We start from the raw sequence: 72,089 nt of genomic DNA on the forward strand, positions 1-72,089 counted from the left end.
GGATGGGCATGTGTTTTTGGGTGGCAAGGGAATTTTTAGGTATTATTGTATGTATGGGTTTTTGAGTGGTAAGGTATTTTGTAGGTCGAATTGGCACTTCAAAGTTGTTCGCAGGCTACAATGGCAAGCCTGGCACATGTTTTAAGGGGCTACCTAAGCGGGTGGCACGACAAATGCTGCAGGCCCATTAGTAGCATTTAATTTACAGGCCCTGGGTACATATAGTACTACTTTACTAGGGACTGACAAGTAAAATAAATGTGCCGTTTGGGTGTAAGCCAATTTTACCATGTTTAAGGGAATGAGCGCAAGCATTTTAGCACTGGTTAGGGAAACACGGGGAGAATCTCAGCCAGCTGGAACATTCCACACCTGTAAAATTTTATACAAACTTGCATCAGCATGTTTGTCTCCAAAGGAGGGAATTTTCTCTGTGAATAAACCATTATGACTGCATCATCATTAAATATAGGAATGTTTCCTCCAAATCTCCATTCAGGATATACATTTGCTCTTGCCTTTAGCAAATTAAAATATGTTAAACTTGGAACAAAATAAATACAAGTGGTAGGTGAATAACCACACATGTAGTGATCACCCACATTGTCATAGTGCCTCGTCAGAAACAAACAGTCCACAATTTCAACCCAAACTATGAACTTCGAAATGCACCAAATCCACCATACAGATAAGGTCTCCAGAATTATAGTGGGTCCAGCTGCGATGCTGCTCATTCTAAGAATCCAACCTGGAGTTGAGCTCTGGTCAGACTCCCTTTCTCAACAGATTCCCTACTTCTCTCCTTGGCAGTACATATTTACAACCCAGTCAGTGCAGCATCTGTTTGCAGTGTCCTTATATATCTACAAGCAATACATTTCTTCACTACTCAACATTTTAGATCATCTTGTTCTTCACAGGACATGCACCTCCATAACCATATTATATCCTGACAGCCAGTACTCACTTTCAGAAGCTTCAGTTTACAGCCTGACAAACCTCGCTACAGCTCTAGGTTGTTGTCGCTACCTTCTTAACCATATCTCCTTAACCGTCCACAGCTCTCTCATAATCCTCACAGATTTACAGCCCTACCATCATTCCATAGCTCTTTTATGCTGTAAAACGTTCACAGTTTTCCACAGGTATAGCATCTCTTGACAGACACCATCACACAACTAAAGTATTACTTGAGAACACACTCTAACATCAATAGAGTGGCCAGCGCCTGACCACAACAAGCATTGACAAAGCCAATATATCTCGCATTTTGGGCCTACTGGCTTTGCCAATTGCCTTTAGTAGTGCTGTACACCATTGAGATGCTGTGCACCATCATCAAAATTAAAAAAAAAGAAAGACACACTAGTGGTGGCATATTTTCTCTGATGTATACATGCATTAGAAAACATGTGCTCACCGGTGAAAGGACACAGCAGCCATTTTTTTTAAATGTACTGATCCAAGATGAAAGATGTCATTTGGATCAGTAAATACAAAAAAATAATGATTTTTTAGTACAAAAGTGGCAATTAAAAAAGGACTGCCGCTTTTGGTGGTGGAGGTGCCTGTTAATGGAGGAGCAGGGAAAGGGAAAAAGCAGTGCGTGATAACAGGGGGAAGCACAAGAGGCAGAGAACATCACAGATGTACACAGGTGATAGAGAACATCTTAGTGTGTGCACAGTGAAAGGATTGAAGCATGCGGACGAGAGAAGGCAGCAGGGGGAGAGAAGCACACGGAGAAGAGAAAGCAACACTGTGGGTGGAGAGAAGCACTCAAGGGAGACAGCTAGAAAACACATGCACTCATTGAGTGCTTAAACAAAAGAAAAGATAGCAGTGAGGAGGGAGAACAGCAGACAGGTGAGAAGGAGCAACTAGAAAAGTGAGGAGGCGAGACGCACACAAACAAGACAGCTGGAAAACACATATACTCTTGTGGACTGCTAAAGGAAAACACGAAAAAGAGTTCCCTTAAAGTGAGGATTGGAAAGACACAAGTAAAGAGGTTATGCTCAACGGGAGGAACAAACATAATATAAGACAACCCATCTAAACAGAAGTAGGCAAATGAAAACGAAAATAAAGCCAATCAATGACAACCAATGGGTGGGTTTTTATCTCACTGTAAGAACATGTTACGCTGACAAAGTTTTGGCACAGGGCAGCACCGTAAGGCTTCTTGCTGCATTGCCCTGCATCAAAAGGAAAGGGCAGAAATGCACTGTATATTTGAGATATGGTGAATTCCTGTCCTCTTTCACAGCGCTGGCACACAAATGACTGCCATGGGCCAACGCAGGCACCCTTACACCATGGTGCAAGGTTGTCTGTGTTGAAATTAGGTTGTTTTTGTGGAGGAAGGGGCAACTTTTGTCTCAAAAACAACCCTTATGCCACCGCTGGGGAGGCGCAGGGTTTTGATGCATTCACAGATTTATGCTTTGTTATAAATCTTTGAATGTGTCAAAAACCAGGGGCTTTGAGTGGGAAAACCTACAGCAACACCCATGGCACGCCTCCCCGGGGCAGTGTGAGGCAACGCCATATCTAAGAGGCCATGAAAAGCTATGCAGAGTAGCTTTCCTTGGCCTTGTTGATGTGATTCAGAGGCCTGCGCCACTGAAGCATCATTAAAAGTGACTTTGGGGCAGTGCAGGCCTCTTGTAAATGAGAGCCTTGGTCTTATGCAACCAGGCAGCTTGCTCTGTCTGGTAGCTTCCATCTAAAATTGCTTGCTCACAACAAGAAAAACTGAAGTATACACCAAAGTGAAGGATGGAAAGCTCTAATTAATCTCAGCAGCTGGTAAATACTCAACGTCCCATCCCGGTCCATTTTTATTTTGTAGACCATCCCACCTACGTTTGGACCCAGCTATTGCAAATCAGTCTGTACCCTGTTCCAATGGGAACAGTCTAGCATGAATGGCCAGAACATGTCCTCTTTGAAATCCAACACAAGTAACCCAGGATGGGTTTTGCACTATTAGGACTCCTCAGCTGGGTATAACTTGGCTCCAGCTGCTTAGTGGGCACAGGACCCATGTCTGTGCATATCCATTTCATTTACATCACACTGAGGAATGCAAAATGATGGATGGAAAGCTTGAACTAATCCCAACCACTGGAAATTATTCTGGCCACATCCTTGCCCATTATTTTGCACACCATGCTACCTCAATTTGGACCTAGCCATTTGCAAATTAGCCATGACTCTGCTCCAATGGGAACAATCGAGCCTGAACTGCCAGACCGGGTCCTCCCTGACTGGAATACAAGGCACCCAAGACTGGTGTTGATGGTTTCAAAGCTCTTCAGCGTAGCATAGCTTGGTTCCAGTGGAACTAGGGAGGACCAGCCTTCGCAGTTCAAGCTGGACATATCACATTGGAGCTGGGTCAAGTTTTCACTCAAGGTAATCCTTCCTCACCTTTGTGCTATTGCATGAAGTTTAGCCTTTGTCTAAAATCATTTTGTAGCACAAATGTGTGTAAGGACGTCAGCATCCGACTCCTTCTACATATTGTACTGCATAATTTTTGGGAATTCATTCAATGCAATACTGCTGATTATTACATAGTTTTGGCTCTGCATCGACTTTAGTGAATCTGATCCATACTTCGCTTATTAAGAAATAATGAAGTGCCCTGTCTTATTTTGTTTAAATGTTACAGGAAAAAGAGAAAAAATTGACCTGAACTGAAAATGTAAAAACTGTACCTTCAAACTAGTAATTCAGCCCATGCCTTACATTTTCATTAGAAGGGCAGCTCTTCATATATCACAAAGAGGCTGTGCTCATCATGGTTGTTTCCCTTACGAGGACAAGTATGAGGGTTCCAGGCGAATTCTGAAGCACTTTTTATATGTTTGGTACCATTTCCAACATTGTGCAAAACATTTTAAAATATCATATTCTGCTGTTTTAGTTGTAGATAAAAAAAATTTTGATTTTAGCATAAGATCACGCTGAGTTGGTGGCTGTGATCACACAAAGTCATCCTCGGTGCCCTAACTTCACTCTGGCTGCTGAGAACGTCTTAAGCCAGTCAGACATATTGTTTTTCCTCTCTGTAGGGGGGTCACTTGAATTATGTAATGTTGCAGCCATGGCATTTTCAGTATAGTTATGCATTTGCCACACAATCCATCATGTTCTGCATAACCTGCACATTTTAACAGAAAAATATGTTTCTACCACAAATGGACAAAACCGACCAAATCCGAAGTGACACACTTTCCCCAGCAGTGGAATGCACTTTGCAAATGTTCTCTAGTCTCCTTTCTGTTGCATATGCTGCATTTGGGGTTTACACTGGTACTAATGAGCTGAAACATTTGCTTAAACAGTGTTAACCTGTTTGAAAAGCATGACAAAATAGGGAAGTATACTATCACAAATGTGCTGCATTATGCCGCTTAATTTGCCTTTTCTCGTCATTATATGATACACTATGATATGAATGATTTTGAAATGTCCAAATAAAAGTAAAATGGAGATGCCCAAAATGTAAAATTAAGTTTTTATTTTATTTATTAAACATAGGAAATGTTGCTTCTAAATTTTCAACATTTGTGCAGGTGAACATGGCTTTCTGTTAGAAAAGATAAGTGTGATTAGCGTGCGGCGCACCCATTAAACTATGCGGATGCCCTTGCTTTTCTCTTTTTTTTCTTTACAATATTTATCAGTAATAGATAGGAATAAATGTCCCATTGCTTGGACTTCTCTTAAAAAACTGCACTTCATTACGTTTTTTTTTTCCATTATCGGAAGTGCAAAAGAAGGTTAACAGTCTCAGAAGTTAAATCTCATTCTGAGTAATGCTGAAGTTTCAGGCCAAGCACAACTAGTGCTGTTTGCTGATGTTAGTCTGCTCGCCTAACAAGGTGTTTGTAATCCATTGCAGCTGTGCCCATCCCCCAGTCTGCAACAGTGGAGGTGTTCTCAGCCCCGCTAGTTAACTGGCCCTTTGTTATGCATGAAAGTGAATTTGCACATCTTTGGCTGACCTTGGCAACGCCCTGGCTACCTTTACTTCTCTGCATGAAAACACTGCGGAAAACACGGGTATTCTTTTAACAAGAAGCTAAAGAAACAGTTAATTTTAGATCAAACCGTGTGCACATCTAAGAAATGAAATAATAAATGTGTTAGAAAAAGTCCGATAAGCACTAAGCAATAAGCAGACTGCAATGTTCACATTATACTCAAATGCCACTCAAATATACACGTTGGCATTAGATGCTGAAAGATAAAATAAAGCTAGCTCTGGCGTTAGATATTTGTAGCATTTGTTTTTTAAATATAAAATGGAATATTCTGCTTAAGATTTAGCTTTTCTGAGTGAGGTGCAAACTAGACTGGGCTCAGTAAATATTTTTTCGAATTGAAAAAAAAGGATCCATTCACAATATGGTCTAATATTTGCTATTTCTATGCTTTGCAGTTAAAGTAATTATCTGGTGGTACAGGTTTAAGAGATTTACTTTTTATTTCAATACGAAAGGAAGTAATCATGAATTTTTGTATAATGCAAAATTTCCAGAACTGTATGAATTCGTAAGTGTAATTTAAATTTAACCCAGATCTACCCGAACGTTTGCAGAATGAAGCCATATGCAATTTGCTTTAGGAAAGAAATAGTCCACATAATTCACCTACCAGCTACAGTGTTTCCTGATGTTATTTCTTGATGAAGGCCTTTTGTACGAAGGGGGTGTAAGAAACACTATAGGCATCTATAATGTGCAGTAAACGGCCTCCTAACAGGTTAAGGAAAGCAAGAAAATAACCCCAATAGTTTCAGTTAGGAAGGCCTCGATTAGTATCATTGAGCTCTAACTCCCATAATCTGCAGACTGCATCGAAAGAGTACACTGCATAATTATAAAGTGACTTTTCAAGGATGGTGCTAGATCATCTTGAACTCGAAAATTATGCATTTTGCATTTTCATAGCATGGGTGAAATCGGCTGCAGATTTTGTTTGTGCACCTGACTCCCTTCTTGGCTGCTGTCAGTCCCATGCTGAACTTCCTCTCTGTTGAAAGGTGTGTTGGCTGCAGCATCCATCCCCACTCGGAGAGACTAATCGACTCCAAGGGCTTTCAGCACCCTGATCTGCAATCCCGTGTTCTTTGGCATGCACAAGTGTGCATTTACTTGTCTGCAGCTGCCCATTCTAAAGTTCTGTCTAAAGTTTTCTCTCAAGGCAAATTCCGACATCTCCAACTGATGCACTGCGACAAGGGATTTTATTTCCTTGCAGCAAAACACATCGCAGCAAATTCAAAGTTGACTTCATATTTTGGTGCAAAATTGCTTTATCTTTCTGCACTTTCATGTTTATGTCACATGCACGACCTGCAAAGCAGGGGCTGTTTAAAATACACTGTTGTAAACGCAATCATTATTTCAATAGGGTGCTCATAATTAGATGAATCCTAACGTCTCACATATACTTTTAAGAAATGATGAGTTCAAGGCCAAAATATATATTAAAGGGGAATACTGGTTAAGGATTAAAGAGAATGACCATAATATACCACTTTCTTGGACATAGGTATGCCTATTCCAAAATATTTGCATTGTTGCCAGATCCATGAGTACTGATAAGACGATGGGGTGCGTCATTTCTTAAATAGGGATTCGGTCATGTGTTGGAAATGTAAAACAATAGCATTCAAATAAATGTGCATTTCTTAGCTTTTCAAAGAAAATAGCTACACAATTCAAAAGTGCAGAGTCAGTAACCTCATTTGATTAATGTTTTTCTTCTTAAAAAAAGGTTACATAAAGTTAAAAAGGACATTGCATTCAGGTATTGTCAGTCAGTCAGTCAAACAAAACTTTATTTGATTTGTTAAAACCTTAAAAGTACATTCCACATTCCGTGATAAGAGAAAGGACAACAGCAAACATGGTAATATTCAACAAGAAAAAGAGCAGCAGCATAACAAGATAATATTAAAACCACAATTACACCTCAAGATACTTAAAATTAACTTCTCTTGTTCCTTTTAAAACGGAGTATTATAACATTATTTGTTAAAATCGCTAAAATTTCCTATATATACCTTCTTCAGAATGCAGTTTTTACTACTATTGTCCCTTAGTATCTCTACCTTTATTCAGGGATAAGGGCTACACTATACATGTTCTTCTGCGCCTTTGAGGAACCACCTAACTTTATTCATATATTTCCCCAACGCGCAGGCTATATCTAAAGTCTCCATTTCCACCAAAAGAGTGGCGGCTTGCATTCTGTGCGTAATCTTATATTTTTTAAAAATCGGACATAAAAACTCCTTTCGAAAGTCTAAAAATCTCGTACAATCTAATAAAATATGTGACATATCACAAGTGGTTCCTAAAGTGCAAGTGCATTTCCCATTACTTCCTATCATTAAATTTCGAACCCCGTTATTTGCATAGCATGGGTTTATGCCAATTCGCATTTTCAGGACTTCTCGCCTCAGACTATGGCTGGGTAACCGGTCCACGTAAGGGAAGTGTTGACTGCTCTCCCAAGCCACTTTCATGTGTGCTACCGAGGTCTTTTGAGCAAGGTATTCCCGGTCATAACTTCGGGACATATTGACCCCCTGAGTCTTTAATTCTTTTTTCCTAAATATTATGGGGTCTTGTGGCAAACATACCCTCAAATCTAGCACCCCATAAGCCTTGCTTATTGAGGCTCTTACCTCTTTTGCCCAGGGGAGCTCACTATTGATAATTTCCTCCTTTGCCCATTGGGAGATTTTAGCAATTTCCATTTTGCATTCAGGTATTATGTTTTCTGATGGGTTTGCTCCTTCAAAATCTCTATCCTCTGTTGCTAGTTGGGATTCAAGTGTGTTTAATATGTTAAGTGTGTTTAAGGCTGCAGTACCACCGCCTGTCTACAGGGGCAGAGCATGCAAAAAAATAAACACACATGGTGAAACACAGGTCCCCACAAGGCAATTTTTTAAAAAGTTGGCACATATGTTTCTGAAGTCATTTCTAACCATTTAGAAGACATTACCTTGTGGGGACTTGGGTTCAGGTCCCCACAGTGCAATCAAGTCCCCACAGCGTGAGTGTGTTATCACACCCAAGTCCCCACAAGGATAGTAACACAAACCCACACTAACACACCGTCACTCACCCTCACACAACCCTCTCACCCTCACTCACCCCTCACACCCCCACATACCCTCACACTCACATCCCCTCACCCTCAACCTCACACCCACTCACGCTCACCCCCTCACCCTCATACACCTCCTCACCCTCACCCCCTCACACACCCACACCTTCACACACCCTCACACCCTCTCACCCTCACACACCCTCACACACCATCACTCACCCTCACCCACCCTCACACACCCTCACTGACCCTCACTCACCCTCACACCCTCACACCCTCACCCTCACAACCCTCTCACCCTCACCCCCTCACACCCCAACACACCCTCACCCTCACACCCCCTCACCCTCACCCTCACACCCCCTCACCCTCACACCCCCTCACCCTCACCCCCTCACCCTCACACACCTCCTCAGCCTCACACCCCTGCACTCTCACACCCCCTCATCCTCACCCTCACAAACCCTCACCCTCACACACCCTCACCCTCACAAACCCTCTCATGCCCACATACCCTCTCACCCTCAAACCCCCTCACCTGCACACCCCCTCACATCCCCTCACATCTCCTCACCTTCCCTCACCCTCACACCCCCTCACCCTAACACAACTTCACACTCCCTGATGCACCCACAACCTCACACACCCTCACCTTCACTCACCCTCTCACCCTCATGCACCCTCTTACCCTCACACACCCTCTCACTCTCACACACCCTCTCACCCTCACATCCCCTCACCCTCACACCCCCTTACCCTCACCCTCACACCCGACACCCTCACTCACCCTCACACACCCTCTCACCCTCACACCCCCACACCCTCACACACCCTCACACCCTCTCACCCTCAAAAACACTCACACACTGTCACACCCTCACCCATCCTCACACACCCTCACTCACCCTCACTCACCCTCACACCCTCACCTCCCTCACCCTCACAACCCTCTCACCCTCACTCACCCTCACCCACTCACACCCCCAACACACCCTCACCCTCACACCCCCTCACTCTCACCCCCCCACACCCCGCATCCTCACCCTCACACACCCTCACCCTCACATACCCTCACCCTCACACACGCTCCCCCTCACACACCCTCATCCTCACTCGCCCTCTCACCCTCACATGCCCTCTCACCCTCACACACCATTTCACCATCACACACCCTCTCACCCTCACACCCCCTCACCCTCCCTCACAACCTCACCCTAACACACCCTCACACCCTCACCCTCACTCAACCTTTCACCCTCACATACCCTCTCACCCTCACACACCCTCTCTCCCTCACACACCCTCTCACCATCACACTCCCACACCCTCACCCTCACTCACCATCTCACCCTCACACACCCTCTCACCCTCACGCACCCTCTCACCCTCACACACCCTCACCCTCACCCCCTCACCCTCACACCCTCACACACCCTCACACCCTCTCACACCCTCACCCTCACACACCCCGTCACAAACCCACACCCCCTCACACCCCCTCACCTACTCACCCTCAAACACCCTCACCCCGTCACCCTCACCCTCCCTCACCCTCATACACCCTCACACCCACTCACCCTCACACCCTCCCCCTCAGACCCCCTCACCCTCACATCCCACAACCTCCCCCTCACAACTCCACCCCCTCCCCCTCATACCCCCTCATCCTCACTCCCCCTCACCCCCCCACACCCCCACACCCTCGCACCCTCACACCCTCACACCCCTCACCCTCACACACACCCTCACCCTCACACACCCTCACCCTCACTCTCACACCCCCTCAACCTCACACACCCTCATCCTCACCCTCTCACACCCTCACCCTCACACACCCTCACCCTCACACACTCTCTCACCCCCACACACCCTCTCACCCTCCCACACCCTCTCACCCTCACAGACCCTCTCACCCTTACACCCCCTCACCCTCACATCCCCTCACCCTAACATACCTTCACCCTCACATCCCCTCACCCTCTCTCACCCCCTCAACCTCAAACCCCCTCAACTTCACCCTCACACCCCCTCCCCCTCACACACCCTGACCCTCACTCACTCTCTCACCCTCACACAACCTCTCACCCTCACACAGCCTCACTCACCCTCTCACCCTCACACACCCTCTCACCCTCACACACCCTCTCAACCTCACACCCCTCAGCCTCACACCCCCTCACCCTCACACCCCTTCACCCTCACACCCTCACACCCCCTCACCCTCACAACCCTCTCATCCTCACTCACCCTCACCCCCTCACCCCCTCACCCCCTCACCCTCACTCAACCTCTCACCCTCACACACCCTCTCACCCTCACACACCCTCTCACCCCCTCACCATCACACCCCCTCACCTCCACCCTCACCCCCACACCCTCACCCTCACACCGCCTCACTCACCCTCTCACCCTCACACACCCGCTCACCCTCACACCCCCTTTCACCCTCACAACCCCTCACCCTCACACCCCCTCACCCTCACACCTTTACCCTCACACTCCCTCACCCTCAATCATGCTCACTGACCATCATACCCTCACCCCAACACTCACACACTGTCACACCCTCACCCATCCTCACACACCATCACTCACCCTCACTCACCCTCACACCCTCACCTCCCTCACCCTCACAACCCTCTCACCCTCACTCACCCTCACCCACTAACACCCCCAACACACCCTCACCCTCACACCCCCTCACATCCCCTCACCCTCACCCCCTCACCCTCACATACCTCCTCACCCTCACACCCCCTCACTCTCACACCCCCTCACCCCCACCCTCACACACCCTCACCCTCACATACCCTCACCCTCACACACGCTCCCCCTCACACACCCTCATCCTCACTCACCCTCTCACCCTCACACGCCCTCTCACCCTCACACACCATTTCACCATCACACACCCTCTCACCCTCACACCCCCTCACCCTCAGATCCCCTCACCCTCACATCCCCTCACCCTCCCTCACAACCTCACCCTCACACACCCTCACACCCTCACCCTCACCCTCACTCAACCTTTCACCCTCACATACCCTCTCACCCTCACACACCCTCTCACCCTCACACACCCTCTCACCATCACACCCCCACACCCTCACCCTCACTCACCATCTCACCCTCACACACCCTCTCACCCTCACGCACCCTCTCACCCTCACACACCCTCACCCTCACCCCCTCACACCCTCACACACCCTCACACCCTCTCACACCCTCACCCTCACACACCCCGTCACAAACCCGCACACCCTCACACCCCCTCACCCTCACACCTACTCACCCTCAAACACCCTCACCCCATCACCCTCACCCTCCCTCACCCTCAAACACCCTCACCCTGTCACCCTCACCCTCCCTCACCCTCATACACCCTCACACCCTCACCCTCACACCCACTCACCCTCACACCCTCCCCCTCAGACCCCCTCACCCTCACATCCCACACCCTCCCCCTCACAACTCCACACCCTCCCCCTCATACCCCCTCACCCTCACTCCCCCTCACACCCCCACACCCTCGCACCCTCACACCCCTCACCCTCACACACACCCTCACCCTCACACAACCTCACCCTCACTCCCACACCCCCTCAACCTCACACACCCTCATCCTCACCCTCACACACCCTCACCCTCACACACCCTCACCCTCACACACTCTCTCACCCCCACACACCCTCTCACCCTCCCACACCCTCTCACCCTCACACACCCTCTCACCCTTACACCCCCTCACATCCCCTCACCCTAACATACCTTCACCCTCACATCCCTCACCCTCTCTCACCCCCTCACCCTCAAACCCCCTCAACTTCACCCTCACACCCCCTCACCCTCACACACCCTCACCCTCACTCACTCTCTCACCCTCACACAACCTCTCACCCTCACACACCCTCACCCTCACACCCCCACACCCTCACCCTCACACAGCCTCACTCGACCTCCCACCCTCACACACCCCCTCACCCTCACACACCCTCTCAACCTCACACCCCTCAGCCTCACACCCCTCACCCTCACACCCCTTCACCCTCACACCCTCACACCCCCTCACCCTCACAACCCTCTCATCCTCACTCACCCTCACCCCCTCACCCCCTCACCCTCACTCAACCTCTCACCCTCACACACCCTCTCACCCTCACACACCCTCACACCCTCACCCTCACCCTCACTCAACCTTTCACCCTCACATACCCTCTCACCCTCACACACCCTCTCACCCTCACACACCCTCTCACCATCTCACCCCCACACCCTCACCCTCACTCACCATCTCACCCTCACACACCCTCTCACCCTCACGCACCCTCTCACCCTCACACACCCTCACCCTCACCCCCTCACCCTCACACCCTCACACACCCTCACACCCTCTCACACCCTCACCCTCACACACCCCGTCACAAACCCGCACACCCTCACACCCCCTCACCCTCACACCTACTCACCCTCAAACACCCTCACCCCATCACCCTCACCCTCCCTCACCCTCATACACCCTCACACCCTCACCCTCACCCTCACACCCACTCACCCTCACACCCTCCCCCTCAGACCCCCTCCCCCTCACAACTCCACACCCTCGCCCTCATACCCCCTCACCCTCACTCCCCCTCACACCCCCACACCCCCACACCCTCACACCCTCACACCCCTCACCCTCACACACACCCTCACCCTCACACACCCTCACCCTCACTCCCACACACCCTCAACCTCACACACCCTCATCCTCACCCTCACACACCCTCACCCTCACACACCCTCACCCTCACACACTCTCTCACCCCCACACACCCTCTCACCCTCCCACACCCTCTCACCCTCACACACCCTCTCACCCTTACACCCCCTCACCCTCACATCCCCTCACCCTAACATACCTTCACCCTCACATCCCTCACCCTCTCTCACCCCCTCACCCTCAAACCCCCTCAACTTCACCCTCACACCCCCTCACCCTCACACACCCTCACCCTCACTCACTCTCTCACCCTCACACAACCTCTCACCCTCACACACCCTCACACCCCCACACCCTCACCCTCACACAGCCTCACTCGACCTCCCACCCTCACACACCCTCTCACCCTCACACACCCTCTCAACCTCACACCCCTCAGCCTCACACCCCCTCACCCTCACACCCCTTCACCCTCACACCCTCACACCCCCTCACCCTCACAACCCTCTCATCCTCACTCACCCTCACCCACTCACCCCCTCACCCTCACTCAACCTCTCACCCTCACTCAACCTCTCACCCTCACACACCCTCTCACCCTCACACACCCTCTCACCCCCTCACCATCACACACCCTCACCTCCACCCTCACCCCCACACCCTCACCCCCACACCCTCACCCTCACACCGCCTCACTCACCCTCTCACCCTCACACACTCGCTCACCCTCACACCCCCTTTCACCCTCACAACCCCTCACCCTCACACCCTCACCCTCATACACCTCTTCACGCCCTCTCACCCTCACACACCCTCACACATCATCACTCACCCTCACCCACCCTCACACACCCTTACTCACCCTGACTCACCCTCACACTCTCACACCCTCACTCCCTCACCCTAACCCTCTCACCCTCACTCCCTCACACCCCACACCCCCCCACCTTCACACCTCCTCACCCTCACCCCCTCACCCTCACACACCTCCTCACCTTCATACCCCCTCAATCTCACACCCCCTCACCCTCACACCCCCACATCCTCACCATCACACCCGCTCACCCTCACACACCCCCTCACCCTCACACACCCTCACACTGCCTCACCCTCACACACCCTCACCCTCACATACCCACACCCTCACCTTCAAACACCCTCACTCACCCTCGCACCCTCCCTCACCCTCTCACCCTCACACACCCTCTCACCCTCACACCCCTCACCCTAATACCCCCTCACCCCACACCCTCACACACCCTCACACCCCTTCTCACCCTCACAACCCCTCACCCTCATACACCCTCACCCTCACACACCCTCACACCCCTTCACCCTCACACACCCTCACCCCTGTCACCCTCTCCCTCCCTCACCCTCACACCCCTCACCCTCACACACCCTCACACCCCCTCACCCTCACCATCACACACACTCACCTTCACTCACCCTCACACACCCTCTCACCCTCACACACCCTCTCACCCTCACACACCCTCACACCCCAGACCCTCACCCTCAAACACCCTCACTCACCCTCACACTCCCTCTCACCCCCTCACCCTCACAGCTCCTATCCCTGACACCCTCACACACCCTCACACCCCTCACACCCTCACACTCACACACCCTCTCACCCTTACACACCCACACCCTCACACATCCTTAACCTCACACCCCCTCACACACCCTCACCCCTGTCACCCTCACCCTCCCTCACCCTCACACCTCCTCACCCTCACACCCCCTCACCCCCTCACCCTCACACCCCCTCACCCTCACACCCTCACCCTCACACCCTCACACCCCCTCACCCTCAGAACCCCACACCCTCACACTCACAACCCCACCCCCTCACCCCCTCACCCTCACCCTCACCTCCCTAACCCTCACATCCCCTCACCCTCACTCCCCCTCACCCTCACCCTCACACTCACACCTCACACCCCCTCACCTTCCCTCCCCCACACTCCCTCACCCTCACACCCCCTCACCATCACACACTCTCACCCTCACACACCCTCACCCTCACACACCAGCACACACTCTCACACACCCTCACTCACCCTCACTCACCCTCACACCCCTCACCCTCTGACCCTCACATCCCCTCACATACCCTCACACCCCCTCACCCTCACCCCCTCACCCCCTCACCCTCACATACCCTCACACCACCTCACCCCCTCTCAGCCGCACACACCCTCACTCACTCTCACACCCTCACCCTCACACAACCTCACCCCCTCACCCTTACACCCCTCACCCTCACACCCCATCACCCTCACACACCGTCACTCACACACCCTGACCCTCACACACCCTCACCCTCACACCCTCTCACCCTCACTCACCTTCAGACACACTCACACACCCTCACCAGCACAGCATAACAAAACATAGCATAGCATAACAAAGCAAAACATAGCATAGCATAACAAAACATAGCAGAACAAAACATAGCATAACAAAAAAACATAGCAAAACACAACAAAACATAAAATAGCATAACAAAACACCACAAAACATAGCATACATAACAAAACATAGCATTGCAAAGCATAGCAAAACATAGCATAGCATAACAAACCGCAACAAAACATAGCATAGCATAACAAAACACAACATAGCATAGCATAACAAAACAAAGCTTAGCATAGTATAACAAAACATAGCATAACAAAGCATAGCAGAGCATAACAAAACAGCATAACAGAACATAGCATAGAAAAAAAAGCATAGTATAATAAAACACAACAAAACATAGCACAGCATAACAAAACATAGCATAACAAAACATAACAAAACACAATAAAACATAGCATAGTATAACAAAAGAAAGCAGAGGATAGCAAAACTAAACATAGCAGAGCATAACAGAACAAAGCATAGGATAGCAAAACTAAACATAGCATAGCATAACAAAACAAAGAATAGGATAGCAAAACAAAACATAGCATAGCATAACAAAGCATAGTATAACAAAACACAACAACACATAGCATAACAAAACATAGCAAAACACAACAAAACATAGCATAGCTTAACAAAACACAACAAAACATAGCATAGCAAAACAAAACAGATAATAGAATAGCAAAACATAGCTTACCAAACACAAAAAACACTGCATAGCATAGTATAACGAAACATAGCATAGCAAAACAAAGCATAGCGTAATAAAACACAACAAAACATAGCATAGCATAACAAAACATAGCATAGCATAACAAAGCATTGCATAGCAAAACATAGCATAGCATAACAAATTATAGCATAGCATAAAAAAACACAGCATAGCATAGCATAACAAATCAAAGCATAGGATAGCAAAACATAGCATAGCATAACAAAACATAGCATAGCATAAAAAACACAGCCTAGCATAGCATAACAAATCAAAGCATAGGATAGCAAAACATAGCATAGCATGACGAAACAAAACATTGGATAGCAAAACAAAACATAGCATAGCATACAGCATCACTCCACATCACCACCGCATCACTCAGGGGCACCACAACATCACTAAGCGCTACCACAGCATCACTTAACGCCACAGCATCACTCGTTCGCCATCACAACATCACTCAGCGCCACCACAGCATGAATCTGTGCAACCATTCAACAACACTTGGTTCAAATATGTTCGCTCAATGTTTCAAGCTTTATTACAATTGTAACAAAAAGATGTTAATATTTCACTTCTGATCTTGGATTTTTGTCACAATAAAATGCACTGGACATAATCTTCACAAAAGTTATTTACAAAACTTTAAGCTATTGCCATTATAAGTTACAATAACTTTCATTTAAGTATTAATTATTGAAAAAAATTCAAAGCCATTGTTATTTGTAATATCAATACATGTAAGTCACGTAAATACAACACATATTGCATTACAAATGCAATAGGTGTCACATTTGCAAAAGTTATAACTATTGGCATTGTAAATGACAAAGCTATTAATTTCGCTATTTTCAAAAACAAAACATAAATAAAAAAATTGTCATTTACAATACCAATAGCTCAAACCTTCCTAATGCGAGACCTATTGCATTGCAAATGCTTGTTCTAATTGATAGGTCGACAAGCCCAGCCTTCATGTCAACACATATGAGATATCTCTAGATGGTAAATAGTGTTTGAACAGAACACAAATAATCCTTCTTCTTTCCCCACGGCCTGTACGTTTTTCTCCTATACCTTACCAATACCCAAGTGCATAACACAGGTGTACAGCCTGACAGCCCTCAAACACAAGACTCACATGAACAGACAGAAGGAAGAGCAGAGTTTAATAACAACAATACCAGCCCAACAGTGCAGCAGCAAACACAACTTACCAGAAAACAAAATAGCTAAGCAAAAACTAGAGATGCCTGTAAAATTTTGAGGACAATAAATCAACAAAAGTAGTTTTCACTTCAGAACATCAACTCTGAACCACTAAGGAAATGTTTGACAATGAAAGAATTCCATAAATTAGGTATGTCGTAATATGGACAGACTTCAGCCCCTAACAATTAAAACACTTCAAGCTCAATTACCACCTTTATAGATGTTTTGAAAATACACAAGCAAACACAACCAATCACAAAAAAATTAAACATGCAAACATAAATAATATACTTTTTTTGAAATGAGAAATCATCTAAACTTGTGCTTAGTGAACAAAATTCTATGGGTACTTAGTTTAAAGCTAAAAAAGAAGAGGATCGGAGAGACATCTATGATTGTCATAGGAATTATTATAGATAACAATCAAACTACATACTCAAGAGGTGCGTGTTTGAGTGTATGTGTTTGTGTACCTAGATAATTCATATTGTTTACTGATAAATAGAGGCCTGGAAAGTCATGTGTGTTCCATTGAAATAAATTGAGTGCAACGTTACTATGAAAAGTAAACCTGCATATCTTTCATACAGATTAATATAATTTCTAGAAATACTCATTAGCATACCTCATATGTAAAACATGTTCCCCTATATCATTAAAGAAATGTAACAGCAGGGTTTCTTTAACCCCATGGATGCTCAGCATATTCCCCTCCTGTGCTGAGATTTGTTGATTCCCATGTTTCATGACGAGCTGGGCTCGTCATGAGCGTGCGAGGAGGCTACTTCATGACGAGCCCAGCTCGTCATGAGCGTGGAAGGGGTTAATACTAAATCCACAATTTTAACCCTTTTCACCATAACCTTAAAAAGATTCCTGAAATACTTAACTCATACCCTTAAGCCCTATACCTTATACTCCATGTGTTAATCTCTATTTCCCTAATCCATTAACCCTACACCCAAAAGTGTCAATCCTAATACCGTATGTCTCACAATGTTAAACCCCAGCACCTATAACCGTCATAACCCTAACTCCTAACCTTTTCACTCCTTAACATTATACCCAAAACCCTTAACACTTAAATCTGTACCTCAAAATCTTAACTATTATCCCCTAAACCTCTAACTTAAAACCACATTACCTCACATCTATTCCCCTAATGCATAAAGACTAGTCCCTGAACTTTAACGTAAAGTTTCATCATTTGTCCCCAGTATGTGTGTGTGTTTATGTAAGTGCGCATGGATTCTGAAAATACACAGGCCTTTGGAGGTAGTACAATGTCTATATTCTATTTAAGTTTAATATTAACATAATGTTTTAGATTCAAAACATCACAAATATCCCATCCATCAAATTCCAAGTGTATTATAATCTAAAGCACTTGTAACATAGGGGAAGAAGTATCTGTCACATTTTGACTGAGTATCCCATCCACAAACCTCTAAATAAGACCCTCAGTCAAGCATTCTAACATATAAATGACCTTACCAGTTGTAGCAGTATTCAAGCTCAATAATAAATGTCAGTGTTTAAAGAAATTGCAGCTCTCACAAGCTAACACAGCTCCAACTGCCTCCTTCCAAGTCTCCAAGGAAAGTGACCACTGTGCCAGAGATCTAGAACTCTCAGCCTCAGTTTCCTAGGCAGCACTAATGGAGCCCTTATGACACTATCAGCAACCATATGTTTGTTATGTTTCTATTTCTGCTCCTTGGCAATGTCTGATGATGTCACACACACAGAATCTGGAGAGGTTGGAAGATGATTTGAGAATCCTGGTGTGTGGGAAATTCCAACAAACAAAAGAAGCAGGATTATCCTTAAGTAAAATGCAGAAAAGGTCATCGTTCCTCAATATGGGAATGCCCACAAGCTTTCGAATTCAAGTAAAGCTTTGTTCCAGTGGCACAGTGTCACTGAAACCACGTCTGGACATACACTGTGTTACAGGAACAAAGCTATACCTATTTTATGAGCTCTAACCAGGGCAAAACCAGTCCTGGGTTGCTTTGTTCCGATAAGGGAGAACTTAGCCTTTTCTCATTGGAGCAGAGTCAAGAGTGATTTGCGTATGGTTGGATCCAAACTGAAGTGGCATGGTATGGAAAATAATTATGAATTGGGATGCGGCCCGAGTAATTACCAATGAATGAGATTAATTCAAACATTCCATGCATCACTTTTCTGTACACTTTAATGAAAAAGCAGACATTGTTTATTTACCATGTACATCATGGGAAGAGTTTCCTAATTTCCAGTTATATTTGTTGTCAATTCTTGTGGAGTATTGCTACTTTTTTTAACATATTTTAAACCATTTGGAAACCAGTGGCTATCAATTTGCACACTTTTTGCATGTTGTAATAATTTTTGGCCTCTATTTTCTGGTGCTTACAGGGAATGCTGCTTTTATTATGAAGTATTTTTGATACCAACATTGTTTGATATATATTTGCTTTATTTCCTGGATAATGCCTCTGCACTAACCCTGTGCGGAGTTTGCGGAGTTGCACTACACGGCACTATGCGAACTGCAAACAAATCTCAGCCGCATTACGCAGAGCAACGCGAGAGGGGGAGTATGATAGAAAAATGCAGTTTGCAGTGATTGCACAGTGCTGGATGCTTGTCCGCACTGTGCAATCATTGCAAATGGCATCATACACAGTGCAAGCGGTCCCTGCATTCCTTTTGTGCCGCTCAAGTAGATTTTGACTCGAGCACCAGCTTTCTCAACGTGAACGGATAGTTTCTCAACGCGAGCTGTCATGAGTATTTGCGACCACTTGCAAGAGAAACCTGATGCCCCCTGCATTGAGAAATCTCGCCAGGATGTTGATTTTCCAAGCTCGCGCTCGCCAACTTGATGTTGAAGATTACGAACTAGGTAAAAAACTCCGCTTTCGGAACGCGAAGTGGAGTTTTTCGGAACTCAGTGATCTCCGCTTAACGCAGATGCAGGAAACTCCGCAAACTCCGTGAGCGGAGCGAAGTTCACTACCCAGGGTTACTCTGCACTCACTAGCGGGTACACCGTCGTGTGTGGGCAGGCTAGCATATATCTCAAGGCTCAAATTTCAAACAGACCAGTACTAATGGGAGTGTTTAATCCTCTTACGTATTTATCTGCACTTTACACAACAAACGCTTTTTGGCAGTCCGTCTTCATCAATGATGAAGGCATACCTCCAAAATACTTTTGTTGCATAAAGTGCCAATAAATCTGAAAGGGGGGCGTGGCTTGAGGTGTCAAGATGGCGGTCGCACTCTAAGAGTGCTCCAGACCCCCTCCGTCATCTGCCTCATCTTAGCCCACTGCTGGCGACCATTGGTGCCCCAAAGTCCTGGGAACGATTCCCGCACCCGACCTGCAGCGCTCTGACCCCTCGCAGGGCTGATCTGATGCCTGTGATCTCCTGCGGGCTCTCAGCTCCTAACGGCCTCTTCTACCCTAAGATGGCGGCCCTGTAGCTCCCGCCCTTGTGGCCTGGGCCCCCGCCTGGCCGCCCCTTCCTGCCCGGCTTACCTGCACTCCGCCGCGGGCACCGACCTATCCTTGTGGTGTGCGGCCAAGCAGCGGCTGGAGACTGAGGGATGCCCTCCCACCCTTGAGCCTGTGGAGTTGCTGGATCATCTCCGGAGCGAGTGGCAGGATTCGTCAACGGAGCGCGCCTGGAACCCGGGCGGCGGAGGAGTGGTGTCGCCTCTGTGCTCGCCGGCGGCTGAGGAGTAGACCCGGTATCCTGCTGCGGGATCAGATTGTGTCCTGTCCCTCGGCGTGGATCCAGCGAGGAGGCGGTGGAGGTGCTGGCAGCTGGCGCTCTGGAGGAGGTGAGGAGGCGGGGGGAACGCCCTGTGGGCCTCCTCTCCCCCCACGCCGTTCGGCGGCTGTGTCGAGCCGCGCTGCTTCAAGCTCCGGTGCATGAGGCTGTGGTGGACGAGGTGTGGTGGTGCTGGTGGGCCGAACGGGCTGCCACTGACGCCCAAAGTTGCTGTACTGCTGGTGTGGCCCCCATTGCGCCCTTGGGGCGGTCCCCTGTCGGGGCGCCTCTCCATCCACCATCGGCCTGCCTGTGGTGATGTTGAAGGGCCGGTTGGGCTGCTTCTCGAGTTGCCTTGCAGCTGGTGTGGGCCCACTGCGCCCTTGTGGTAGTCCCCGACTGGAGCGCCCTCCCCCCATCAACCTGCCTTGGATCCGCGGCCATTGCCGTCCTGCGAGGGGAAGGGGGTGGAGGAGCCGGGCGACGGAGGGGCTGTCAGCAGAGTCTGTGGACGTTCTTCCCCTGCGATGGAGCTGGGGAGCGGCGGATGACGAGACCTGCATTGAAGGTGGCTGCCTGTGTACAGCGAGGTCCTGGGGTGGGGGAGTGCCCGACTCTGAGGGCCCGCTGGGTCTCCTGGCCGACCTCGGCCTACGGGCTGATGGGTCCCCCCCTGCCTTCTTGCTGCCTGTGTGTTGAGAGGAGCGCCCTGGCTTGGTGGGAGGCAGATCGGCCACTGAGTCGGGTGGCTCGTGTGGGTGCCTGAACCCCTTTCGCCTGGAGACTCGGGCTCTTTGAGCCGGTGGGGGGCCCCTGAGGCCCTGAGCCTGCTGGAGTCACTTGGGGAGCCGACGACACCTGGCACGGTATATTATCCTTGTGACGCCCTCCTTCCATTATCCGTGGAGTGGGAGGGAGATCGACCGCCACACCTGGCAGTGGGACCACAGCTGGAGCGCCCACACTTGAACCTACGGGAGAATGGGCAAAAACCGCACCTCTCAGGTCCCTGGGCCCTCCACTCAAACTACAATGGACCAGTTCACCAAGTCTGATCGAGACCCGGCGGTTAGGTCGGCGAAGGCCCCTGAAGCAGCCGAGGGAGACCTTTCCGCTATCCTACAGGTGATCAGTGCATCACAGGCGTCGGTGGAGGCCAAGATCGGGGAAGTGCGGGTGGACGTGGCGTTGATCCGGCAGGACCTCCGTAATGCCATGGGCCGGATTACTGAAGCAGAGTCCCACATTTCCACGGTGGAGGACGACGTGGGTGCTCTTAAATCCCAGGTGACGCGTCTACAGGTACAGACTGCAGAGTTACACCGTAGGGCAGAGGACGTGGAAAATAGAGCCCGGAGAAACAACCTACACCTCCTGGGTTTTCCGGAGGGAGTGGAACAAGGATGCACTGATACCTTCATCGAGGCGTGGGTCAAGTCCGTACAGACTGCAGAGTTACACCGTAGGGCAGAGGATGTGGAAAATAGAGCCCGGACAAACAACCTACGCCTCCTGGGTTTTCCGGAGGGAGTGGAACAAGGATGCACTGATACCTTCATTGAGGCGTGGGTCAAGTCCTGGATCCCCAAGGAGAAATTCTCCCCATGGTTCGCGATAGAGCGAGCCCACCATTCCCTTGCTCCTAAACCCCCTCTCGGAGCCCCCGCTCGTCCCATCATCCTGAGGGTCCTTAACTTCCGGGACAGGGACGCGATCCTAGAGGCCGCCAGGATGCAGGGTCCAGTGCACTTCCAAAATTCCAGGATCCTGATTTTTCCGGACTACTCTGAGGAGGTTCAGTCACAGCGCCGGTCCTATGACGAGGTCAAGCAGAAACTCCGAGCCTTGGGTCTTCGTTACGGACTCCTCTTCCCGGCCCGCTATTAAGGTGATTTTTCAGGACAAAACCTTTTTCTTTGACACCCCACAGGCAGCATGGACCTGGCTTACAGAGGAAAGGCCCCTCCTTCCGGGGGCAATCCCGGTGCCTGTCCTGAAACCGGTGGGCCGATCCGGCCGGGAGGCGCCCAAGGTGCAACGATGCCGAACTGGATCCAGACGTTGGGGACCCGTCGGGGGCGGAGCTCTCGGTCGCCGGGGACGCAATCTCGGCGCTCCCCGAGTCAGGCCCTGAGCCAGAGGGCTTCCTCCCCTGCTGTGGTGTCCTCCCTTATCAACATGGGCAGTGCCCCTGGGCCGGCGGCTACCCGGCGACGGGCCATGTCGGACTCGGATCTATCTGAAAGCCCTGTAATTCGTGGCTCTGGTGGGGAGGAGGGGGTGTGATCAGGATTCCTGGTGGTATGCCTTTGCCCAACCGCTCTGGACCTGAAGGGGAGAACTTACTCCTGACCCCGTGACCGGGGTTTTCCCTTGGCTCTGATAGCCGAATTAGCCAAGGACTACATTTGCACTGTTATCCTAGACTTGATCCATCTTATGTTTCTTGCTGTCCAACCATACTTCCTACTGTGGGCATGTATCCATACATATGGAGGGGGGTCCGACTCAGCCATGTTCCTGCTTGACTGTAGCTAACCGTTTTAGAGTAGCATATCACCTTTTGCGGTGTAGTTAATAGTTGGGTTTTTGGGTGACAGATGCTTCCGCTTCAGAAGTGTAGGGTGGGGGAGTTGTGGGGGTTGGGTGGGAGGGGGGACCGTTGTCCCTTGACAGTTTGTTTTGTTTAGCCGCCTACGGGCCGCTGGTTGCAGTTCATCTTGCCATTTCCGATCCTCTGATTACTTCCCAATGGGCATGCAGATCACGTCCTTCCTGTTTTTTTTATTTTTGGCCGCCTACGGGCCGCCACTGGGGTTCCTACTGGCAGTTACCTACCTCCTTTCCCCGATTCCCAAGATGGATGGGCTGACCATCAAATACTGCGACTCCGATACTGGGGCCGGGGGTAGGGAGGTGTTCCCCCCTGGATGGGTAGGGATCCATGTTCTTATCCGGCCCTCCACAGTTTCTTTCCTTAGATGACCTCTATCCTTACTAGACCTCTCCACATCCTTTCTTGGAACGTCAATGGCCTCCTGGATCGAATTAAGCGTACATCGGTCCTCCCCGCTGCTCATCGCCTTGGGCAGACATTCTAATCCTCAAAGAGACCCACCTCTTTGGTACACAATGCAACTTCCTAGCTTGATATGGCTTTGATAGGGTCTGGCACTCTGGGTTTGCACGGGGCTCCCGAGGGGTGGTCATCTTGCTGAGGAAAGGGCTTTCTTTTACCCTTGTTAACGTCGAGTCGGATACACAGGCTCGATATGTGGTGGTTTTGGGAACCATTGAAGGGTGCCCCCTGAGCCTTCTCTGCCTCTACATTCCCCCCGCTCCTACCCCCTACACTCCGGGGTCTTACTCAAGTGATCTCCTCCCTCCCACAGGGCCTTATGGTAGTAGGGGGGGACTTCAACGCCGTTCTGCAGCTCCTGCAGGATACGACCGGGCCGCCATCTGGAGCCCGTGTCTCCTCTGCGAAGATTCTCTCACGCTGGCCCTCGACCTTGGGTCTGTGTGATGTCTGGAGAATATGAAACCCGCGTACAGAACAATACACCCACACATCAGCCACCCACCATACTCACTCCCGAATCGATCTTATCCTGATGCCGGCCACGGACTGCCAGCTAGTGTCTGCGGCCGTGATACTGGTCCACGCGAAGCGGTCGGAGCGGATGGCCCAGCTTGCTCACCTAGAATTCAAGGCCGAGCGGCTCGAGATGGCTTTGCTCAGGGGCGGCAAGGGGGATTCCTCCCAACAGCTGACCGTGGTGCGTTAGGAGATCTGTCGGGTGTCATTGGAATCTGCCAAGATGCTTTGGCGTTCATCGGTAGCCCGTATTTACGGGTGGGGGACAAGAATGGCAAGCTCCTCCACAATCTAGTGTCTTATTCCAAAGTCCACCGTATTATCCCTGAAATCCGTTCCCATACTGGGGCTCTCAGGGTGACGTCTTCAACCATTGATCAAACCTTACCGGATTACTATGAGACCCTTTACACCGTCTGTCCCCCAGGTGCTTCCCTAGATGACTTGTTGGACGAGACAGATACCCGACTCCCGGGTCTCTTTCCCGAGGCGGCGGAGGCTCTGGACTGTCCTTTCACCCTGGAGGAAGTCCAGGATGCTATCTCACTCTTGCATCCCTGGAAGACGCCTGGTCACTATGGGTTTCCTCAAGAGTACTACGCGACCTTTCAGGATGTCCCGGCCCCCCATTTGGCGGATCTTTTCCGCCATGTGGCGGAGGTAGGGGCATTCCCTCCTGAGTCGGATGTTGCTACGATAGTGGTCATTCCAAAGACACAACCTGAGCTGTGCGGACTACCGTCCGATTTCGCTGATTAATACAGAGATTAAGATTTTTGCCACTGTATTGGCTCAAAGGCTACGGCCCCTTCTGCAAGATCTTGTCCACCCCGACCAATGTGGGTTTATGCCTGCCAGAGGCACTCGCCATTGCATTCGCCGGCTCCATTTGGCTCTGGCTCACCGTGGCCGCCTCACCCCATACTTGGCACTACTCTTCTTAGACTCCGAGAAGGCCTTTGATACGGTGAACTGGGAATATCTGCAAGATGTGCTGGACAGGATGGGTTTTGGTCCCTCGTTCCGCCATCTGATCAGTGTTCTCTACGCTAGCCCCAGAGCCCGAGTACTCATCAATGGAGAGCTGTCCGGGGCCTTCCCGATCCGAAGGGGTACACGCCAGGGGTGTCCGCTTTCTCCACTCTTATTCGCGCTGGCGATGGAGCCCCTGGCGGCTCTCATCGGGCAGGACCCACTTAACCGGGGATGGGCCTGGGACTCGAGTCAAGTAGACCAGATAGCCCTATACGCGGATGACGTTTTGCTATATTTGGCTGACCCTGATAGTTCTGGCCCCAGGTGCCTGGCGACCATTGCTGCATTTGAACGGGTCTCGGGACTCCGCCTCAACCCGGCGAAGTCAACCCTAGTGCCCCAACACCGGGACTGGCACCGGGAAACCCATTGAGGGTAGCTGTGCGCAATACAAGTTTAGATAAATAAATAAATAAACACCCCTCCCGGGACTGTTTTGACTGGCAGTCGGACATCCCCCTTAGAAGGCACTCGGTCAAGAACCTCGGCGTTTGGATAGCTCTTCTGCCAGAACTTGAGTGGGCTTTAAACATCACGCCTTTGGTTGCCCGGATGAAGGCGGATCTCAAGAGGTGGCAGACTCTCCCCCTCAACCCTTATGGAAGGAGTGCGTTGTTCAATATGATGGTCCTCCCCCATTTTATTTACATAATGCTAAACATTACTGTCCACCTGTCGAGTAGCTGGTTCCACGAACTGGACAGTGTCCTCACCCGGTTTCTCTGGGGAGGGGGTAGGCCATGCCTATCTCTGGCACACTGTCGTATCCCCCCCTTTGATGGAGGCATGGGAGTAACCAACCTTCACCTCTACTACCTAGCCACGAAGCTCATTGTCATCCACGATTGGTATGCGGGCGGCTCGTCCGACCCTGCATATCGGGTGGAACTCGGTGCGTCGAACTTTACACAGATCCAGGGTTTTTTGTACAGCAGCCCAGTCCAGCGGGCCTTGCCCCTGGTCACCTGGATGGTGTTTCTGGCCTGGCGCATGGCCCTCCACCATGTGCGGTGGGATCAGAAACTAACTCAGCAGACGCCATTATGGCATGGGTCCTGGATGCAAGAGGTCTCGTCCTTGCAGAGGTTCCGACGGTGGGACCTTGTCGGAATCTCAGTACTCGGTGATGTTTGGGTGGGGGATCACATCCGCTCCTTTGCGGATCTGCAGCACCGCCACGCCCGTGCACACTCCCAGCACTATAAATACCTGCAGCTCAGACAGGCCCTCCATACCCATGTCTCACCCTCTGTCTCTCTTCCAGAGTTCAGCTCATTAGAAGTCCAAGTGATGATGGGAAATCTGGGGAGGGGAGGAGTGTCCCGTATCTACCGATCCTTAGTGAATAATGGCCCGCTTCTCTAGACCGGCTCCGGGGTCGATGGGAGAGTTGGGTGGGCCCCCTAGAGGAGGAGGACTGGAGGGATGCCCTTATGGCACCTAAAACCCTGACCACATCCTCCAAGCTTCATCTGGTCCAGCTCTATTATTTACACTTGGCGTATCTCACCCCAACACGGCTAATCCAGGCCCGGCTGAAGCCCTACGATGTACATCTGCCCCAGCTGACTTCTATCACATGGTATGGTGTAGTCCGGCCTTGGCGCCATTCTGGGAGCGGGTGGAAAGAGAGCTCACGACCGCATTGGGCTGGGAGGTTTCTCACGACCCCATATGTTTGTTGCTTGGGGTGTTTGATGGCCTGGATGGTTCAGGGGCGGATAAGTGCCTACTGGGGACAGCTGTGGCAGTGGCCAAGAGAGAAGGGAGAAAAAGCTTGAAATATTGGATATCAGTGTGCTCTAATTGGATTATAATTGAATACATGGATATAATTTGAACAGATGGCTTATTGCCTGCATAAGGCTATTTCAGTTGTGCATTTGGCGGGGGCAGCAATACGCCCCCACCTTCTGAAACATATGTACCCAGGAATGTTGTGGGCATGGTGCCTTTCCAAATGGCATGCTTCATACAGACACATTTGCATAAGGAAAAAAATATAATGAATAAACAGGTGTGCATCCCTATCCCAGTGAATTCTAGTGGCCAAGAGAGATATTGGGGCACACTGGTCCCAAACCAAGGCGCCCACGCTAAAGGGGTGGAGGAGGGGAGTGGACTGGTGCGGGATCCAGGAGGAAGCCATGTTCGAAGCTCGGGGGTGCCGGATTTTTTTTAATTAAGTATGGGGTAAATGGTTTAATATTCTTCCCCATTGAGGATCTGCCTATTTACCTGTTCATCGTATCTTTATTTCACCCTCCATTAGTGCAATTTTCCCTCGTCTATGCTCTGCCATGCTCACCCTGAAGGACAGTTTTGCTTCGTGTCAACTGTGTGTACTGTTATTTTCTTTCCTGACCTCAATTGAACTGCAACCAATGAATGTGTCTTGTTGTAATAAACTTAATAAAATTGATTATCAAAAAGAAATCTGAAAGAGGATTAAACTCTCCAGCGAGTGATGGTCCATTTAAAATTGGAACTTTGATATTATATATATATATACATACATATACATACATATATATATATATATATATATATATATATATATATATATATATATATATATATATATATATATATATATATATATATATATATTCTTTACCCAATTTCTTCTTCGCACTGTAGAAAACCGCACACCAAGGATTCAGCAATATTTGTTTTTATTCCAGTAGCAGTGCAAATTTCCACACCCAACCACCACCAACGCGTTTCAACCCCTACGGGTCTTGCTCACGGTATGTGAGTCCTTTCTTTATGTTTCAATTTATAGTTCCCCATATCAGCCTATTAGGAGGCATTATGGTACTTGTAGTTCAGTTTCCTTATTTCACCATTCGCGAATTTGTTGTTAGATTTGGTTTCAATAGCGAAAGTTCTCAGGTATTGTTATTATTTTGACTAAGTGTCATAAATCGCCAGCTATGATGGTTTTGAGTTATGGAGCTTTAGTTTTAATATCTCGACCATGAGGTTTTCAGTAACATTTTATATGTGTCTCCAGATCGTTACTGTCACTGTGCTTTTCTTTTGTTTTTTATGTTGTTTTTTAGAACTATTCAAGGCCTGTTGATTAGTATCTATTGGCATTCCCTAGTTCAAGTTGATGCGCAATCAAGGCTTAGTGCCCGACACAGTATAATGTTGATTGTTGCTGTCCACCTCATGATCAATTCAGCTAACCCAAGTGTACATGTAGGTCCTCATCCGCATTCAGACCATGGGGAATTTTCGTTTTGAATCTCACGATCATTTTAGATTCGAGTCTCTGCAATTTGAGAGTCCTGTCACCCCCTCTTTCATTTTTTGTGATGGTAGCCAATCCAAAGTATCTGATGTCCTTCCATGATTTCTCTGTGTGGCTTTTGAGATGTTTAGCAATGGCGTAATTCAGATAATTGTGATGAATCGCTCTTAGATGCTCCAGGATACGTTTCTTTAGGGGACAGATCGTACTCCCTATATAACGGAGTCCACAGTGGCATTCGATGACATATACCACGTATGTTGTTTCACATGTTATTTTCTCCATGATCGAAAAGGGTTTTCCCAAAAAGTCCTTTATCATCCGAGTGTTTTTCCCTATCTTGCAGGCTTTACATTTGATGCAATGCACAAATCCTTGGTTTTTATCTGTTAACCAATCCTTTTTTCTTTGTGATGTCATGTGACTTTTTACTAGTTTGTCCTTTAATGAAGGAGCTTTCCTGTATGGGACTGCTGGTGTCTCACCGATTTTGTTCTTCAGGTCCGGATCCTTTCGTAGGACATGCCAGTATTTTTTCAGGATGGTCATAATCTGATAATTCTCTTTGCTATAGGTTAGAATGAGTCTGATTTTATTGTCTTCAGTATTTTTGTCTTTTTTCTGCAATGTCTTTATTCTGGGCATGTTCCGGGCTTTTTCCTGCCCTCTTTTGACATCCTGGATGTTATATCCTCTTTGTAAGAATCTTTGTTCAGTTTCATGGAAAGTCTTTTCCATCATATCTTCGTCGGAACAATTGCGTTTCATTCTTATAAATTCACCATAGGGAATGCTTCTTTTGAGTTGTTTCGGATGAAAACTTTGCCCATGCAGGATAGAGTTTGTTGCAGTAGGTTTTCGAAATACTTTTGTTTTCATCTGATTGTTTTCAATGTAGACCGTAATTTCTAAAAACTGAACTTCCTTGTTGCTGATGTTATATGTGAACTGTAACCCCTCCTCCTTCGTGTTCAGGATGGTCATATATTTCTCAAATTCATTTTCACTTCCGCTCCAAATAAGAAACAGATCGTCAATAAATCGTAGCCACAGTTCAGTTTTAGCAGTGAATTCCTCATTGTCTTCTCTCCAAGCTATGTTTTTTCCCACCAATAGAAAAAGAGAGAATCTCCACAGTGGATCAAACGGCAAGCACCTCAAATTTCCAAAGTCCCATAAAATGTTCAATATTATTGTGCTGTCCAACCTCCAAGACCTGCTGTGGTTCGGTCCCACTGGAATCCCAGATAGAAAATGTTGAAAAGCGTGGAGGCAGCACCAATCGTAAAGTAAATCGCAAGAGGTCAGAATTGTGCAAAAAATATATTGGGGGGAGCGACCGGTACGCGCCCCGGTACGCGCCCCGGGAAGCGTACCGTGGAGAAAAAAGCATGACAGAGTTTTCCAAAAAAGTTGCTTTTTTAGGTCTCGCCTGTCGATGCGCATGCGCATCGAGCAAGCGAGACTATGGGGGCTTATCCACTCTTTATCCACTGCAAGGAATCGTGGCGATTCCTTGCAGTGCCCGTGACTTTTAAGCTCAATGCGCATGCGCATTGAGCTTAAAAGCGCGTGCACGTCCGTCTTGTTTTACCCGCTCCGCCCCCTCCCCTTCCCGCTGTGTACCATTTCTCCTCCCCCCTCCCCTCTCCTCCGTCCGTCTTGTTTGTTTAATTTAACCCGCTCCGCCCCCTCCCCTTCCCGCCGTGTCGCATTTCTCCTCCCCCCTCCCCTCTCTTCCCTCCGTCTCGTTTGTTTAATTTAACCCGCTCCGCCCCCTCCCCTTCCCGCCATGTCGCATTTCTCCTCCCCCCTCCCCTCTCTTCCCTCCGTCTCGTTTGTTTAATTTAACCCGCTCCGCCCCCTCCCCTTCCCGCCGTGTCGCGTTTCTCCTCCCCCTCCCCTCTCTTCCCTCCGTCTCGTTTGTTTAATTTAACCCGCTCCGCCCCCTCCCCTTCCCGCCGTGTCGCATTTCTCCTCCCCCCTCCCCTCTCTTCCCTCCGTCTCGTTTGTTTATTTTACCCGCTCCGCCCCCTCCCGAGTTAGCCCACTGCTCTCTTCCCAGCTCTGAAGATCATCCTCGGCAAAAGAGCCGCCGACCCGCAGCCAGCATCAATGCGGTACAGACCTAGGACTATGCTGGTAAGTACTGGCCTCCGGTGCAAATGCTTGTTAAATTTCTAATAAATAGCATCCGAAATATGTGTTTTTGTGAAAAATTGCAGCTTCTAGACCACGAGAGGATGAATTGTTTGTTTAGCAAGCGCTTTCACTTTTGAATTACAGAGCTGGGAGTGGCAGAGCTGACTGCTGAGCATAAGAAGTGAGATCTCGCCTTCTTTTCATTAACACAGGATTCACGTCAGAAACACCCCCTCACCTCCACTCCCATCCCTTGCCTCACGTCTCCCAGCACTGCAAGTACGGCTAGGGCTCGGTCCCCTTCCTGTTGTGCTCATCCTGATGCTTAGCTCCACTGCCTGCACACACCCTCCACCATGTTGCTTTTACTTTAACCCACACGCTGACCCTCGTGTTGTTTCTATATCCCCCCCCCACCCCCCCCCGAACAATGCTGTAAATAATAAAAGGAAACCGTGATCTAAATTAACCTTTTGGCTGCAAGGCATTGCGTTATTTAATCCTTTATTTCATTACAGCTAAATTGTCATGTTCATAAAACCGGAACCTCGACCCCATAACGAGCCAAGCTTCCATCATGTGGGTTCTGCCTCCCTCTAAACGCGATGTGGTGTTTCAGCCCGATCTGCAGTCTTTGGAACTCGGGAACCCGGTTCCAATCTCAGTTTTGGCTCAAACTCTTGAGATTCTGGGCAAATCCCCTAATTTCCTGATGCCTTGAACAATGCATGTGGCCTAGTGTAATGTAACTCTCGCTTACGCAAAGTGCTCTGATCCCTTCTGATCGAATTCACGCTATATTCTACAAACTGCAGAAGACTGCACTAAGGGGTAAAAAAAAAAAAACAAAGCCTCAACATAAGAAAACACGAATAAACACTCGTTGACTGGCCGATTTGTACACAGTGGACCCAGGAAATCGGGACAAATCACAGCTTCCCTACTTAAATTTATAATTTTCAACAGATATTTTGTGTCAGAAACTCCTCCTTTTCCTGCATTAGGTGGAGCCACGCACGTCCAGTGAGAGCCTTCCTGTTGCGCCCTCCCTGCCAATCCTTTCCTTGTCGCAGCCCCCCATGCCCCCCCGTCTCAGCAGCTTGAGCTACGGCAGCAACTTTAAATACTTGCCACACAAGTAGGAAGAGCAGGCCGCATTCCTCCCCCTCACCCTCAACCCCTCACCCTCACTCACTCACCCTCACCCCCTCACTCACCCTCACTCTCACTCATCCTCACTCAACCACCCTCAACCTCACTCACCCTCAACACCTCACACTCACTCACCCTCAACCCCTCACCCTCACTCACTCACCCTCAACCCCTCACCCTCAAACCCTCACCCTCACTCACCCACCCTCAACCCCTCACCCTCACTCACCCTCAACCCCTCACCCTCACTCACTCACCCTCACTCACCCTCAACCCCTCCCCCTCGACCCCTCCCCCTCAACCCCTCACCCTCACTCACCCTCCCTCACCCTCAACCCCTCACCCTCAAACCCTCACTCACCCTCAACCCCTCACCCTCAACCCCTCACTCACCCTCAACCCCTCACCCTCACTCACCCTCAACCCCTCACCCTCACTCCCTCACCCTCAACCCCTCACCCTCACCCTCAACCCCTCACTCACCCTCACTCTCACTCACCCTCACTCAGCCTCAACTACTCCCCCTCACCCTCACTCACCCAAAACCCCTCACTCACCCTCACCCTCACTCACCCTCAACACCTCACTCACCCTCACCCTCACTCACCTTCACTCACCCTCAACACCTCACCCTCAACCTCAACCCCTCACCCTCACTCACCCTCACTCACCCTCACTCACCCTCAACCCCTCACCCTCACTCACCCTCACTCACCCTCACCCTCACTCACCCTCACTCACCCTCACCCTCACTCACCCTCACCCTCACACAGTGCAATAGTTCTCAGACCATTTCAGTTAGAGCTTTTAGAAATGTTTATGGCTTTTTTTATTTGTAATACTTTAGCATTGGCTACAGGAAACAAAAATGCTAAACATTTACAAAAAAAACCCATAAACAATTCTAAAAACACTAACTCTAATGGTGCGAGACCTATTGCATTTCCAATGCTTGTTTATACATTAGAGGTAGTTCTAAAAAGAACTGTTTTTTTATTCTTTTTGTTGTTTTATTATTTTTTTTATTGTTTTTTGGAACATTTTTTACTTTTTTTGACTTTTCTGAACAGTTTTTTTTATTTTTTTATTTTTTAAGGGGAGAAACAAAAAACAGAGAATTCTAAAGGGCTCAACAGGAGCAAAAAAAAAAAGCGGAAAAAATTAATGTTTCCTTGGGCACTTGTGGTTATCCCAAGCACGGTTAATAAGTGTGATGCTTTGCTCTCCAAAGCATATTGTTGCACCACAAAAAAATACAAACAATTTTAAAATTGGAAAACTTTGTTTGTATGGTGGAGCATATCTCCCTAACTTCCGGTCCCGATGGGGTGGGAACATTAGTTTGGGAGGTGCTGGCAGAAGATTGGACAGGGTTTCTGGCCAGTTCCCTGACCTCTGCCCTAGCATAGTTATTTGGATGCTTGCGTTGCATATGCCTGATCATGGTGTGGTTGCCAAAGGAGTATTTTTTGTTGGGATTCCCCCTTGACAGCCCCTGATGACATATTAAGCAGGTTGCCTTAGGCGCATTTACTTTTTTCCTGTCCTTGGGGATTGAAAAAAACTGCCAGATGATGTGCTCTTTAGGTTTGTAGGTAATATTGTCCTCTGGGAGGAATCTCCTCTCCTCCTCCTCCTCCTCCTCCTCCTCCTCTTCTTGATCTCCACCACTGTGATGTTGTGAGGTCCTTGTGGTGGTTGTGGTGGTGGTGGTGGTGGTCCAGAAGCTCCAGCAGCTGCAGCTAATGTAGTTATTTTCTACTGAAATAACTGCAGGTCTACCTCTCTCAAAGCACAAAGGGAGAATGAGGAAAAAAGGTGGGGTCTTTCATCATTTGGAAAAGAAAACTGTTCTGAACCAATGAAAAGTGTTATTTTTAGGTCACATGACCTGGCCTTACATCATTAGGAAACCAAAAGTGAAATGAACCAATAAAAAGTGTTATTTTCAGGTCACATGACCCGACGCGCTTACGCTACGCGCCCCGGGGCATCTCAAATGACATCACTGATGACATCACTGATGACATCTCAAATGACATCACTGATGACATCACTGATGACATCATCCATGTGATAATACGATGCACCTCCTCACACTCTAATCTAACATTTAATACACCCACTGTTAAATACAAACTACCATTCCTGAAATTATTGACACACCAGTACCCGTAACTACATACGCACTCACTGATTTCTAGGTCTACACAAACATCCACTCATTCACACATACAATCACTCATACATACAGTCACTCATCAATAGAACACTATCATATCCACTCATACACCTATACAGACACTCACACGCTGACACTCATCCGCAGAGTTATTCTCACACCTAGTCAGTCATGCAAAGAATCAATCACACTCCCATTTTCTCATCTATACAGTTATACACACAAAACCTTAATTATTCAAAAATAGACTAACACATACTTACTCTCTTTTACAATCACTGATACAAGTACACATTGATCCATACAGCCACTCACGCAATCACTGGCTCTCATGTATAGTCATTTATATATGCCAACTCTCACATGCACTGTGTTTTACATATGTACTTACTTGGACATGTAGCACTGAGATATCCATTCACTCACCAACACAGTCATGCACACAGTCAACCACCCATACAGCTGTTTCCACATGCACTCTTGAACCCATACAGCTAGTGAATCAACTGGTCACACATCTATGCACAGAGTCACACACCTACCAGCCACACACACACACACTCAGCCTCACATACAAATACTTGGGCAACCAATCAATAAACCATATAGCGACTCATATAGCTATTGATCAACACATGCAGCAGTTTACACAACAACAGACATACTGATGCACACATTCAGACAGTTTAGTCACTAACCCATGCATTCAGTAAGACACATTTAATCACTCACTTATACAGTCAGTCATGCACCAACTAAATCCTTCATCCAGACACTTATACACCCACTCATTCTTGAATATGTAAAACATATTTAAACTTTACAGAAACACAGTCACTGGATGATGTCATCAGTGATGTCATCAGTGATGTCATTTGAGATGTCATCAGTGATGTCATCAGTAATGTCATTTGAGATGTCATCAGTGATGTCATTTGAGATGTCATCAGTGATGTCATCAGTGATGTCACTAACAATGTCATGAATGATGTAATATGTGACATCATCAGCAGTGCATTGCGGGCGCGCGAGTTATAGTGAGTCCAACTAACTATAACGTGGGAATTTCAATGGTTTTATGTCAGTAAAATTTCCAGGTAACTATAACTGGTGTGAAACCTATGTTTTTTTCAGTGAATTTAATAGGTTTTTTTAATGCTAATTCCTAACTATAACTGTTCTGAAACCTATGTTTTTTTCAGTGAATATATATATATATATATATATATATATATATATATATATATATATATATATATATATATATATATATATATATTTTCTTTCTTTCTTTTTTTTTGGGACATTGACAAAGACGTGTAGCGGAAACGCGTCTGTCGGGTGTTTTTGTGCGCATTAAAAACTGAATAATATATCCCCCTTGTGTGCGCCTCATCTTTGATCTAGAAGCGGATCGTCGTACTTTTCATATATATATATATATATATATATATATATATATATATATATATATATATATATAATATATATATAAACACTCGGTTTTCTCCCACGGCCGTGAAAGAATGGAACGCACTCTCAGACTGAAGGTTCGTTCAAGTCAAGTCATTATACTTTTATTCGACACATGTATCATAAAAAGTACACACATATAATACACACATAATTATAAAAACAGTTCATCATTTACAAAAGTACATATGAAAGTTATGTGGAAAAATTGACTTGATGGACATTTTTTAAAAGCTTTGTCCTAATAATCCAGGCACATGATAAAAACTTTGCAACCCCACAGATAATAACCATAGAAGAGGTGTTGGAGGTAAGGATACGCAAAGCTTCTTTAGTACTGGTTTTAACCATTTGTTCCTAGGTAGGATGTATGCCTTACAGGCAAAAAAGAAGTGGCCCAATGATTCTTCGGGATTTGTACAGCCTGGACACTTTATATCCTCTTCCCTCCTTTTATTCCACCTAGACGTGAAAATTTTGAGGGGCAATGTTCCATATCTAAATTTAAGATATAGAGTCCTTTCCCGAGGAATCTGAATAAAATCCAAGAACAATTCCAGTTTGAAAGTGCACTTATGGGTCAAAAAGATCTCAGTCAAATGTCCCCAATTTGGGTTCTGTAGCGCCCTGGCCTCTATCCAGTCCCAGTATAATTTTTTCACCACTTGTTTTGGTGGAGGGGATTGGGAGACCCATGCGTCACTTAAACCCACACTGGCTGCAAGATGTTTTAAGACATTTAGCCACTTGATTTTGCCTGAAGTGTTTAGTTTTAACATTTCATCTAACACTAAGGCATAGTTAGCCAATTCGGGGGTCCTCCTCAAACGGACCCAATATAAGAGGGGACGAAGCTGAAGGATGTCCCGGATTGACCTTCTACCCAGATCTAAAAACAAAGGTTTGAGTGGAGTGGAGGTTGGAAGTGATACCAAGTCCCTCATAAACTTGTTCTCCGTTAGGACATGGTCATTGCTATTCTCAGTGCCCCATAATTCCGAGCCATAAACAGCTGAGGCAATTGCTTTACCCTCGTAAACTGACAAGGCAGGGGCAACTGGCCTGCTTACAGAGAGACGTTGGTTTTTTAAAATAGTGCCGGAAACTCTTTTAAAATTTAAAATCATTTTACATATATGGGGTTCCCATTTCAAGTTGTTGTTAATCCTAACACCAAGGTAATCAAACTCTTCGACCACCTCGAGGGGAGATCCATTCAAAGTCAAATGGATATTCCTATATTTTCTCTTGGCGGTCATAACCATTAATTTAGTTTTAGTTGTGTTTATTGTAAGTCCCCGTTCCTGACAAAAAACACTAAACTGGTCAAGAAGGGTTTGGAGACCTGTGGGGGTTTTTGATAACAGGAGGGTGTCATCAGCAAAGAGGAGTGATGGCGTTTTCTCCCCAGCTATAATGGGGGCGTCTGCCGGTGTCTCTTGCAGATGTTTCACCACCCCGTTTATAAAAAGAGAGAACAAAGTAGGAGCCATCACGCACCCCTGCCGCACCCCTCTGTTGACAGGTATACTCTTAGTGAGTTGCCCCTGCGTCCCCCAACGTATCCTAGCATAAGTACCCTTATGGAGTTTGATAATAAAATTTAACAAATAGGATGGGAAACCCATATCCAATAGGACATTCCACAATTTAACACGGGGTATTACATCAAAAGCAGTTTTTAAGTCTATAAACGCCAGGTAGAGACTCCCTCTGGCTATTGACACTGTTTTCCAAAAAACTGCACAAAATCTAAAAACTTGATCAATTGCTCCTACATTGCTTCTGAATCCAGCCTGAAAGTGGGACAAGATGTTTTCTTCCATGAGCCAGCCCTCGATCCTATTTACAATGACCCTACCAACTACTTTTTGGGTAACATCAATTAAACTAATTGGTCTGTAGTTGGCAGGGTCCTCTCTCTCGCCCTTTTTGAAAATGGTGACAACTTCGGCACCTTTCCATGAGTCAGGTACTTGGTGGCCCAACTGAATAAGGTTCATAATGTTTACAATAAAATCAGCCCAAACCAATGGATTATGCAGCAATAAATCACCCGGATTTCCGTCCGGGCCAGGTGCCTTACCCGGTGTTATTTTGAGAATGGCCTCCTGTACCTCGCGGGGCGTAAACAAAACATCTGTAAAGCCACCGTTTGGATGGGCCAAACAACCAGTATCTATTATTGGAGGTGCTAACGCAACTTCCTTGGAGCCTACGCCATATAGTTTAGAGAAGTGGGAGTGCCATTGGGACTCAGTTATATGGTTTGGAATGGACTCAGCACCTCGTCTATCAAGGGCGTTTATCAGTTTCCAAAATATAGTGGCATTTTTCCCATGAGCCGCTTCCTTTAAAGCCTGCCAGTGTTCCTCTTCCCAATCTTTTTTGGCTTTCGCAATACTGGTGCGATAATCGTTTCTAGCTGATCTGGCTGCTGGTACATCCTTGTTTTTTATAGCCAGGGAGATGGCTTTTCTTTTTTCTCTACAGGCGACAGTATACCAGGGGTTCCCCTTTTTTTGCAAGAGTTTAGTCAATGGGCATCCCTTGTTTTTTTTGGAGAAAAACATACTGATCTCCCCTATTAGGTCTTTATACTTAGCTGCCAACACAGACCCCTGAAACTGGGGGGAGGTTTTGTTCACAGATGCCAGGGCAGATGAAGCAGCCAAAACTAAAACCCTGATATTCTCGAGTGTCCCTTCATTACACCTAACCACATTCCATTTAATCCTGCGATTACAGTTAGAAGGGACTAGTTCTTTGATAATCAGCTCATTTGGGACATCTTCACCAATATTATCTCCCCAGAACATACCCATGCAGAGGGGATTGTGGTCACTATCGATCCTTTGGCTGACCTCCATATCAACGAGTTTGACCCATGACCATACATCCAAAAGGATGTAGTCAATCCGTGACGGGCAGCCTATTCGATTGAAGGTCATAGCGCCCATGCGGTCAGATGTGGTACGGCCGTTTAGGGCCCATAGGTCATGGGCAGACACCAGGGCATTTAACTGAATAACTCTAGCCGACCACTTCATAATTGGGGCCAGAGATAAGGATGGGATGAACTGGTTCCCTAGTTTATTATGAGAGCCCAAAAATTCGTCCTCATCAAGAGGCTCAAATGTACAATTAAAATCACCTCCCACTAGTACTGAGGATTTAGAGGGGAGGGCTGAAAGCCTATTGTCTAGCAGCTCTAGTATTGGTGAAGATTGGCCCCCTGGGAGCCCCCTGGCATAAATACAGAAAAGTTCGAAAACATTTCTGGCGGACTGCCTTTTAACAGTTATGTGAAGAATGTCATTGGAGGGGATATAGTTAACAGTAACCTCACAATTCAAATCTATCCTGATCCAAATGAGTAATCCACCCGATGGGCGCCCCCTCCCAAGCTGTGTTGCAGGAACATAGAATGTAGAATAGCCATGCTTGTGTTCTGGCTCTACACACCAGGTTTCCTGGAACATGCAGATATGGAAATCTTCTAAGAATTTGTTCCATTCCGGATCGGGCAGGTTTTTCTTTAAGCCCGCTATGTTCCAGGACAGGATTTTAACAAGGGAAGGGGGCAGCGAGGGTGTTTCCAGGGGGGCCTGAATATCAATGTCCCCTATCAGGGGATCTGGAATAATGCTATCCTGATCGGATGTTTCCTCCCTAGTAACAACGGTAGAACCACTATCTGCAGGAGTAATATCCTTTGTCAGGGGGTCTGGAATAATGCTATCCTGATCGGGTATTTCCTCCCTAGTAACAACGATAGAACCACTATCTACGGGAGTAATTACCCCACTACCATTAGGATCTTCAATACACTGAGGTGATGGTCAGTCCACCTCTTCCAGCCCACTAAAACGATTGTAACAAGGGAATAAGGGATAGTTGAGCTGTGGGCCCCATCCTTCTCCATTATACTGGGAATCACCCTTCCATTGATGCCCCCTCCTCCTATGAACTAGGTTCCATCCTTCTTCTGCAGCCATTCCCCACTGTTGGGGGTTCTGATAGGTGGATGAAGCGTTCCCATTGCTACCTCTCCCCAGACCTTTCTTAGCCGGCCTTAACCAACTCCATCTAACATCCTCGTGGCCCTCTTGTGCATAGAAAAAAGACAGGGGTTTGGCTGATACCACCGACTTGTTATCACATGGAGGAGAGGAACAGATAAATTCTACCAGTCGTGGGTCCTCAAACGTGATAACGACACAATCACCCTTTATACTTTTCTTCTTCCCACCTACCCAAGGGGCTCGTTCAACCATAAGTATGTTCTTGTTTAGGCCAGGTGGTGGAGGGTAATTTTTGTCAAGCCAGTGGCATATTTTATTTTTAATCGCCCAGAAGGGTTCGGAGGTGGACATAGGCAGCTCGGGGATCCCTGTCAGAACAACCACATACGGACATGCATCAGGTGGTAGATTGATGTTACGTCGCGTAGTGGTTTTTCTGGGCTGTGTCTGGGGAATAATAGAAGCTGGGTTATTAGATGCCTTTCTAATCGCTGCGCTCGGTACATTTCTATTCACTGCGCTCGGGCATGTCGAGGTGGAAGGTTTGATGTTATTCACTATGTTAGTGGCCGGCTGGGAAGTGGTGGATGAGCTGATTGTGGGAGCCGGAATACTCCCCATGGGTGGGGTTGTGTTGACGGTCCCAATATTAGTAACAGGCGGTAAAACCACCGAAGTACAGGGGCCGGGGGTAATCAACCTAGGGTCTTGCAACGCAAGAATAGTGGCAAGTTGATTTTCTATGTTAGAGAGCCTAGTCTCCAGAGGCGAGAGCAATGATTTTAACAAGGTAGACATAGAGTCCATTAGAGAGTCAAGCCCATCCCCTGAATTAATTGATGAGTCATTGCTTCCGCTGATATCCAAAATGCTGGCCAGGCTGCTATCGTGTGTTATATCGTCCGGAACCCCTAAAGATAACAAATGAGGAGTAGAATCTAAAGGGTCAGGCTCAGGGTGATCAATGGGGGCCTGAGAGGTCCCATCATCAGCCATCGCCACACCCCGATTATCCCCACCAAAGTTAGAGCCCATGCTCCCTTGTGAAGTTATGGCAGGGTTATCAGTTGGAGGGTTTGTTGAGTTCAAAACATTTGGAGCTGACATAATAGTGTCTAACCCGCCCGCCTGAGAAGGGTCAGTGTCGCCATGATTAACTATCACGGGTGGGTGGGGGATGTTAGAGGGTAATGTGCTCATAGCGTGGGCATTGATGGGTTTTGATGATGAACAGATGGCAGGAGTGGAATCATTAATAGGCATCCCAGCAGGAGGAACAAGGTTAATTAGACCTTGGGGCGGGGAATGTATCAGTGCTATGTTGCCCAACGAAGACCTTTTCGCTTGAGCAAGATCCAGCGACACCCTCCTTTCCATTAGGGAAATACCCTGGTCTATCAGGGAGTTTGTCCGAGAGATGAAATTATCTAAGGTGCCAATTACTTTTTTAGTTTTGTCATTGCCAGCTCTCTGGCTCCTAGTTTTACGGGTGGACATATCTGGCAGGACAAATAGCAGCAGAAGATAATAAAATACTACTAACAGAAGACCCCAAATTGACAATAAGCACAAAACGAGTGAATAAAATTGCACAGAAGATAAAATACCCAACAAAAATTGTCCGGATGGCTTCAAGCATAGAGTCAATGGGCAATCAAAATACGAAGCTAGGATGCAGGGGAGAAAAGAGGTATTCCCAGGCCAGGCACTGCAGGCCACGGAGGGCCACAGAGGGCCCGCCCTTTGCCCGGGCTTAGCCCCGGGCGCTCCCGCGCAGCGTAAGGCTTACCAAATTTATAATCCTGGGACCAATAGGGCGGGGTGGGGTGGGGCGGTCAGGGAGAGCGGGGCCAGGTGACTCGGCCAGAGACACCGGGACTCCTGGGAAAGCGAGTCCCGGGTCGCGCTCGCAGCCCTGCTGCCTCGCACACCCCACAGGAGCAGCTGAAATACAGGAGCAACAGGAACGTCAGGCGGGTGGGCAACGAAGCGGGACCCGTGGAGCGGGTACCGCGAGGCGTGGGTGGGAGAGCCTGGTAGGAGCAGCAACGCCGGATCCAAAGTCAGCCAAGGAGTGTCCCACGAAGAAAAGTTCCTTGCCTCTTTTCACCTGCTGCAGCTGGGGCGGGGCGGTCAGGGAGAGCGGGGCCAGGTGACTCGGCCAGAGACACCGGGACTCCTGGGAAAGCGAGTCCCGGGTCGCGCTCGCAGCCCTGCTGCCTCGCACACCCCACAGGAGCAGCTGAAATACAGGAGCAACAGGAACGTCAGACGGGTGGGCAACGAAGCGGGACCCGCGGAGCGGGTACCGCGAGGCGTGGGTGGGAGAGCCTGGTAGGAGCAGCAACGCCGGATCCAAAGTCAGCCAAGGAGTGTCCCACGAAGAAAAGTTCCTTGCCTCTTTTCACCTGCTGCAGCTGGGACGGGGCGGTCAGGGAGAGCGGGGCCAGGTGACTCGGCCAGAGACACCGGGACTCCTGGGAAAGCGAGTCCCGGGTCGCGCTCGCAGCCCTGCTGCCTCGCACACCCCACAGGAGCAGCTGAAATACAGGAGCAACAGGAACGTCAGGCGGGTGGGCAACGAAGCGAGACCCGCGGAGCGGGTACCGCGAGGCGTGGGTGGGAGAGCCTGGTAGGAGCAGCAACGCCGGATCCAAAGTCAGCCAAGGAGTGTCCCACGAAGAAAAGTTCCTTGCCTCTTTTCACCTGCTGCAGCTGGGGTTCGTTCATTATTTTATTATCGTGATTCAAAATCAAAATCAAGAAACAGGACGCGTTTCGGCATCGCGCCTTTGTCAACTGTTAAGTTACTAATGTTTGTAACATTCTTAAATAAAGTTACATATACATTCAAAAACAATGTAACTTCCTCTGAGTAATCAACAAGAAGGAAAGACTGAAATTCATAGTTCCATTACGGTGGCCATCTTGTAGTGAGTTTAAATTAAATACATTTTTAACTCATTTTGGTAGTGACCATTTTGTTAGCAGATTGCACAGACGTTATTAAGCCCTGGATGGGCATTTTGGAATTTCAATTGAGTCTACATGAATAACAAAGTGAATACAGGCAATGTAGCAGACAGTTCTTAGATTGTTCTTAGATTTCATTGTACCAACAAAACAATTTTTTTGAAAAGGTAAAAAAGTAAATAAGTTTCTAAGCCCTGCATGGGCATATATACACGTGAAATTGTGTCTATTTATAATTACGACATCAATCTACTACTATTGCTAATTATCAATTTCATTGATATGTTGATGATTTTTATCAGATCAGTAATTTAAAAAAGAAGAATAAATCAACAGTGATGCAGAGCCTATTGTCTATATACACTGTTCTAGTGGACTAACCTAGATGTATGGCTAATTCCTCTTCGGAATTTAGCCCACTGGGAGTTTTGGTTTGAAGATCTATGATAAATCTTGATTCCAATCTCCGCAGTTGTAGTACCCGGTTTCCTCCCCTGTCTTTTGTGGGAACTTGGTCTAGGCAAAAGAACTTTAAAAGGTTACGATCACTCTGATGTTTTAACGCAAAGTGTCTAGCAACGGGGTAGTTAGGGTCATTGTGTTGAATGGCTCTGGCATGTTCGAGAATTCGTTTCTTTACTGGATGGATTGAACTACCAATGTACTGAAGTTTGCACGGACATTCCAAACAGTAAACGCAAAATGGGTGTGTACAGGTCAAAGGTTTGTTAATAAGTCTTGTTCTAGATGTTCCTGGTATAGGATACGATACAACTTTAGAACTAGATTTACATGCTTTGCATTGTTGACATGGAAAAAACCCAGTAAGATTTCCAAGTCGTGGTGACCTGACGATCGGATCAAAGTCACTGTGTACAAGAAGATCCTTTAGTGATCTATTTTTTCTGTTGGTGATTTTAGGATAGCTGGATAAATCCCTGCCTATTACTCCATCCCTTTTCAAAATATTCCAATTATGAACCATAGTTCGATTGATAAGTGATGAGTCTTTCGAAAAGGTTGTGATAAAATGAGGAGTATTATTCTCTGTGTTGCTGGTTCTACAATGTTTACTGAATAGGCTTTGTCGAGGGATTTTAATGACTCGGTCATAGGCTTGTTTTAAAGTGTCATCTGAGTAGCCTCTTAACCTGAATCTTTCCATAGATTCCTGCGCTACATTTTTAAAGTCTGTTTCCAATGTGCAGTTCCTCTTCAACCGCAATAATTCCTCGTAGGGGATACTGCTGATGAGGGGTTTGGGATGGCAACTACTGGCTTCTAAGGTAGAGTTCCCAGCAGTAACTTTTCGAAATAAAGATGTACACATTTTGCCATCTTCAATGAATACTTTAAGATCCAAAAATTCAACCTGTGTGTCACTAATGGTGCCACTGAAGTGTAGATTCACATTATTATTGTTCAGCTGTTTGATGGCGGTTTAAATTTTGTCACTGTCTTAATTTGTGATATGCCATATTCCGCTGCAATGGCTGCTCTATCTGTTAATGGTGGATCCAAATCTCTTCTTTGACTCGCCATTTGTTCAAGTAAATCCAAATCATCTGTGTCTAGATTTGTAGATGTGTCACTTGTCATATGTGAATTGCCGCTAGTGATGTTCTTCAATCTGTGAAATTTCTGCAGTTTCAATTTTCGTGTGAAAAGAAACAAGTCGATTCTGGTCTGAGTGTATTCAAAAGCATTAGTTGGACAAAATGTCAATCCTTTTTTAAGGACTAGCTCTTCAATCTTTGATAATTTGTATGTTGTCAAATTTATGATGGTTAAGTCATTTTGGGAACTTATCTCCTGGTCCATCTTTGACTCCTGGTTTGGGCGGCCATGCCTTGATTCCCTGATGTTGAAGCCGCCTCGTCTCGTCGGTTTAGTCTTTGTCTTGATTCCGGGGGTTTGCCTCTGGTTCCTTTTTGATGAGTTTGCCGCATTACTTGGAAATCCTCGCGAAAATGGGAGTGTGGGGAAGTTGGTTCTTGTAGTACTACTCTCTCATCTCCAGACTGTTCCGTATCAGTTACCTCGGACTCAGATGTCTCAACAACTGTGGCAGTTTTCTTGCTAATACCACATCTGAGCGCTTTTCTTGGAGCATCGAATTTGCGCGCAAATGTCAGGATGCGTCCTTGTGCATAATCATTAGCATCTCTTTGGAACTTAGTTTGCTTCCGTTTCTTGATTTTATCCTCGTATGCTAATAGCCTTTTCTTCATTGCTTCTCGTAATTCCTGACATTGGACAGTGTTAGGATCCTGAGAAATGTTGGTTTCCAGGGCTTCAATTTCCTTTTGGCATTTCTCCCTGTCACTCCACGGAAATTTGATCAGTATTTTTAACATGCCTCCTGACATCTCTGCTGTATAGCTCGCCCATTCATCAAGTAGCATAGGCTCTGGATTCTCATACACGGGAACCGTGTAAATGCGGAGCCCGCGTGGGATACGTTGCACTTCTAAGTATTTTTGAAGCGACGTAGCTTCCCACCATTTTCGTATCTCTCGTTCGAAGAGTCTTTCCAATTGTGTAAATAAAGTTTTGAGGGGGCTTAGAACAGGAGTTTCCGTTCCGCTTGCCGTTGTGCTATGCACTAGGGGTGGGCGTAGTCCGCGTAGTGGGGCTATGCGAAGCTCCGCGAAGTGGGGTGTGCGCTACGCCCACCTACACACTTAGCGTAGCCCCACTATGCGCCATCCACCTCCCTCCAGCCCTCTTCTACAACCCTATTTTTAATATTACATACAGTAAAATGAATGAAAAAGAACTTACCTTGAATGCGGCGTCCCGGAGTTCCCTCTTCCTGTTGACGCGACAACTACTTCAGACGAATGCGCATGCGCGGGCGCCCGAGCATGCACATTTATCTGAAGAAGTCGGCGCGTCAACAGGAAGAGGGGGCCCCAGGACACCGCATCCAAGGTAAGTTCTTTTTCATTCATTTTACTGTATATAATATTAAAAATGGGGATGTAGAAGAGGGAGGGAGGGAGGCGGGTAGCGGGCAACTTCGCTCCGCCACGGAGTGGGCGTAGTGTTGCCTACTATGCCTGCTTTGTGAAGCGCGAAGTAGGCAACACTATGCCCACTCCGTGGGCGGAGTGAAGTGCTATGCCCACCCCTACTATGCACTGTGTCTGTTCAGAAGATATCTTCAGCTGCGTCACGGCACGCTTGATCTGAATATATTACAGTGGTTTGTGCTGCTGCTAACTTGTGTAGCTTTACAGGTGGTTCTGAATCACTGAGATTATTTCTATGAACACAGCCAAATATTTTGCCCGACAACGAGCGTCTTGATACGCTCTACCATATAACAGAGAAAGAAACACAAGGACGTGACAGTCCTTCGCTTCACCCATCCTCGATTTCAACTCTGCAGTGTCCTTCAAGAGTTCGGCTATCCGGCAATATGCTTCTTTGTCGATGGTGCAAATGAAGTTCAGATTAAACCTTCTTTTAATCAAATCGGCAACAGCAGAGGCACAGCGCACTAAATTTGGTAAGTCTCTTACAGCCTTCTGCCAGACGCGTTTCCGGGGACATTTCTCCCTTCTTCAATGGCAGGCGCAGAAGGGAAGGTACAGCTACCTTGTATCCCACATTCATTTTAATTGTTCACAGTACCGCCCAACAGGGCGTGTGGCATCAAGCATTCTGGTAAATGTAGTTGGGGGCTTGCTCGCAGCTGTCTCTGTGCTTTCCTAGGTGAATAATGCACATTACAGGTTATGCCGCTTCTGCTGCTTTTCTCATGTCCAAATGAACAAGGTAACTTCGTTCCCAAGTGTTGTTCTGTTTAGTAGAACAACCAGACCTGAACTGTCAGCAGGGGGGCAGCTTCGTGGCCGGTGCGGGCCACTAAACATCCAAATGAAACTTGCTCTCAAGGTGAAGCGCCACACACGAAGTTCAGATCAAACCTTCTTTTATTCAAATCGGCAACAGCAGAGGCACAGCGCACTGAATTTGGTAAGTCTCTTACAGCCTTTCGCCAGACGCATTTCTGAGACATTTCTCGCTTCTTCAATGGTAGGCACAGAAGGAAAGGTACAACTGCCTTGTATCCCACATTCATTTTCAATGTTCACAGTACCGCCCAACAGGGCGTGTGGCATCAAGCATTCTGGTAAATGTAGTTGGGGCTTGCTCGCAGCTGTCTCTGTGCTTTCCTAGGTGAATAATGCGCATTACAGGTTACGCCGCTTCTGCTGCTTTTCTCATGCCCAAATGAACAAGGTGACTTCCTTCCCAAGTGTTGTTCTGTTTAGTAGAACAACCGGACCTGAAGTGTCAGCAGGTGGGCAGCTTCGTGCCCAGAGCGGGCCACTAAACATCCAAATGAAACTTGCTCTCAACATATATATGGCCGAAACGCGTCTTGACTTCATGCAGCAATAAATAATGCTGGCACAAACGTTGGTCTACACCCGTGATTACGCAACTAAGCGGGAGAATATTACGAGTTCCTGTTGATATATATATATATATATATATATACATATATATATATATATATATATATATATATATATATATACATATATATATATATATATATATATTCCTCGTGCTACTCGAGCATTCCATGCCTCCTTAGGGAGAGTTGCGTCGTCGAATAGACTCCTCGAGACGAGTCCCCACTATTGCAAATAAAGATGACGACGCCGTGTGCAATTTTCTATCTTTAATAGCTGCTGCTACCAAACGCGTTTCAACTGACTCGCAGTCTTGTTCACTGGTAATTGAGCTTCTGAACGCGGCCATTTTTAAAGTTCATGACATGCAAAACATTAAAACTACAACAGTGACTAACGTGAAAACAGACTCATAGTTTTTCATCATGTTCACAGAGTTACATACAATAAAATTTCATTACAACATTTCTCGTGGTTATAAAGTGAACCAATACCATTTAAATGATTCAATTTATATTTTGTCACATAAAATCGCTAGCGCTGTGCTTCTGCCCATTATAACGCTCCTGTGAGCACATTCATAAAAAGCTAATGTACCGTTTCAGTACTTGCGCTTTTATCTCTTTGCCACCTGCGCTCTTTTTACAATTTGAATCAAACTTTATTTAAAATTATGCTCAAGTGAGCTTTAGTAAGTTCCTTCATTTTATGTATTGGTTTCACCTCTATTTAACATGTTTTAACCTCTAATGAATCAGTTGAAACGCGTTTGGTAGCGGCAGCTATTAAAGATTGAAAATTGCACACGGCGTCGTCATCTCTATTTGCAATATATATATATATATATATATATATATATATATATATATATATATATATATATATATATATATATATATATATATATATATATATATATATATATATATATATACATATACATATATATATATATATATTCACTGAAAAAACCATAGGTTATAGACCATATATAGTTAGGAATTAGCATTTAAAAAACCTTATTTTACTCACACAAAACCATTGAAATTCCATATATAGTTAGTTGCACTAACTATATATCGTGCACCCGCAATCCACTGCTGATCATGTCACATATTACATCATTCATGACATGGTCAGTGACATCACTGATGACATCACTGATGACATCTCAAATGACATCACTGATGACAACATCCAGTGACTGTATTTTTCTGTAAAGTTAAAATATGTCTTGAGTGGATGTATAAGTGTCTGGATGAAGGATTTAGTAGGTGCATGACTGACTGTATGAGTGAGTGATTAAATGTGTCTCACTGAATGCATGGGTTAGTGACTAAACTGTCTTAATTTGTGCATCATTATGTCTGTTGTTCTGTAAACTGCTGCATGTGTTGATCATTAGCTATACGAGAGGCTATATGTGTTATTAATTGGTTGCCCAAGTATTTCTATGGGAGATTGAGTTTGTGTGGGGGTGGCTGGAAGGTGTGAGACTCTATGCATAGATGTGTGAGCAGTTTATTCACTAGGTGTATGAGTTCAAGAGTGCATGTGGAAACAGCTACATGGGCAGTTGACTGTGTGCATGAGTGTATTGATGAGTGAATGGATATCTCAATGCTACATGTCATAGTAAGTACATATGTAAAACACAGTACATGTGAGAGTTGGCATATATAAATAACTGTGCATGAGAGCCACTGAATGAGTGAGTGGTTGTATCGATCATTGTGAACTTGTATCAGGGATTGTATAAGAGAGTAAATATGTGTTAGTATATGTTTCAATAAGTAAGGTGTGTTTAACTGTATAGTTGAAGAAATGGAGGTGAGATTGTTTCTTTGCATGACTGACTGGGTGTGTGAGTAACTCCATGGATGAGTGGCAGTGTGTGAGTGTCTGTATACACTGAGTGTATCTAAGGTTATATTAGAGTCTGAAGAGGTTTATCGTATTAGCACAAGAATGATGTCAAATGAGATGTCATCAGTGATGTCATCAGTGATGTCATTTGAGATGTCATCAGTGATGTCATCAGTGATGTCACTGACCATGTCATGAATGATGTAATATGTGACATGATCAGCAGTGGATTGCGGGTGCACGATATATAGTTAGTGCAACTAACTATATATGGAATTTCAATGGTTTTGTGTGAGTAAAATAAGGTTTTTTAAATGCTAATTCCTAACTATATATGGTCTATAACCTATGGTTTTTTCAGTGAATTTTCAAGGTTTTGTAAATGCTAATTCCTAACTATATATGGTCTATAACCTATGGTTTTTTCAGTGAATTTTCAAGGTTTTGTAAATGCTAATTCCTAACTATATATGGTCTATAACCTATGGTTTTTTCTGTGAATTTCATTGGTTTTTTAACAGCTAATATCTGTAGCTGTAAAATGTATTCTTCTTTAAATCCCAAAATATATTTTATATGTTTATGAATAAATTTTTTTTTTAATATTTTTTTTTCTTCGTTCCCGCTTCGCGAATCGGGAAGCTTCCCGTTAGCTGACCTTGATGCCGCGAAATAGACCGCGAGCCGGTAAACGTTTCTTTACCGCAAGTGCCGCGTTAGAAAACAACATCGTGACGCCTCCCGTCCGCATGACGTTTCACGTTGTCGCGTGATACGTCATATGACGTGCTACGTTAGCGAACTGGTACGCGAAGCGAGTCGCAAAGCGCAGGTTTCTGGAAGCAAACCGGGAGGCCCTGCAAAGCGCTTAACGTAAACACAGCAAGTCATGTGACTTGGTAATAACACTTTTCATTGGTTCATTTCACTTTTGGTTTCCTAATGATGTAAGACTAGGTCATATAATCTAAAATGAACACTTTTGATTGGTTGAGAACTCTTGTTTTTCCCAAATGATGAAAATCCCTCCTTCTTTCCTCACTCTGACTTTCATCATTGTGAGAGAAAGACCCTTTGTGATCACTGAGCAATGGCTTCTTTAGTAGCTTCAGCTGGTGCTTCCCCACCACCTCCACCACATCCAAGGAAGAGTGGACCACCTGCTCAAGTTGTAATTCAACAAGAAGAAGAAGAAGAGGAACAGGAGGACGAGCACGAAGAGAGGCAGTTTTTGCCTGAGCAGCCCAGGACGTCTCACCGGAAAGAAAACTTCATTTGGCAATTTTTTAAAATTCCCAAAGGTCAGAAAAAAGTAAATGCAAGATACGTAACTTGCCTTATATGTCAAGATAGACTGTCCAGAGGGACCGACAAAAAATACAGTTTCGGAAACTACACAATGCATCGCCATATGACTAGGTGGCATCCTAACAACTACAGTGCTGCACAGTTTCGGAACGACCTAGATAATCTCCCTATTATGGCCAGAAGATCTGTTGTACCGGAAGTAACGGGACCAGAGGGCAGGGAGATGGTGCCAAATATACAAATGAGATTTGGTGATGTAAAACACATCTGCGCATTTTGCGATGGATTCATTTCCTACGGAGAAAAAAGCATCACTCTGATCAACAGAGCTATTGACTATCATATGCAAGTTTGTCCGAAACGCCCAAAATAATAAATACTTCTTTTTTTTGTTTTGTTGCTCCTGTTGAGCCCTTTACAATGAATCGTTTTCATTGCCCCCTCCAAGAAAAACCCAAAAAAATATAAAACTGTTCCGAAAAATTCAAAAACAGTAAAAAAATGTTCAGAAAAATAAAAAAAAAAGTTCTTTTCAGAACTACCTCCCCGTTATTAAAAAATTGGTACAATATTTGGAACTGTGCCAACCTCTATTTCTCTTAGTTCGCTTCCTAGTTCGCTCGCTGGTACGCGAACCGGAAGCGAACCAAAAACAGTAAGTATAAGGGAAGGAAACAGACACTTATGTTAAAAGAAACACAGCTATAAGGGAGTAAACTAGAGATACCATTACCCGTAATCCACTGCTGATGATGTCACATATTACATCATTCATGACATGCTCAGTGACATCATCAGCAGAGGATTGCGGGTTTTTTGGCAACATGCCTTATCCACGGTTTAATAACGCTGCCTTTTGCTTTATATAAGTTTTCAAATTGTATGAAATATATACCAATAGGTCGTTATGAACCTTTAGGTAGTGCTTTTCTTCATGAGGTCTGGTCGCTTCCATACACATACAGATGTTTCAAAGATGATCAAGAAGTTTATCTGAATGGAGAGGAATGCACTGAGACGCCAGATCATTCACTAATGTGTAGGCACATACAGTTACACGGTTCATGCAACAAACACCGACCAAATATGGCTTGCGTGTTGCAAGGCACGCCAGTTCCTGCTATCATCCCCACGTTCAAGTTGTTGGAAAATGGTAGTTATTTGATGCTCAATAATGAAGATTGTTCTGAGTTAATTAAAAGTATTCCTTTTATCGTAACAGTAAGTGAACGGGTTATTTGCTGCAGAAATGTTCTATTTCCTCCCACACATGAACATAGGGAGTTTTCAATCTGGCCACAAATACCAACCTTGGGACACGTTTCAACGGCATGGCAAGAATAAGAGCTCTTTTGTCTCAGAGAGAGGTGGCCTTGAGTTCGGCCCGTGAAACTTTCGTACTTCACATAGCGAACACCCATACAGAGGTGCACACCCTTTTCAATTAAGATTTGCCTTTCAATTTCAGCAACATGTTTCCGACTATCTTTAACGCATCCTCCACAAAGTCCCTGGCACACTTTTTTAAAGTTGTTACCAGTGGTCTCGTGACTTCATTTGAGAAAATCTTTGGAGTCATCCCTGCTTCCTTTCATTGTATTTTCTGCACTCTGGTTCGTAGATTGGCATTTTTACTTGCATTACCAGCGGACGCTCTTGTGCTTTTTTACATTTTTAAATATGGATGTCCCTCCTATGCAACCTCCGACCCTGCAGCTGCTGACACTGTTCCGCAATCGCATGCTAGAATATTATGGCACAATGCCGTTGGCGATATTAAGCACGGCATATGGATTATCTTTTCGGTTCTCCTACTTCACCTGTGTCCAGCCTGTATTTCACTGCCTGACCTGTGATTTCGATTGGGCCATTGATTTGTGTCTCTGCGGACTGGTTTCTCCTGACGTCGACTTTAATCAGCTGATGACTCCTATCATTACTCACGAGTTGGTTTGTCCTGGCGAAAGGATTATGGCTGTGGCATTGATGCATGGACTACTTGGTCCCTGGAATTTACTGGCGGCAGCACAGTCTTTCTTGGAACAGAGCTTTCTTGAAAACCCACCGAGCTGTCCTCTGATGGTGATAGAGGATCCGGTGCTGGGAGAGCACGTATGTTCTTTTCCGCTTTTAAATTGGATGGCTGAACTGTTTTCGGATGAAGACGGTGACTTCCTATTGGAGGCTGTTGCAGCTTATTTTGCATACACAGTTATGTCATAGACCTTTTTCATGTTTGATATGCTGAGTACTAGCATTTCATTGACAATTCATTGACTTATTTGTCAAGTTTTTATTATTTACCTTGCCTATTGGCTTAAGACTCGATAAAGTACTTGGCTGTTTTATTTTTCTTTAGCATTAAATTTTCCTAGTTTTTAATGCTTTACCTTGCGGACCGTCCACATATAAACTTGCAATCTGCTCTCATGAGATGGCACTTCTATTATCTTATTCAGTTCGTTTCCGGATCATGAGGAGGTGTCATCTAGGTCCTGGATATCTTTACACCGTGTTAAGTTAGCATGGGCTCATTACCGGTTTAAACGCCATTTTTCCTTTTTTGCAACTTCTGCACACGACACTTAGTTGTTGCTTTAGCTTTCCACCTAGTAGTTCATCGTGGTTTACATGAGAATAATATGTTATTGGTCTACTATCTGCTTTACTTGTTAAACTATATCTGTACAGCGAGTGCTAAAGTTTCAAGAACAACACGATACAGAATTGTTATGAGGTCTGATCTCCACGACTTCATACTCATAACATAAGTGCAACTTCTGCCAATTCTGGGCATGAGGCGGGTTTTATATTGCTTTGCCGAACACACATACACAACAGTTGATGCGGTTCACATGAAGAGAGAGCTGGTGTATGCTGATGTGATTCCTTCAAATCTAAGACACTAAAGTATGGGCACGCCCTAAACCAACACAAAGAGACCTTCTTAGCAAATAATATAATATGTGTATTAGGGAGGGTGAGATATAAGCAGCCGCGGGCCGTGGAGGGAGTTACGATGGGGCAGGGAGGCGGGGAGGGGGAGAAGCAGGGTGGAGCCCTCTCTACCTTGCCCCTCCCCCTCCCCGCCTCCCTGCCCCACCGTAACTCCCTCCACGGCCCGCGGCTGCTTATAAGTGTTGCTAACTCTTATTCATTTACAGCATGTTAACATACTGTCACCATTCGCTTTTTATGTACTAGTAACTATGCTGGTAATTTTGCTACTGATAATATGTGTACTTGTATTCTCCACCCTGCTTCTCCCCCTCCCCGCCTCCCTGCCTCACCGTAACTCCCTCCACGGCCCGCGGCTGCTTATAAGTGTTGCTAACTCTTATTCATTTACAGCATGTTAACATACTATCACCATTCACTTTTTATGTACTAGTAACTATGCTGGTAATTTTGCTACTGATAATATGTGTACTTTTATTATCTAAGGTACTACGCCTGAGAAGACGGCATTAGTAAATAAACATTTCAAATACACATGTGTTCTTCTTAACTCCATGTTCTGGTTTCTAAGAAATCTATAACGACCGACTGTTCATGAGTTCCACGTATCCTGAGGTACTATAAGTTCATATTCTGGATTGTCTAAACATTGAGAGTTTGTTATATCCAATGTGACACTGTACCTAGCTTGCTAAGGAGTTTTTGATTACTAACGTGAGTTTTGGGACACCCTAATTCGCCGAGATTCCAATCCTCTGTCCACAGTTCTGTGTGAGAACAGAAACCCTGCGACAGGGGCACCCCCGACCCTTGCTGGAGCTTCATCACACTTGCGATACAACTCCAGCAATGCGCCACCTTTACGGCACAGATACATCACGCATCTGTGCTGTTTTTGCCCCATGATGCGCCGCATTGTAAATGCAGCACACCATAGGTGACGGAACAGCGGCACAAAATGACTAACACATCCCTGGTGATGCGCCAGTCATCATAAATGTATCCCTATGCTTCTTATCTTGTTAGAGATGAACCGCCATATGTATCATCAAAGTTATTTGCATTTCCTAAATAGCGAACTTTAAGGAATAAATAGCGATTCTTTACCATTCCTAGTTTGCGATGAGCTATTTGCTAATTAGCCGAATGTAGCCCAATGAAGCCCAATGTAGCCCAATGTAGCCCAAAGATGGCCGCCAGACACACAAAAAAACAAATGTAGCCCAAATATCAGCCAGATGTAGCCCAACTATAGCCCAGTGACAGAATGACCAATCAGCTTCGCAAACCTCCGTTACGCGAAGCGGAGCGCTGTTACAGATATATATCTTTTTTTGAACGTTAATTTCTCAAAATCCACTGGAGCACATATATTGAGACCTAGCAAAGGCACATCGGGCTACCAGTCCCTAATATTTTGCCAAGTTTCGTGCAAATCCATTCAGCCGTTCAATTATTATTATTATTATTTTTTTTTGCCCCGCGGGGCCCTTTTAAAACCTCCACATCAAACCTAGGGGGTCAGCGAGGATCTACTATGCCCCCTTATAGTTATTTCCCCCTTTGTTTTGACCTCCTCTTGTCTCTCGATCCTACCGAGAGACAAGATGGCGGCCGCTACGGACTGTTTGGAATGTTGACAGACGCCGGAGAACCAATCAGCTTCGCTTCACAAAGCTCCGTTGCGCGAAAAGTCCGCGAACCAGTGCGCTGCCCGGTCCGCTGTTACAGATATATATCTTTTTTTAAACGTTAATTTCTCAAAATCCACTGGAGCACATATATTGAGACCTACAAAAGGCACATCGGGCTACCAGTCCCTACAATTTTGCCAAGTTTCGTGCAAATCCATTCAGCCGTTCGGGCTAAAAGTGAGGCCAACCGCCCTATGGAAAACTCAATGTTAAAAACACGTTTTGGGACCCCCCTTTTTTCTCGGCCCCCACTGGACGAACCCCCCCCAAATTTTCAAGGGCTGCTCAGAAACAAAATGTGCCATTTTCCTGAAAATTTCAGCCAATTCCGTCCACAAACGCCAAAGTTATTAGACATAGAATTTTCAAAAAACCCATAGAGAAAAAATCCTAACTATATATACCTACTGGCGACCGCCAGTAGGTAATATATATATATATATATATATATATATATATATATATATATATATATATATATATATATATATATATATATATATATATATATATCAGAATCACAGGGTGCCTGCTGAGGAAAGAGCCCACACCTGGTATTTCTTTAGCTGACAACTTTTATTTGAGGGTGCTGCATGCAGAATTCGCGATGGCTCGCTCAGTTGAAAGTCTTGTTCCCCGACGCGTTTCGTGCTCTCTGCACTTAATCATGGGTGTAGACTGCTGGTTCTGTGAGACGGCTTTGCCTTGATTAAAACATTTTTCATGCTCTCAGACCACGCCCAGTGGGCGTCGCCACATCGAGTGGCTTTCTGGTCCATGTAGTCTCTTTGTAGTCCACAGTGGGTTGCACATTGTCTCACACACCTCCCTTTGTTGTATTACCCCAGTGGGTTGCGGTACACCAGTCCTTCTGACACCAGCCGTTCTCTCCCCCAAAATGCAGCTACCAGATCCCACTACCGCAATGTCGGGTGACACCACGGCAGGACTGTGAAACAGCGGGGCTCTTGCCGCGGTCCAGGCGGAACCGCAAAAAATCAGAATCACAGGGTGCCTGCTGAGGAAAGAGCCCACACCTGGTATTTCTTTAGCTGACAACTTTTATTTGAGGGTGCTGCATGCAGAATTCGCGATGGCTCGCTCAGTTGAAAGTCTTGTTCCCCGACGCGTTTCGTGCTCTCTGCACTTAATCATGGGTGTAGACTGCTGGTTCTGTGAGACGGCTTTGCCTTGATTAAAACATTTTTCATGCTCTCAGACCACGCCCAGTGGGCGTCGCCACATCGAGTGGCTTTCTGGTCCATGTAGTCTCTTTGTAGTCCACAGTGGGTTGCACATTGTCTCACACACCTCCCTTTGTTGTATTACCCCAGTGGGTTGCGGTACACCAGTCCTTCTGACACCAGCCGTTCTCTCCCCCAAAATGCAGCTACCAGATCCCACTACCGCAATGTCGGGTGACACCACGGCAGGACTGTGAAACAGCGGGGCTCTTGCCGCGGTCCAGGCGGAACCGCAAAAAATCAGAATCACAGGGTGCCTGCTGAGGAAAGAGCCCACACCTGGTATTTCTTTAGCTGACAACTTTTATTTGAGGGTGCTGCATGCAGAATTCGCGATGGCTCGCTCAGTTGAAAGTCTTGTTCCCCGACGCGTTTCGTGCTCTCTGCACTTAATCATGGGTGTAGACTGCTGGTTCTGTGAGACGGCTTTGCCTTGATTAAAACATTTTTCATGCTCTCAGACCACGCCCAGTGGGCGTCGCCACATCGAGTGGCTTTCTGGTCCATGTAGTCTCTTTGTAGTCCACAGTGGGTTGCACATTGTCTCACACACCTCCCTTTGTTGTATTACCCCAGTGGGTTGCGGTACACCAGTCCTTCTGACACCAGCCGTTCTCTCCCCCAAAATGCAGCTACCAGATCCCACTACCGCAATGTCGGGTGACACCACGGCAGGACTGTGAAACAGCGGGGCTCTTGCCGCGGTCCAGGCGGAACCGCAAAAAATCAGAATCACAGGGTGCCTGCTGAGGAAAGAGCCCACACCTGGTATTTCTTTAGCTGACAACTTTTATTTGAGGGTGCTGCATGCAGAATTCGCGATGGCTCGCTCAGTTGAAAGTCTTGTTCCCCGACGCGTTTCGTGCTCTCTGCACTTAATCATGGGTGTAGACTGCTGGTTCTGTGAGACGGCTTTGCCTTGATTAAAACATTTTTCATGCTCTCAGACCACGCCCAGTGGGCGTCGCCACATCGAGTGGCTTTCTGGTCCATGTAGTCTCTTTGTAGTCCACAGTGGGTTGCACATTGTCTCACACACCTCCCTTTGTTGTATTACCCCAGTGGGTTGCGGTACACCAGTCCTTCTGACACCAGCCGTTCTCTCCCCCAAAATGCAGCTACCAGATCCCACTACCGCAATGTCGGGTGACACCACGGCAGGACTGTGAAACAGCGGGGCTCTTGCCGCGGTCCAGGCGGAACCGCAAAAAATCAGAATCACAGGGTGCCTGCTGAGGAAAGAGCCCACACCTGGTATTTCTTTAGCTGACAACTTTTATTTGAGGGTGCTGCATGCAGAATTCGCGATGGCTCGCTCAGTTGAAAGTCTTGTTCCCCGACGCGTTTCGTGCTCTCTGCACTTAATCATGGGTGTAGACTGCTGGTTCTGTGAGACGGCTTTGCCTTGATTAAAACATTTTTCATGCTCTCAGACCACGCCCAGTGGGCGTCGCCACATCGAGTGGCTTTCTGGTCCATGTAGTCTCTTTGTAGTCCACAGTGGGTTGCACATTGTCTCACACACCTCCCTTTGTTGTATTACCCCAGTGGGTTGCGGTACACCAGTCCTTCTGACACCAGCCGTTCTCTCCCCCAAAATGCAGCTACCAGATCCCACTACCGCAATGTCGGGTGACACCACGGCAGGACTGTGAAACAGCGGGGCTCTTGCCGCGGTCCAGGCGGAACCGCAAAAAATCAGAATCACAGGGTGCCTGCTGAGGAAAGAGCCCACACCTGGTATTTCTTTAGCTGACAACTTTTATTTGAGGGTGCTGCATGCAGAATTCGCGATGGCTCGCTCAGTTGAAAGTCTTGTTCCCCGACGCGTTTCGTGCTCTCTGCACTTAATCATGGGTGTAGACTGCTGGTTCTGTGAGACGGCTTTGCCTTGATTAAAACATTTTTCATGCTCTCAGACCACGCCCAGTGGGTGTCGCCACATCGAGTGGCTTTCTGGTCCATGTAGTCTCTTTGTAGTCCACAGTGGGTTGCACATTGTCTCACACACCTCCCTTTGTTGTATTACCCCAGTGGGTTGCGGTACACCAGTCCTTCTGACACCAGCCGTTCTCTCCCCCAAAATGCAGCTACCAGATCCCACTACCGCAATGTCGGGTGACACCACGGCAGGACTGTGAAACAGCGGGGCTCTTGCCGCGGTCCAGGCGGAACCGCAAAAAATCAGAATCACAGGGTGCCTGCTGAGGAAAGAGCCCACACCTGGTATTTCTTTAGCTGACAACTTTTATTTGAGGGTGCTGCATGCAGAATTCGCGATGGCTCGCTCAGTTGAAAGTCTTGTTCCCCGACGCGTTTCGTGCTCTCTGCACTTAATCATGGGTGTAGACTGCTGGTTCTGTGAGACGGCTTTGCCTTGATTAAAACATTTTTCATGCTCTCAGACCACGCCCAGTGGGCGTCGCCACATCGAGTGGCTTTCTGGTCCATGTAGTCTCTTTGTAGTCCACAGTGGGTTGCACATTGTCTCACACACCTCCCTTTGTTGTATTACCCCAGTGGGTTGCGGTACACCAGTCCTTCTGACACCAGCCGTTCTCTCCCCCAAAATGCAGCTACCAGATCCCACTACCGCAATGTCGGGTGACACCACGGCAGGACTGTGAAACAGCGGGGCTCTTGCCGCGGTCCAGGCGGAACCGCAAAAAATCAGAATCACAGGGTGCCTGCTGAGGAAAGAGCCCACACCTGGTATTTCTTTAGCTGACAACTTTTATTTGAGGGTGCTGCATGCAGAATTCGCGATGGCTCGCTCAGTTGAAAGTCTTGTTCCCCGACGCGTTTCGTGCTCTCTGCACTTAATCATGGGTGTAGACTGCTGGTTCTGTGAGACGGCTTTGCCTTGATTAAAACATTTTTCATGCTCTCAGACCACGCCCAGTGGGCGTCGCCACATCGAGTGGCTTTCTGGTCCATGTAGTCTCTTTGTAGTCCACAGTGGGTTGCACATTGTCTCACACACCTCCCTTTGTTGTATTACCCCAGTGGGTTGCGGTACACCAGTCCTTCTGACACCAGCCGTTCTCTCCCCCAAAATGCAGCTACCAGATCCCACTACCGCAATGTCGGGTGACACCACGGCAGGACTGTGAAACAGCGGGGCTCTTGCCGCGGTCCAGGCGGAACCGCAAAAAATCAGAATCACAGGGTGCCTGCTGAGGAAAGAGCCCACACCTGGTATTTCTTTAGCTGACAACTTTTATTTGAGGGTGCTGCATGCAGAATTCGCGATGGCTCGCTCAGTTGAAAGTCTTGTTCCCCGACGCGTTTCGTGCTCTCTGCACTTAATCATGGGTGTAGACTGCTGGTCTGTGAGACGGCTTTGCCTTGATTAAAACATTTTTCATGCTCTCAGACCACGCCCAGTGGGCGTCGCCACATCGAGTGGCTTTCTGGTCCATGTAGTCTCTTTGTAGTCCACAGTGGGTTGCACATTGTCTCACACACCTCCCTTTGTTGTATTACCCCAGTGGGTTGCGGTACACCAGTCCTTCTGACACCAGCCGTTCTCTCCCCCAAAATGCAGCTACCAGATCCCACTACCGCAATGTCGGGTGACACCACGGCAGGACTGTGAAACAGCGGGGCTCTTGCCGCGGTCCAGGCGGAACCGCAAAAAATCAGAATCACAGGGTGCCTGCTGAGGAAAGAGCCCACACCTGGTATTTCTTTAGCTGACAACTTTTATTTGAGGGTGCTGCATGCAGAATTCGCGATGGCTCGCTCAGTTGAAAGTCTTGTTCCCCGACGCGTTTCGTGCTCTCTGCACTTAATCATGGGTGTAGACTGCTGGTTCTGTGAGACGGCTTTGCCTTGATTAAAACATTTTTCATGCTCTCAGACCACGCCCAGTGGGCGTCGCCACATCGAGTGGCTTTCTGGTCCATGTAGTCTCTTTGTAGTCCACAGTGGGTTGCACATTGTCTCACACACCTCCCTTTGTTGTATTACCCCAGTGGGTTGCGGTACACCAGTCCTTCTGACACCAGCCGTTCTCTCCCCCAAAATGCAGCTACCAGATCCCACTACCGCAATGTCGGGTGACACCACGGCAGGACTGTGAAACAGCGGGGCTCTTGCCGCGGTCCAGGCGGAACCGCAAAAAATCAGAATCACAGGGTGCCTGCTGAGGAAAGAGCCCACACCTGGTATTTCTTTAGCTGACAACTTTTATTTGAGGGTGCTGCATGCAGAATTCGCGATGGCTCGCTCAGTTGAAAGTCTTGTTCCCCGACGCGTTTCGTGCTCTCTGCACTTAATCATGGGTGTAGACTGCTGGTTCTGTGAGACGGCTTTGCCTTGATTAAAACATTTTTCATGCTCTCAGACCACGCCCAGTGGGCGTCGCCACATCGAGTGGCTTTCTGGTCCATGTAGTCTCTTTGTAGTCCACAGTGGGTTGCACATTGTCTCACACACCTCCCTTTGTTGTATTACCCCAGTGGGTTGCGGTACACCAGTCCTTCTGACACCAGCCGTTCTCTCCCCCAAAATGCAGCTACCAGATCCCACTACCGCAATGTCGGGTGACACCACGGCAGGACTGTGAAACAGCGGGGCTCTTGCCGCGGTCCAGGCGGAACCGCAAAAAATCAGAATCACAGGGTGCCTGCTGAGGAAAGAGCCCACACCTGGTATTTCTTTAGCTGACAACTTTTATTTGAGGGTGCTGCATGCAGAATTCGCGATGGCTCGCTCAGTTGAAAGTCTTGTTCCCCGACGCGTTTCGTGCTCTCTGCACTTAATCATGGGTGTAGACTGCTGGTTCTGTGAGACGGCTTTGCCTTGATTAAAACATTTTTCATGCTCTCAGACCACGCCCAGTGGGCCTCGCCACATCGAGTGGCTTTCTGGTCCATGTAGTCTCTTTGTAGTCCACAGTGGGTTGCACATTGTCTCACACACCTCCCTTTGTTGTATTACCCCAGTGGGTTGCGGTACACCAGTCCTTCTGACACCAGCCGTTCTCTCCCCCAAAATGCAGCTACCAGATCCCACTACCGCAATGTCGGGTGACACCACGGCAGGACTGTGAAACAGCGGGGCTCTTGCCGCGGTCCAGGCGGAACCGCAAAAAATCAGAATCACAGGGTGCCTGCTGAGGAAAGAGCCCACACCTGGTATTTCTTTAGCTGACAACTTTTATTTGAGGGTGCTGCATGCAGAATTCGCGATGGCTCGCTCAGTTGAAAGTCTTGTTCCCCGACGCGTTTCGTGCTCTCTGCACTTAATCATGGGTGTAGACTGCTGGTTCTGTGAGACGGCTTTGCCTTGATTAAAACATTTTTCATGCTCTCAGACCACGCCCAGTGGGCGTCGCCACATCGAGTGGCTTTCTGGTCCATGTAGTCTCTTTGTAGTCCACAGTGGGTTGCACATTGTCTCACACACCTCCCTTTGTTGTATTACCCCAGTGGGTTGCGGTACACCAGTCCTTCTGACACCAGCCGTTCTCTCCCCCAAAATGCAGCTACCAGATCCCACTACCGCAATGTCGGGTGACACCACGGCAGGACTGTGAAACAGCGGGGCTCTTGCCGCGGTCCAGGCGGAACCGCAAAAAATCAGAATCACAGGGTGCCTGCTGAGGAAAGAGCCCACACCTGGTATTTCTTTAGCTGACAACTTTTATTTGAGGGTGCTGCATGCAGAATTCGCGATGGCTCGCTCAGTTGAAAGTCTTGTTCCCCGACGCGTTTCGTGCTCTCTGCACTTAATCATGGGTGTAGACTGCTGGTTCTGTGAGACGGCTTTGCCTTGATTAAAACATTTTTCATGCTCTCAGACCACGCCCAGTGGGCGTCGCCACATCGAGTGGCTTTCTGGTCCATGTAGTCTCTTTGTAGTCCACAGTGGGTTGCACATTGTCTCACACACCTCCCTTTGTTGTATTACCCCAGTGGGTTGCGGTACACCAGTCCTTCTGACACCAGCCGTTCTCTCCCCCAAAATGCAGCTACCAGATCCCACTACCGCAATGTCGGGTGACACCACGGCAGGACTGTGAAACAGCGGGGCTCTTGCCGCGGTCCAGGCGGAACCGCAAAAAATCAGAATCACAGGGTGCCTGCTGAGGAAAGAGCCCACACCTGGTATTTCTTTAGCTGACAACTTTTATTTGAGGGTGCTGCATGCAGAATTCGCGATGGCTCGCTCAGTTGAAAGTCTTGTTCCCCGACGCGTTTCGTGCTCTCTGCACTTAATCATGGGTGTAGACTGCTGGTTCTGTGAGACGGCTTTGCCTTGATTAAAACATTTTTCATGCTCTCAGACCACGCCCAGTGGGCGTCGCCACATCGAGTGGCTTTCTGGTCCATGTAGTCTCTTTGTAGTCCACAGTGGGTTGCACATTGTCTCACACACCTCCCTTTGTTGTATTACCCCAGTGGGTTGCGGTACACCAGTCCTTCTGACACCAGCCGTTCTCTCCCCCAAAATGCAGCTACCAGATCCCACTACCGCAATGTCGGGTGACACCACGGCAGGACTGTGAAACAGCGGGGCTCTTGCCGCGGTCCAGGCGGAACCGCAAAAAATCAGAATCACAGGGTGCCTGCTGAGGAAAGAGCCCACACCTGGTATTTCTTTAGCTGACAACTTTTATTTGAGGGTGCTGCATGCAGAATTCGCGATGGCTCGCTCAGTTGAAAGTCTTGTTCCCCGACGCGTTTCGTGCTCTCTGCACTTAATCATGGGTGTAGACTGCTGGTTCTGTGAGACGGCTTTGCCTTGATTAAAACATTTTTCATGCTCTCAGACCACGCCCAGTGGGCGTCGCCACATCGAGTGGCTTTCTGGTCCATGTAGTCTCTTTGTAGTCCACAGTGGGTTGCACATTGTCTCACACACCTCCCTTTGTTGTATTACCCCAGTGGGTTGCGGTACACCAGTCCTTCTGACACCAGCCGTTCTCTCCCCCAAAATGCAGCTACCAGATCCCACTACCGCAATGTCGGGTGACACCACGGCAGGACTGTGAAACAGCGGGGCTCTTGCCGCGGTCCAGGCGGAACCGCAAAAAATCAGAATCACAGGGTGCCTGCTGAGGAAAGAGCCCACACCTGGTATTTCTTTAGCTGACAACTTTTATTTGAGGGTGCTGCATGCAGAATTCGCGATGGCTCGCTCAGTTGAAAGTCTTGTTCCCCGACGCGTTTCGTGCTCTCTGCACTTAATCATGGGTGTAGACTGCTGGTTCTGTGAGACGGCTTTGCCTTGATTAAAACATTTTTCATGCTCTCAGACCACGCCCAGTGGGCGTCGCCACATCGAGTGGCTTTCTGGTCCATGTAGTCTCTTTGTAGTCCACAGTGGGTTGCACATTGTCTCACACACCTCCCTTTGTTGTATTACCCCAGTGGGTTGCGGTACACCAGTCCTTCTGACACCAGCCGTTCTCTCCCCCAAAATGCAGCTACCAGATCCCACTACCGCAATGTCGGGTGACACCACGGCAGGACTGTGAAACAGCGGGGCTCTTGCCGCGGTCCAGGCGGAACCGCAAAAAATCAGAATCACAGGGTGCCTGCTGAGGAAAGAGCCCACACCTGGTATTTCTTTAGCTGACAACTTTTATTTGAGGGTGCTGCATGCAGAATTCGCGATGGCTCGCTCAGTTGAAAGTCTTGTTCCCCGACGCGTTTCGTGCTCTCTGCACTTAATCATGGGTGTAGACTGCTGGTTCTGTGAGACGGCTTTGCCTTGATTAAAACATTTTTCATGCTCTCAGACCACGCCCAGTGGGCGTCGCCACATCGAGTGGCTTTCTGGTCCATGTAGTCTCTTTGTAGTCCACAGTGGGTTGCACATTGTCTCACACACCTCCCTTTGTTGTATTACCCCAGTGGGTTGCGGTACACCAGTCCTTCTGACACCAGCCGTTCTCTCCCCCAAAATGCAGCTACCAGATCCCACTACCGCAATGTCGGGTGACACCACGGCAGGACTGTGAAACAGCGGGGCTCTTGCCGCGGTCCAGGCGGAACCGCAAAAAATCAGAATCACAGGGTGCCTGCTGAGGAAAGAGCCCACACCTGGTATTTCTTTAGCTGACAACTTTTATTTGAGGGTGCTGCATGCAGAATTCGCGATGGCTCGCTCAGTTGAAAGTCTTGTTCCCCGACGCGTTTCGTGCTCTCTGCACTTAATCATGGGTGTAGACTGCTGGTTCTGTGAGACGGCTTTGCCTTGATTAAAACATTTTTCATGCTCTCAGACCACGCCCAGTGGGCGTCGCCACATCGAGTGGCTTTCTGGTCCATGTAGTCTCTTTGTAGTCCACAGTGGGTTGCACATTGTCTCACACACCTCCCTTTGTTGTATTACCCCAGTGGGTTGCGGTACACCAGTCCTTCTGACACCAGCCGTTCTCTCCCCCAAAATGCAGCTACCAGATCCCACTACCGCAATGTCGGGTGACACCACGGCAGGACTGTGAAACAGCGGGGCTCTTGCCGCGGTCCAGGCGGAACCGCAAAAAATCAGAATCACAGGGTGCCTGCTGAGGAAAGAGCCCACACCTGGTATTTCTTTAGCTGACAACTTTTATTTGAGGGTGCTGCATGCAGAATTCGCGATGGCTCGCTCAGTTGAAAGTCTTGTTCCCCGACGCGTTTCGTGCTCTCTGCACTTAATCATGGGTGTAGACTGCTGGTTCTGTGAGACGGCTTTGCCTTGATTAAAACATTTTTCATGCTCTCAGACCACGCCCAGTGGGCGTCGCCACATCGAGTGGCTTTCTGGTCCATGTAGTCTCTTTGTAGTCCACAGTGGGTTGCACATTGTCTCACACACCTCCCTTTGTTGTATTACCCCAGTGGGTTGCGGTACACCAGTCCTTCTGACACCAGCCGTTCTCTCCCCCAAAATGCAGCTACCAGATCCCACTACCGCAATGTCGGGTGACACCACGGCAGGACTGTGAAACAGCGGGGCTCTTGCCGCGGTCCAGGCGGAACCGCAAAAAATCAGAATCACAGGGTGCCTGCTGAGGAAAGAGCCCACACCTGGTATTTCTTTAGCTGACAACTTTTATTTGAGGGTGCTGCATGCAGAATTCGCGATGGCTCGCTCAGTTGAAAGTCTTGTTCCCCGACGCGTTTCGTGCTCTCTGCACTTAATCATGGGTGTAGACTGCTGGTTCTGTGAGACGGCTTTGCCTTGATTAAAACATTTTTCATGCTCTCAGACCACGCCCAGTGGGCGTCGCCACATCGAGTGGCTTTCTGGTCCATGTAGTCTCTTTGTAGTCCACAGTGGGTTGCACATTGTCTCACACACCTCCCTTTGTTGTATTACCCCAGTGGGTTGCGGTACACCAGTCCTTCTGACACCAGCCGTTCTCTCCCCCAAAATGCAGCTACCAGATCCCACTACCGCAATGTCGGGTGACACCACGGCAGGACTGTGAAACAGCGGGGCTCTTGCCGCGGTCCAGGCGGAACCGCAAAAAATCAGAATCACAGGGTGCCTGCTGAGGAAAGAGCCCACACCTGGTATTTCTTTAGCTGACAACTTTTATTTGAGGGTGCTGCATGCAGAATTCGCGATGGCTCGCTCAGTTGAAAGTCTTGTTCCCCGACGCGTTTCGTGCTCTCTGCACTTAATCATGGGTGTAGACTGCTGGTTCTGTGAGACGGCTTTGCCTTGATTAAAACATTTTTCATGCTCTCAGACCACGCCCAGTGGGCGTCGCCACATCGAGTGGCTTTCTGGCCTGGACAGCGGCAAGAGCCCCGCTGTTTCACAGTCCTGCCGTGGTGTCACCCGACATTGCGGTAGTGGGATCTGGTAGCTGCATTTTGGGGGAGAGAACGGCTGGTGTCAGAAGGACTGGTGTACCGCAACCCACTGGGGTAATACAACAAAGGGAGGTGTGTGAGACAATGTGCAACCCACTGTGGACTACTATGAGACTACATGGACCAGAAAGCCACTCGATGTGGCGACGCCCACTGGGCGTGGTCTGAGAGCATGAAAAATGTTTTAATCAAGGCAAAGCCGTCTCACAGAACCAGCAGTCTACACCCATGATTAAGTGCAGAGAGCACGAAACGCGTCGGGGAACAAGACTTTCAACTGAGCGAGCCATCGCGAATTCTGCATGCAGCACCCTCAAATAAAAGTTGTCAGCTAAAGAAATACCAGGTGTGGGCTCTTTCCTCAGCAGGCACCTTGTGATTCTGATTTTTTGCGGTTCCGCCTGGACCGCGGCAAGAGCCCCGCTGTTTCACAGTCCTGCCGTGGTGTCACCCGACATTGCGGTAGTGGGATCTGGTAGCTGCATTTTGGGGGAGAGAACGGCTGGTGTCAGAAGGACTGGTGTACCGCAACCCACTGGGGTAATACAACAAAGGGAGGTGTGTGAGACAATGTGCAACCCACTGTGGACTACTATGAGACTACATGGACCAGAAAGCCACTCGATGTGGCGACGCCCACTGGGCGTGGTCTGAGAGCATGAAAAATGTTTTAATCAAGGCAAAGCCGTCTCACAGAACCAGCAGTCTACACCCATGATTAAGTGCAGAGAGCACGAAACGCGTCGGGGAACAAGACTTTCAACTGAGCGAGCCATCGCGAATTCTGCATGCAGCACCCTCAAATAAAAGTTGTCAGCTAAAGAAATACCAGGTGTGGGCTCTTTCCTCAGCAGGCACCTTGTGATTCTGATTTTTTGCGGTTCCGCCTGGACCGCGGCAAGAGCCCCGCTGTTTCACAGTCCTGCCGTGGTGTCACCCGACATTGCGGTAGTGGGATCTGGTAGCTGCATTTTGGGGGAGAGAACGGCTGGTGTCAGAAGGACTGGTGTACCGCAACCCACTGGGGTAATACAACAAAGGGAGGTGTGTGAGACAATGTGCAACCCACTGTGGACTACTATGAGACTACATGGACCAGAAAGCCACTCGATGTGGCGACGCCCACTGGGCGTGGTCTGAGAGCATGAAAAATGTTTTAATCAAGGCAAAGCCGTCTCACAGAACCAGCAGTCTACACCCATGATTAAGTGCAGAGAGCACGAAACGCGTCGGGGAACAAGACTTTCAACTGAGCGAGCCATCGCGAATTCTGCATGCAGCACCCTCAAATAAAAGTTGTCAGCTAAAGAAATACCAGGTGTGGGCTCTTTCCTCAGCAGGCACCTTGTGATTCTGATTTTTTGCGGTTCCGCCTGGACCGCGGCAAGAGCCCCGCTGTTTCACAGTCCTGCCGTGGTGTCACCCGACATTGCGGTAGTGGGATCTGGTAGCTGCATTTTGGGGGAGAGAACGGCTGGTGTCAGAAGGACTGGTGTACCGCAACCCACTGGGGTAATACAACAAAGGGAGGTGTGTGAGACAATGTGCAACCCACTGTGGACTACTATGAGACTACATGGACCAGAAAGCCACTCGATGTGGCGACGCCCACTGGGCGTGGTCTGAGAGCATGAAAAATGTTTTAATCAAGGCAAAGCCGTCTCACAGAACCAGCAGTCTACACCCATGATTAAGTGCAGAGAGCACGAAACGCGTCGGGGAACAAGACTTTCAACTGAGCGAGCCATCGCGAATTCTGCATGCAGCACCCTCAAATAAAAGTTGTCAGCTAAAGAAATACCAGGTGTGGGCTCTTACCTCAGCAGGCACCTTGTGATTCTGATTTTTTGCGGTTCCGCCTGGACCGCGGCAAGAGCCCCGCTGTTTCACAGTCCTGCCGTGGTGTCACCCGACATTGCGGTAGTGGGATCTGGTAGCTGCATTTTGGGGGAGAGAACGGCTGGTGTCAGAAGGACTGGTGTACCGCAACCCACTGGGGTAATACAACAAAGGGAGGTGTGTGAGACAATGTGCAACCCACTGTGGACTACTATGAGACTACATGGACCAGAAAGCCACTCGATGTGGCGACGCCCACTGGGCGTGGTCTGAGAGCATGAAAAATGTTTTAATCAAGGCAAAGCCGTCTCACAGAACCAGCAGTCTACACCCATGATTAAGTGCAGAGAGCACGAAACGCGTCGGGGAACAAGACTTTCAACTGAGCGAGCCATCGCGAATTCTGCATGCAGCACCCTCAAATAAAAGTTGTCAGCTAAAGAAATACCAGGTGTGGGCTCTTTCCTCAGCAGGCACCTTGTGATTCTGATTTTTTGCGGTTCCGCCTGGACCGCGGCAAGAGCCCCGCTGTTTCACAGTCCTGCCGTGGTGTCACCCGACATTGCGGTAGTGGGATCTGGTAGCTGCATTTTGGGGGAGAGAACGGCTGGTGTCAGAAGGACTGGTGTACCGCAACCCACTGGGGTAATACAACAAAGGGAGGTGTGTGAGACAATGTGCAACCCACTGTGGACTACTATGAGACTACATGGACCAGAAAGCCACTCGATGTGGCGACGCCCACTGGGCGTGGTCTGAGAGCATGAAAAATGTTTTAATCAAGGCAAAGCCGTCTCACAGAACCAGCAGTCTACACCCATGATTAAGTGCAGAGAGCACGAAACGCGTCGGGGAACAAGACTTTCAACTGAGCGAGCCATCGCGAATTCTGCATGCAGCACCCTCAAATAAAAGTTGTCAGCTAAAGAAATACCAGGTGTGGGCTCTTTCCTCAGCAGGCACCTTGTGATTCTGATTTTTTGCGGTTCCGCCTGGACCGCGGCAAGAGCCCCGCTGTTTCACAGTCCTGCCGTGGTGTCACCCGACATTGCGGTAGTGGGATCTGGTAGCTGCATTTTGGGGGAGAGAACGGCTGGTGTCAGAAGGACTGGTGTACCGCAACCCACTGGGGTAATACAACAAAGGGAGGTGTGTGAGACAATGTGCAACCCACTGTGGACTACTATGAGACTACATGGACCAGAAAGCCACTCGATGTGGCGACGCCCACTGGGCGTGGTCTGAGAGCATGAAAAATGTTTTAATCAAGGCAAAGCCGTCTCACAGAACCAGCAGTCTACACCCATGATTAAGTGCAGAGAGCACGAAACGCGTCGGGGAACAAGACTTTCAACTGAGCGAGCCATCGCGAATTCTGCATGCAGCACCCTCAAATAAAAGTTGTCAGCTAAAGAAATACCAGGTGTGGGCTCTTTCCTCAGCAGGCACCTTGTGATTCTGATTTTTTGCGGTTCCGCCTGGACCGCGGCAAGAGCCCCGCTGTTTCACAGTCCTGCCGTGGTGTCACCCGACATTGCGGTAGTGGGATCTGGTAGCTGCATTTTGGGGGAGAGAACGGCTGTTGTCAGAAGGACTGGTGTACCGCAACCCACTGGGGTAATACAACAAAGGGAGGTGTGTGAGACAATGTGCAACCCACTGTGGACTACTATGAGACTACATGGACCAGAAAGCCACTCGATGTGGCGACGCCCACTGGGCGTGGTCTGAGAGCATGAAAAATGTTTTAATCAAGGCAAAGCCGTCTCACAGAACCAGCAGTCTACACCCATGATTAAGTGCAGAGAGCACGAAACGCGTCGGGGAACAAGACTTTCAACTGAGCGAGCCATCGCGAATTCTGCATGCAGCACCCTCAAATAAAAGTTGTCAGCTAAAGAAATACCAGGTGTGGGCTCTTTCCTCAGCAGGCACCTTGTGATTCTGATTTTTTGCGGTTCCTCCTGGACCGCGGCAAGAGCCCCGCTGTTTCACAGTCCTGCCGTGGTGTCACCCGACATTGCGGTAGTGGGATCTGGTAGCTGCATTTTGGGGGAGAGAACGGCTGGTGTCAGAAGGACTGGTGTACCGCAACCCACTGGGGTAATACAACAAAGGGAGGTGTGTGAGACAATGTGCAACCCACTGTGGACTACTATGAGACTACATGGACCAGAAAGCCACTCGATGTGGCGACGCCCACTGGGCGTGGTCTGAGAGCATGAAAAATGTTTTAATCAAGGCAAAGCCGTCTCACAGAACCAGCAGTCTACACCCATGATTAAGTGCAGAGAGCACGAAACGCGTCGGGGAACAAGACTTTCAACTGAGCGAGCCATCGCGAATTCTGCATGCAGCACCCTCAAATAAAAGTTGTCAGCTAAAGAAATACCAGGTGTGGGCTCTTTCCTCAGCAGGCACCTTGTGATTCTGATTTTTTGCGGTTCCGCCTGGACCGCGGCAAGAGCCCCGCTGTTTCACAGTCCTGCCGTGGTGTCACCCGACATTGCGGTAGTGGGATCTGGTAGCTGCATTTTGGGGGAGAGAACGGCTGGTGTCAGAAGGACTGGTGTACCGCAACCCACTGGGGTAATACAACAAAGGGAGGTGTGTGAGACAATGTGCAACCCACTGTGGACTACTATGAGACTACATGGACCAGAAAGCCACTCGATGTGGCGACGCCCACTGGGCGTGGTCTGAGAGCATGAAAAATGTTTTAATCAAGGCAAAGCCGTCTCACAGAACCAGCAGTCTACACCCATGATTAAGTGCAGAGAGCACGAAACGCGTCGGGGAACAAGACTTTCAACTGAGCGAGCCATCGCGAATTCTGCATGCAGCACCCTCAAATAAAAGTTGTCAGCTAAAGAAATACCAGGTGTGGGCTCATTCCTCAGCAGGCACCTTGTGATTCTGATTTTTTGCGGTTCCGCCTGGACCGCGGCAAGAGCCCCGCTGTTTCACAGTCCTGCCGTGCTGTCACCCGACATTGCGGTAGTGGGATCTGGTAGCTGCATTTTGGGGGAGAGAATGGCTGGTGTCAGAAGGACTGGTGTACCGCAACCCACTGGGGTAATACAACAAAGGGAGGTGTGTGAGACAATGTGCAACCCACTGTGGACTACTATGAGACTACATGGACCAGAAAGCCACTCGATGTGGCGACGCCCACTGGGCGTGGTCTGAGAGCATGAAAAATGTTTTAATCAAGGCAAAGCCGTCTCACAGAACCAGCAGTCTACACCCATGATTAAGTGCAGAGAGCACGAAACGCGTCGGGGAACAAGACTTTCAACTGAGCGAGCCATCGCGAATTCTGCATGCAGCACCCTCAAATAAAAGTTGTCAGCTAAAGAAATACCAGGTGTGGGCTCTTTCCTCAGCAGGCACCTTGTGATTCTGATTTTTTGCGGTTCCGCCTGGACCGCGGCAAGAGCCCCGCTGTTTCACAGTCCTGCCGTGGTGTCACCCGACATTGCGGTAGTGGGATCTGGTAGCTGCATTTTGGGGGAGAGAACGGCTGTTGTCAGAAGGACTGGTGTACCGCAACCCATTGGGGTAATACAACAAAGGGAGGTGTGTGAGACAATGTGCAACCCACTGTGGACTACTATGAGACTACATGGACCAGAAAGCCACTCGATGTGGCGACGCCCACTGGGCGTGGTCTGAGAGCATGAAAAATGTTTTAATCAAGGCAAAGCCGTCTCACAGAACCAGCAGTCTACACCCATGATTAAGTGCAGAGAGCACGAAACGCGTCGGGGAACAAGACTTTCAACTGAGCGAGCCATCGCGAATTCTGCATGCAGCACCCTCAAATAAAAGTTGTCAGCTAAAGAAATACCAGGTGTGGGCTCTTTCCTCAGCAGGCACCTTGTGATTCTGATTTTTTGCGGTTCCGCCTGGACCGCGGCAAGAGCCCCGCTGTTTCACAGTCCTGCCGTGGTGTCACCCGACATTGCGGTAGTGGGATCTGGTAGCTGCATTTTGGGGGAGAGAACGGCTGGTGTCAGAAGGACTGGTGTACCGCAACCCACTGGGGTAATACAACAAAGGGAGGTGTGTGAGACAATGTGCAACCCACTGTGGACTACTATGAGACTACATGGACCAGAAAGCCACTCGATGTGG

This window comes from Lissotriton helveticus, chromosome 12 (assembly GCF_964261635.1).
Source record: "Lissotriton helveticus chromosome 12, aLisHel1.1, whole genome shotgun sequence".
NCBI lineage: Eukaryota > Metazoa > Chordata > Amphibia > Caudata > Salamandridae > Lissotriton > Lissotriton helveticus.